The 72,089-nt window shown below is 35.7% G+C and overlaps 5 protein-coding genes and 1 long non-coding RNA gene across 8 annotated transcripts in view; 2 read left to right on the top strand and 4 right to left on the bottom strand.

Moving 5' to 3' along the window:
* batf (basic leucine zipper transcription factor, ATF-like) overlaps positions 1 to 5,069 on the bottom strand; it is a 25,774-nt gene extending 20,705 nt beyond the window's left edge. The window contains exon 1 of the mRNA XM_056445295.1: positions 4,864 to 5,069. Within this exon, the coding sequence (XP_056301270.1) occupies positions 4,864 to 4,929 (66 nt within the window). The 5' untranslated portion in view covers positions 4,930 to 5,069. The remainder of the gene's footprint in view (positions 1 to 4,863) is intronic.
* Positions 5,070 to 21,776: 16,707 nt separating this feature from the next.
* LOC130213762 (uncharacterized) lies at positions 21,777 to 43,718 on the bottom strand. The gene is made up of 4 exons (XR_008835496.1): positions 43,675 to 43,718; positions 40,111 to 40,172; positions 22,425 to 22,656; positions 21,777 to 21,959 (listed from the first exon to the last, which is right to left on the bottom strand). It is a non-coding gene; the product is annotated as an uncharacterized LOC130213762 (long non-coding RNA).
* On the bottom strand, positions 23,608 to 31,224 carry jdp2b (Jun dimerization protein 2b). 2 transcript variants are annotated; one of them, XM_056445532.1, is made up of 4 exons: positions 31,115 to 31,224; positions 26,475 to 26,674; positions 25,165 to 25,269; positions 23,608 to 24,273 (listed from the first exon to the last, which is right to left on the bottom strand). In XM_056445532.1, exons 2-4 carry the CDS (start codon positions 26,667 to 26,669, stop codon positions 24,103 to 24,105), a joined length of 471 nt encoding a protein of 156 aa, XP_056301507.1. In that variant the 5' UTR covers positions 26,670 to 26,674; positions 31,115 to 31,224; the 3' UTR covers positions 23,608 to 24,102. The 2 variants fall into 2 exon arrangements, with proteins under 2 accessions (XP_056301507.1, XP_056301508.1); XM_056445533.1 differs by having other exon boundaries at positions 26,475 to 26,671; positions 31,115 to 31,223.
* Positions 43,719 to 48,279: 4,561 nt separating the features above from the next.
* si:ch211-153j24.3 (protein c-Fos) lies at positions 48,280 to 55,403 on the bottom strand. The gene is made up of 4 exons (XM_056445282.1): positions 55,173 to 55,403; positions 54,775 to 54,987; positions 52,382 to 52,489; positions 48,280 to 49,887 (listed from the first exon to the last, which is right to left on the bottom strand). Exons 1-4 carry the CDS (start codon positions 55,242 to 55,244, stop codon positions 49,291 to 49,293), a joined length of 990 nt encoding a protein of 329 aa, XP_056301257.1. The 5' UTR covers positions 55,245 to 55,403; the 3' UTR covers positions 48,280 to 49,290.
* A 5,751-nt stretch (positions 55,404 to 61,154) lies between these two features.
* Positions 61,155 to 63,273, top strand: fosab (v-fos FBJ murine osteosarcoma viral oncogene homolog Ab). The gene is made up of 4 exons (XM_056445373.1): positions 61,155 to 61,390; positions 61,618 to 61,827; positions 61,940 to 62,047; positions 62,137 to 63,273. Exons 1-4 carry the CDS (start codon positions 61,286 to 61,288, stop codon positions 62,761 to 62,763), a joined length of 1,050 nt encoding a protein of 349 aa, XP_056301348.1. The 5' UTR covers positions 61,155 to 61,285; the 3' UTR covers positions 62,764 to 63,273.
* Positions 63,274 to 69,901: 6,628 nt separating this feature from the next.
* The window catches only part of tmed10 (transmembrane p24 trafficking protein 10), a 6,385-nt gene continuing 4,197 nt past the window's right edge, over positions 69,902 to 72,089 (top strand). The window contains exons 1-3 of one of the 2 annotated variants that reach the window (XM_056481590.1): positions 69,902 to 70,148; positions 70,826 to 70,946; positions 71,101 to 71,168. In XM_056481590.1, the coding sequence (XP_056337565.1) occupies positions 69,963 to 70,148; positions 70,826 to 70,946; positions 71,101 to 71,168 (375 nt within the window). In that variant the 5' untranslated portion in view covers positions 69,902 to 69,962. Of the gene's footprint in view, positions 70,149 to 70,825; positions 70,947 to 71,094; positions 71,169 to 72,089 lie in introns of both variants that reach the window. The other variant, XM_056481589.1, reaches the window with a different exon arrangement.

The following is a 72,089-nucleotide window of genomic DNA, read 5'->3' as shown; positions in this document are numbered from 1 at the left end:
ACCATCAGTTATTAACATCTACACCTACCCCAACCCTAAACCCAACCATCACAGTTATTAACATCTACACCTACCCCAACCCTAAACCCAACCATCACAGTTATTAACATCTACACCTACCCCAACCCTAAACCCAACATCAGTTATTAACATCTACACCTACCCCAACCCTAAACCCAACCATCACAGTTATTAACATCTACACCTACCACAACCCTAAACCCAACCATCACAGTTATTAACATCTACACCTACCACAACCCTAAACCCAACATCAGTTATTAACATCTACACCTACCCCAACCCTAAACCCAACCATCAGTTATTAACATCTACACCTACCCCAACCCTAAACCCAACCATCAGTTATTAACATCTACACCTACCCCAACCCTAAACCCAACCATCAGTTATTAACATCTACACCTACCCCAACCCTAAACCCAACCATCAGTTATTAACATCTACACCTACCACAACCCTAAACCCAACCATCAGTTATTAACATCTACACCTACCCCAACCCTAAACCCAACCATCAGTTATTAACATCTACACCTACCACAACCCTAAACCCAACCATCAGTTATTAACATCTACACCTACCCCAACCCTAAACCCAACCATCAGTTATTAACATCTACACCTACCACAACCCTAAACCCAACATCACAGTTATTAACGTCTACACCTACCACAACCCTAAACCCAACATCACAGTTATTAACGTCTACACCTACACCAAACCTAAGTCCAGGTTTGAGTCCAGAGAAGCGCTGTTTTCACAAAATAGATAAAAATCAAAGTAAATCTACTATGAAATTTCAACACAGGCTCATGGGAAATCTGTGCTATAGCTTACATTTTTGTGAAACTGAGAAAAAAGTACTTAAACATGCGTTTGACTTTAATTTCTAGCTTAAAATGAACACTAGAGGGCAGTATAACACCAACGACTTTTGTTTCTTTTCACACTAATGATATCATTGATAATTAAAGGATTATTTTTAAGTTGTTCTTTGCACTAGATAAATACCACAAAAAACCTAACGTTATCTTTGGTTTGTAATTGAATACCTATGGACGACTTTTCTGGCATCGGTTTGCTCATTAGCGCTCTTTGTACGGTGTTGTAGTTTTGATGCAGAGTGCTCAGGTTTGAGTCCAGTTAAGCGCAGTTTCTGAATATTAAATATACTAAATTGACCGTATTGTATGTGTGTGAATGAGTGTGTATAGTAGTGTAAAACATATGCTGGATAAGTTGGCGGTTCATTCCGCTGTGACGACCCCTGATGAATAAAGGTATTAAGCCGAAGGAAAATGAATGTATGTATGTGTGTGAATGCGAGAGTGTATGGGTGTTTCCCAATGCTGGGTTGCAGCTGGAAGGGCATCCACTGCGTAAAAGATATGCTGGATAAGTTGGCGGTTCATTCCGCTGTGGCGACCCCTGATTAATAATGGACTAAGCCGACGGAAAATTAATTAACTATAGGCTGGATTTAGGGAAGGATTTAGCGTTGCTGGTAATCTGACAAGCCCCGCCTTCTCGTCTGTCTGACATGTACAACAGAACACAACCCAAGTAATGTTTTTCAGATTGGCTAAAAGCTAGACAGCGCCCTCTAGTGGAATTATCATCTGAAACGTGCCATGAAATGTACCCCAGAGCAATGTATTTTTTAAGTTTTAAGTTATTTCAGCATAAGTTTTATGCAGCAGATGCCCTTCCATCCGCAACCTAGTGCTGGGAAACACCCATACACTCATACACTACGGCCAATTTAGTTTCTTCAGTTCACCTGTATCGCATGTCTTTGGACTGTGGGGGAAACCTGAGCAAAAAAAAAAAAAACGCACGCCAACACAGGGAGAACATGCAAACTCTACACAGAAACGCCAACACGAACCAATGACAGCGACCTTCTTGCTGTAAGGTGACAGTGCTAACCACTGAGGCACCGTGCCGCTCATAAGCCTGTGGTGGTAAATTAAATTTTTGGTGTGAACTCTCTTTAAGGCAAGACAATGCAGGTAATAGGGTAAAGAAATAACTAATAGTGATCACTATGCTTTAACAGTTCAACAAAGATTATTTTTGTGTTACAAGTGCTCCTAAAACGTTGTTTAAATATGCAAACGACACACTACTCATTTAAATATGCACTAATTTGCATAGATTTTTTGTAATAAAATATAAACTAAATAAAATTTAAAAATTCTTATTATTACAGTCCAATATTTTTACAGAGAAAGTTTTGGGAATCTCTTTGTCTCTCTCCTTAATTCAGTAAAAAAAAACAGCCAGGGGGGGAAATCACATCTTTGTTTATAAAATAACGTGCTGTATATGCAGGTAAACTATGTAAAACTTCCGATATTAATAAAAATAAAAAGAGACAGCGCCCTCTAGTGGACTTGTCATCTGAAATGTGCCACGAAAATTACCCTGAGCAATGTATTTTACATTTTGCAGAAATGTATGCTTAGGCAAATTTTTCACAATGTTGTATATATGCAGGCAAACTATATATAAACAAATCTCTTAATAAAAACCTTCAGAATACAGATGTAAACCGTAAAGAAGTCCTGCTGAAGTGAAGATTTACAGGGGAATCAAACTCCTTTTTAGAAATATTTTCTTTAAAAAATATTCCTCACTTATCTTATTGTTGCTACAGGCTGGTCCCACACGAACATTACAACATAAAACCAATTGTATGTATATATAAACAAACTGTTAAAATTTTAGCTAAAAAGCCAAGGAGCTATCATCATTGTAACTGTATTGCACAACAAAAATGACTAACATTCGACAGTTTCTTACTTTATGCTGATGTGTGTTTAATGTATGAAATATTTAATGATCTTGCACCACCACCCCTCAAACAATGTGTGATTGTCGGCAAGGAGAATATAAGACAGACTAGGTCATCGGTTAGAGGTGATTGTTCAGTTAAGCTTAGGAGAACTGCTTTTGGACAATCAGCAGAAAGATGGAATAAAATACCAGCGCATATCAGAGAGAGTACCACTTTTAATCATTTTAATATTGTTCTTAAAATTTGGCATAAACAAAATCAGATATGCAGCCACTAATTTGATTTGATTTTATTGACAATGATGTATTGTATGTATTGTACTGTAAGTGTATATTGTATTATTTTTTACTGTTAAATTTGTTACAACTTCCTGCCCAGGGACTGCAGATGTAAATTAGCTTTATAGCTAACTCTGGCACAAAATGTCATGTTGTACATTGTCCCTGTATAAATAAATAAATAAATAAACAAATAAATAAATAAATAAATAAATAAATAAATAAATAAATAAATAATATGTATTGTAGTTGATATCTACAGACAGAAGTTGCTAAAGCTTGACAGAATAAACACTTAGAAGTGCATTTTCTTTCCATTAGACTGAACAACACACTTGTTTAAATGTTTAATATCTCAAAACACTGACAGATGCACAATAAAACAGAGTCTCATCTGAAGTGTGCAGATGCATGAAGCACGTGAAGGAAGTTACACTCTCTGTGTGTGTGTGTGTGTGTGTGTGTGTGTGTGTGTGATAATTATCTCTTATGTCGTCCAGTGATGTTGGAGAGGATGTCGTGGCCGTTTTTACCTTCAGTTCTTATGGCTTCATGCCATCTTAACGGCAGTTTCACAATCACTAACATTTGGTCAAACTCTGTGCATGCAGCTTTATAGTCATAGTCAGTTGCTCGGTGCTAAAGCTGATTACCTTCGTAAATGTTGAAGTAAAGCATGTCAGGGTTTCAGTAAGGTGTGAACGGCTCGTTCTGAAGATTATATTCACCATCAGCCTCATGACTTCCACTGAGTCATAATCTTTCGTTCACACACGTGCAAATCTACATAGAAACATGCACACACACAGATGGTCTGTGGAATGCATGTGAAATCTACAGTCAAATACGTGGATTTAAGCTTGCAATCAGACTTCATTTGAAAGTTTTGTACGTGTTATATTACATGCATGTTGCATCTTGTTTCATTGCCGACTACTAAAATTAAAATCAATTATAAATAAACAAGTAGGCAGGCATGAAACGTATTATATTTGATATTTTCATAATGTAATGTTTTATGTTATGATAGAACTCGAATGTTTATGTTTTATGGTTTACATTGATTATATTTTTAAGTTATATATAAAAATAGTACAATTATATGAATAAATTGTACATATTTAGTATATATACAATATATTAAGTATATATTTTAGAATATTGTATATTTTATTTTATATAATAATAATAATGAGTAAAAATGTAATATTTTTTAAAATAGTATTATTTTAGGGCATTTTTATTGATAATTTAATTATTTTACACACACATACACATATATATTACAAAATATATTCATTGGATTTACTCAATTTTTTAAGGTGAGTGGTTGCAAACAATTTATATGGGCTGAAATTAAAGAAACAAATTAAGTTGAACATAATTTAATTTAATTTGTTTGTTTAAATTCAACCCATATATATATATATATATATATATATATATATATATATATATATATATATATATATATATATATATATATATATATATATATATATATATATATATATTTGGAACCACTTACCTTAACAAAACTTGCGAATCCAATTTTTTTTCCTCTGCATTTTGTTTTTATTCTCTATTATAGTGTTTATATTTTCTAAAACATATTAATCTATGTTTATAATATATAAATACTTATTGACATGATGTTTACATTAATGACACAATGTAAATAACATTCTCGGTGCATCTCCAGACGTTTGCTGAGCTGTATAATGTGCATGTATGCATATTGCTGGTTAAATCTCTCCTACCTGTTTATTGCCCGGTGAGGGTGATTTGGTATAGCTGGTGTCGTTGTTGTCAGAGCCCTGAGCCATGCCACTTCAGTCCCTGCGAACCCTCTGACCTCCTTCAGCGTCTTGTGTGTGTTTCTCTCAGCGTCTCAGACTTTATGAGAGTGCATGTGAAGTGATCGCGATCCTCCGGCGAATGAGTACAGACGGCAGCTCGCACTCTTTCTTTCTTGCTCTGCTTCACTCCCTCTCTTTCTCATTAGCGACGTGTGATGTGGTCGTAGATAGAAAACCTCTATGCACTAGACTGGAAGTCACATGGTAGCTGGAAACTTTGCATGAAGTCTCTTATACGCAGCACAGCCAATGAACCTGCAAAAAGAGGACAGACACACAGAGAGATGGCAGGAGGATCACTTGCACCTTCAGAAAAATATTTAGGAATTTAAGTTACACATGCATACATGTCTTTAGATATTGTATATATTTGGGGAAAGTGGCATTTAATTTAAACAACATTTTATTATAACAACTTGCACAGCAATGTATAAGCATGCTATCTGTGAAATATTTTGTCTATTATAATGTATTTTATATCTTTATTTTGGAGAATTTTGGAAACATTTAAGGAACACTTTTTTATTATTTTATCATACTTTATTATAAAAACACAGCAATGTGAACATATTTTATATATATATAAATATATAAATGTATTCATAAACTTATTTAACACTTAAAATACCTGAATATTATTGCATTAGATAGGAAACATGAAAAAACTACACCATCCACTACCACATACTGACATGAAAATATTTTGAAATATGCTTAGTTTATTATAAATGTTATAATTGTATTTTAAAAATGTATTCATAAAATTTTAATTCTGTTATCAGAACTCAGAACACCCTAACTAACAGCAACATGAAGAGCCACAGGGTGACAACACATATCTTGGGGACCAAAGTGGAGCTGAAGGGTCTGATGACAGAGGCGGTGGCAGGGATCTGGAAGACTGAAGTGGAGCCAGAACAACTGAGTACCAAGGTAGAGCCAAGGGGAAGGAGGAGCCGCTGCCGAGTCCTAAGGTGGAGGCAAGTGGATGACTGAACAAGGTGGAACTGGAGGTCCAAGGGAGCCTGGCAGAGCTAATGGTCTGATGGACTACAGTGGAGATACGATAGTAGGGTACCAATGTGGAGCCAATGGATCAGAGATTGGGCTGGAGAACTGACTGAAGTCTGGAGATGAGCCGAAAGAGAGAGGCTGGGTAGGACCAGTGGAGACTAGTGCATAAAGGAGACAAAGTGCAGGGTGGGTACAGATGAGACCCATGGGATAAGGAGCTGTGCGGGACCAGTCAAGACTCAGGAGACGAGGAGATGTGTGGGACCAGCTGAGTTCCAGGGTACAAGGAGAAGAGCTCAGAAGATGCATTCAGAAGATGAGGACCTGTGCAGAACCAGTTGAGACTCAGGGGTACGAAGAGCTGTGTGGGACCAGCCGAGACTCAGAAGATGAGGTGCTGTGCGAGACCAGCCGAGACTGAGGGGACGAGGAGATGTGTGGGACCAGCTGAGTTTCAGGGTACAAGGAGAAGAGCTCAGAAGATGCATTTAGAAGATGAGGACCTTTGCAGGACCAGTTGAGACTCAGGGGGATGAAGAGCTGTGTGGGACCAGCCGAGACCTAAAGAATGAGGAGCTGTGTGGGACCACCTGAGACTCAGAAGATGAGGAGCTGTGCGAGACCAGCCGAGACCCAGGGGACGAGGAATTGTGTGGGACAAGCCAAGACTCAGCGGACGAGGAGCTGTGCAGGACCAGCTGAGACTCATCAAGAGGAGCTATGCAGGATCAGCTGAGACTCAGAAGACGAGAAGCTGTGCGGGACCAGCCAAGACTCGGGGGACAAGGAGCTGTTCAGCACCAGTCCAAACTTAGGGGACGAGGAGCTGTGCGGGACCAGTCAAAACTCAGGAGACGAGGAGCAATGCGGGATGAGCCAAGACTCAGAAGACGAGTAGTAGTGCGGGACCAGTCGAGACTCAGGGGACGAGGAGATGTGTGGGATCAGCTGAGTCATAGGGGACAAGGAGCTGTGCAGGACCACCCAAGACTCAGAAGATAAAGACCTGTGCCGAACCAGTCGAGACTCAGGGGACGAAGAGCTGTGCGGGACCATCCGAGACCTAAAGGATGAGGAGCTGTGTGGGACCACCTGAGACACAGAACATGAGGAGCTGTGCGGCACCAGCCGAGACTCAGGGGACAAGGAGGTGTGCAGGACCAGCCGAGACTCAGAGGACAAGAAGCTGTGTGGGATCAGTCGAAACTCAGGGGATGAGGAGCTGTGCGAGACCAATAGAAGCTCAAGGGACGAGGAGCTGTGCGGGACCAGTCAAGACTCAGGGGACGTGGAGCTGTGCGGGACCAGCCAAGACCTAAAGGATGAGGAGCTATTTGGGACCACCCGAGACTCAGAAGATGAGGGGCTGTGTGGGACCAGCCGAGACTCAGAAGATGAGGAGCTTTGTAGAACCAGCCGAGACCTGTGTGGGACCAGTCGAGACTTAGGGGACAAGGAGCTGTGCGGGACCAACTGAGATTCAGGACCACGGCACTGCTGCTGATTAACGCACCTGTTTAGAAATACATTGAGCCTCGAGAGGACGATGGCTGGCTCGGACCCTTTCACTAACTGCATCTGTTTAATGTTCATCATTTTTTATTATTATTATTTTATTTTTTCTGATATATTTTGTGTTGTCACTTGTCACTTTATGTACACTGGAAGCTTCTGTAGCCAAAACAAATTCCTTGTGTGTGTGAAGCACACTTGGCAATAAAACTGATTCTGATTCTGATTATGTGTGCTGGCATGACCCTCACAGTTCTCCATCTTCAGTGGGCTGTAGTGTCTGCTCCTTCTTGCAGGTTTTTAACTGGCTGGGCTCTGGTTTAGGAGTGTGTTGGAGATGAAAACATAAGGTTAGATTTACCATTGAGTTAGACAATATAGTAAAGTCTTTGAGGGAGCTATGTTGGTACATTCATAAAATCCAGAAGAAAAAGTAAAACAGCTAAATATTTTAACGTCCTGTTGCAGGTCCTAAAACAGGCTACAGGCTCAAATAACAAAGTAATCCAACAAGAGGCAGAGTAAACATAAGACAAAGAGAGGGCAGACATGTGACCACTGTTTTTAGTGTATTATTATTTATTTTAATGTATTTTTATGTATATAATGTTCATATTATTTTCCTGCTATTATCTTACAATCCCCGACAACCTAACATCCACAAACAGTAGCATGAACATATTTTGGTTCACTATAATTAATTTTATATAATTTTGTTAATGTATTATAAACACAACTGTACTTTACATGGGGAAATGCAAGTTGGTTTAGTTGTAAATTATTATTAACATTGATTTAGAGCTGATATTATGTGACTTTGTGTTTATGAAAGTTTACTGAACTTCACACATCCACTAAAATTAATCCAACGTGTTTCTTTGGAGCCACTATAACATCTATTTAGAATTTATTTGTCTGCCTTGGAGTTTAATTTAACTCAATCAGTTTTCAATTTAACTAATAAATATTTAAATAAGCTCTGCCAAGTTTGCAGGGTAATGATGTGGGCAGGCAGCAGATTTGTTACCTGTGTGATGGATTTATCTCTGAAGTCATTAGTGTTGTCTACTAAAATTACCGTCAGTATTGCTGTTGCTAAAGGTTAGTGATTCAAACATACCTTTAGTGATTCAAAGCTACCTTTAGTGATTCAAACAAACCTTTAGTGATTCAAAGTTAAACTTCTCTGCAGGTATGAATGATTTCTCATAATGTGGCTTGTTGACGAAAGGTGACAACTCAGAACACCCTAGCAACCACATAGCAACATGTCACAAGACTTATAACACATACAGTGCATTAATTTATTTTTATTTTTGTCTTTTATAATGATACCTGAATAGCATTAGTGCAGAACAGGAGGGTTTCAAATGAGCGTCTCATTAGAACATAATAAGAACCACACCGCATCATTCATTCATTTCCCTTCGGCTTAGTTCCTTATTCATCAGGGGTTGGAACAGCAAAATGAACCGCCATCTAAAAATATATTACACTTTGTTTAAATATATTTATAATATAAATATATAATATATTGTGGTAACACTTTTGTTTTTATGGTCCATTTGAGTATTAGTAGACTGCTTAATATCTGCTGATACTGCTCCTTCAACAGACTTTTAACTGACTGCAAGAAACTTTGCAAGTACATGTCAACTTACACTTACCCTAACCCAAACCGAACACTCTACTTATAATCTAATGAGAATTAGTTGGCATGTAGATGCAATGTAACTTAAATTCAACAAACGGCCCATCAAAATAAAGTGAGACCTATATTGTAGTTCTACTTTTTAATTCTTTTTAATATTTTTAGGACACCAAATGATTACGTGTTTCAGGTGTAATTTTGTCTCATTCTTCCGGCGAACAAGTCTTAAGGTGGGCGACAGCACGGGGTCTTCAAAATGCGCAACCAGTTCTCCATTGGAGACAGGTCGGGACTGCCGACAAGCCAGTCAATTACCTGTATCCTCTTCTCCTGCAGCCAGGACTTTAATGTGTGCAGAATGTTGAAATCTTGTTGAAATATGCATGTGCGTACCTGCAAAAGAAGGCAGCATATTGTGCTCCAAAATCGCTATGTACTTTTTTCAGCAATAATGGTGCCATCATGTGAGTGCAAGTTACCTTTGCCAAGGGCACTGACACAACCCTATACCATTATACACCCTGGCTTTTGGACTTGTTGATGATAACAGTCTGGATGATCCTTTTCTTCTTTGGTCTAGAGCAGTGTTTCCCAACCCTGTTTCTGGAGGCAAACTAAGAGTACATATTTTCGGTGTTTCTCTTATCTGACCCATTAACTTCAGGTTTTGGAGCCTCTTCTAATGTTCTGATGAGTTGATTCAGGTGTGTTTGATTAGGGAGAGGTTGAAAATGTGGACTGTTGGTGTGCCTTCAGGAACAGGGTTGGGAAACATTGGTCTAGAGCACACAACATTCTTTTTTTGCCAAAAAATACCTGAAATACTGATTTTTTTCACAGTGTGATGGTCCATCCCAGATGCTTCCAAGCCCAGAGAAGTCGACGGCGCTTCTGGACACTGTTAACATAGGGCTTCCTTTTGGCACAGTACAGTTTTAACTGGCATTTGTGGATGTAACTACGTATTGTGGTACTTGACAAAGGTTTGCCAAAGTAGTTCTGAGCCTACACGGTGATATCGCTTCTAGATGAATAAGGATTGTTGATGCAGTGCCACCTGAGGGATCGAAGATCACGGTTATTCAGCTTAGCCTTTCGCTCTTGGCCTTTACGCTCTGAATTCCTTCATATTCCTTGAATCTTTTAATGATGTTATTCACTGTTGAAGGTGAAATATCCAAATGTCTTCCTATCTTTCTTTGAGGAACATTGTTTTTAACCATTTCAATAATTTCCTCATGTATTTGTTGGCAAGATGGTGATCCTCAGCCCATCTTTGCTCCTAAAGGACTAGACCTTTATTGGATGCAGCTTTTGTACCAAATCATGATTACAATCACCTGTTGACATTACCTGTTTCAAATCACATCACTATTTAAACTATTTACCTGATTACTAGCCCTAAACTGCTCCTGTCCCGACTTTTTTTGTGAATGTGTTTCAGGTCTGAATGACAGGAAAGGATGTATATTTACAAATGAAATTAAGTTGGCCAGACAAAACATGAAATATTTTCTGTTCATATTGTCTGCAATGAAAAACAAGTCAAAGTAAATTTAGAAATCAATACTTTCTTTTTTTATTTGTGTTTTCCATACTGTCCCAACTTTGTCTGATTTGGGGTTGTAGTTTTATCACTTATAATTTATCATTATTATTTTTAACCTTATTAAATTAATCATGTTCATATTATATTAATTACATTTTGTTATCCGAAAATCCTACTAGCTATAATAAAAAATCTCTAAGCTCTAAAATTTCTAATTGTTTTTTTTTTGTATGTATGTATTATATAATCACTTTACTATTTTATACTATGTAATCTGCAATGCTTTGCCAATACTTGACAAGTCATGCAAATTAAGCGCTTTTGAATCGAATTGTGAGAGTGAGAGAAAGACACACACACACACACACACACACACACAACAATTCTAAATACTACAAAAGCTAAAATGTTGATTGTTAAACTGTTAATTATATTTAATTTGTATTTTTGTTTGTTTTTAATCACTACTGCTATGTAACTTGTTTTACGTTCTACTTAATATAAACATCACAGATGCGTTGGCAATACAATTGTAACATTGTTCGTGCCAATAAAGCGAGTTTGAATTAATTTATTTTGAGTGAGAGAGACAGAGAAAAACACAGAGAGATATAGATTATATTTCTTCTTATTATTATTATTATCTATATATTTTTATATTATTATTATCTATATACTTGTATTTATTTTATTATTACATCCACACAAAAGAGAGAGGAGACCAATGAAAACATCAGTGATGCACTTGCGCACACACACACACACACACACACACACACACACACACACACACACGCACACACACGCACACACACGCACACTTCTAAATAGTTATAAATGAATCATTGTAATTATACTGATTATTATTATTATTATTAATATTTATTATTACTGTTTTATCCTAAAACATAGTGTGTTAAATGTACACTCTATTGCGATATTTCTACTACTTCTATTTACTGTGTTTAGTGTTTTAGATAGACTCACTTTATTAGGTACACCTTACTAGTACTGGGTTTTACCCACTTTTTCCTTCAGAACTGCCTTAATCCTTCCATTGATTCAACAGGGTACTGGAAATATTCCTCAGAGATTTTGGTCCATATTGACGTGATAGCATCATGCAGTTGCTGCGGATTTGACAGCTGCACATCCATGATGCGAATCTCCCCTTCCACTACATCCCAAAGGTGCTCTATTGAATTGAGTTCTGGTGACTGTGGAGGCCATTTGAGTACAGTGAACTCATTGTCATGTTCAAGAAACCAGTCTGAGATTATTCGTGCTTTATAAAATGGCACGTTATCCTGCTGGAAGTAGCCATCCCTTTATGACCACACTGTGGTCATAAAGGGATGGACATGGTCAGCAATAATACTCAGGTAGGCTGTGGCATTGATACTAAATTGGTACTAATGGACCCAAAGTGTGCCAAGAAAATATCCCCCACATTATTATATCACCACCAGCCTGAACTGTTGATACAATGCAGGATGGATCCATGCTTTCATGTTGTTGACGTCAAATTCTGACCCTACCATCTGAATGTCGCAGCAGAAATTGAGACTCATCAGACCAGGCAACGTTTTTCCAATCTTCTATTGTCCAATTTTTGTGAGCCTGTGTGAATTTTAGCCTCAGTTTCCTGTTCTTAGCGGACAGGAGTGTCACCCGGTGTGGTCTTCTGCTGCTGCATCTGCCTCAAGGTTGGATGTGTTGTGTGTTCAGAGATGCTCTTCTGCAGACCTTGGTTGTAACAATGGGTATTTGAGTTACTGTTGTCTTTCAGCTGGAACCAGTCTGGCCATTCTCCTCTGACCTCTGGCATCAAAAAGGCATTTTCACCCACAGAACTGCCGCTCACTGGATATTTCCTCTTTTTCAGACCATTCTCAGTAAACCCTAGAGATGGTTGTGCGTGAAAATCCCAGTAGATCAGCAGTTTCTGAAATACTCAGACCAGCCTGTCTGGCACCAACAACCATGCCACGTTCAAAGTCACTTAAATCACCTTTCTCCCCCATTCTGATGCTCGGTTTAAACTGCAGCATATTGTCTTGACCATGTCTACATGCCTAAATACACACATTGAGTTGCTGCCATGTGATTGGCTGATTAGAAATTTGCGTTAACGAGCTTGGACAGGTGTACCTAATAAAGTGGCCAGTGATATATATATATAGGACTTTCAACCACAGAAATGTACATTTTCACTTATAAAAAAATGTGACAGGGCCTGACTTAAGCCATGTCCTCCTCAAAAAAATCATACAAAACAAGCATAAAATCATCCAATTCAATGAAAGAACACATCCTTGATCACTATCAGCTTCTCCTCAATCAAATGATGTCACTTGCTTAAAGTGAGTCACAGCCTCAAAAAAACTATGCAAATATGACAGGACACAGAAACACGGGGACAATTGTAAATGTATTTGTAGAATTTATTTATGATTTCATGTTATTTAGTCAATTGATGTGAATGATAACAACTAAAATGTGCTATTTCTGACCGATGTTTTTATAATAACAAAACTATTAAAGCTGTAGGTTCAATTGGGCTGAGGACATGCAAGGACAGTGACAGGGTTTGTACAGTGTAAAGTGTTTTTAACAAAGAAAAACTATCTGGGAACCAAATGAATGACATATTCCTTTACAGAACAACTCACAGAAATCAACCAGCAGTCCATTTTAGACATTTTTTGGGATGAAACACTGTTTATTCACTGTATTTCTGTTTGTATTTCAAGGACAGATTATGTACGTTTCTGGTAGAATTGTCATGCCAATAAAGCATTTTTTGAATTTGAGAGAAAGAACGAGAGAGAGAGAGCAAATGAGAGAGAGAGCGAGAGAGAGAGAGAGAGAGGGAGTTTAAGGTGCTTCCCCTTCTGATTTGGAGTATTTTTTGCAGGTGTACTTAAACATTGTATTACTTATGTTCAAAAATTCCATCTGACTTCACCCTCCACATTACCATAAAACAAGTGGCGCCAGAATTTCTTAAGCAGCAGATTTTCATAAGCGTTGCTGCCCACCAGAGACCCGCTGGCAATCCAGAGGCGCCAAAAACATGCAGTTACTGTCAGTGATGCAAATGACACCCAGTCCTAAACAGAGAATCGCAGATCTTTCCCCAAAAACACACCTGAATTTCAGCAAACCCAGCATTTCTCGCTTACCTCAGCAAGAGAAACCATGCGCGAACTGCTGGAAATTCTCAGATTTACAATTTGTACATGCAGCAGCGGATGAATATTGTACAAAAAGTGAAAATGTTTTGCTTGAAAATTTGAAGAAATACATTTTCCCGACTGGTGTGTTGTTAAAAAATATTCAAATTGCATTAAATAGATTATTTTTAATGTTATAATGATTTATTTTGATAATCTTAATCATTTAATCATTTATTTTGAGTTTCTCCTTGTGTAAAAAATGAATATTACTTATTTCTTTCTATCTGAAAATATTCTTACGTTGTGTATATATCTTATGTTGTGTGATACTGTATTTAAGCTTGCAAAAATTCTTTTAAAATGTATTTACCTATAAACGAGGGCTGGGCGACGTTCTCCATAATTATTTTCCATATTGAATTATAACGATAAATATTTCAATATAAGTTGTTAATGCTTCCTGATTTAAAAGAGTACCACAACAATGACTGAAGCCAAAAAAATAAAGGGTCCATTAAATGGCTTAACATAATTTCAGGCGATAGTTTTTTTAATTCAGTACATCTCTAACATCAGCAAACTTTTAGATTCCTGTTGCCAGGGGCGTGGCGGACATTTTAAAAGTGGGGGGGATGGCTGTATGAGATCTTACGTTCATATAGTTATTATTCACCTGTTTCTAAATGGTCTGTCTCTAAAAGTAGTTGCTACGCCCCTGCCTGTTGCACATTTCTGCCGTGTGATTGGCTCTTAGGTCAGTATTGAGTAAAAAAGTGCAGCGCTTATCATTGTTTTTGACATAAATTTTATCGGGATTCAATATAATATCGTTTATCGGACCAGCCCTAATTTAAACCCTGAATTTATGTGATAAAATGCAGTAAAAATGTAAATATTCTAATATTTGGGGCCCTTTTTTGACACATTACCTCTGTTAGACTTTAATAATGGATTATTTCGTATGATAATCATTACGTTTGCTCGTCTTTTGTTGTTGTTGTTAGTTGTTACGTTCTCTCATCTTATGTTATTGTTTTAATTCAATGTTTTTTAATTTTTAAATGTAATTTATTTGTGCATCATTTCTGGACATTATTGTTTTTATTTGTTATTTCCATCAACTATTGCAAATGTCTTTATGTGACATCAAAATTTGACAAAATTGGTGACAATTATATTGGTGCAGTGGGTAGCACTGCCACCGCACAGCAAGAAGGTTGCAGGTTCGAGCCCCGGCTGGGTCAGTTGGCATTTCTGTGTGGAGTTTGCATGTTCTCCCCGTGTTGGCGTGGGTTTCCTCTGGATGCTTCAGTTTTCCCCACAGTCCAATCACATGCACTATAGGTGAATTGGGTAAGCTAAATTATTCATAGTGTATGTGTGTGAATGAGAGTGTATGGGTGTTGCAGCTGGAAGGGCATCCACTGCATAAAACATATGCTGGATAAATTGGTGGTTCATTCCGCTGTGGTGACCCCTGATTAATTAAGGGACTAAGCTGAAGGAAAATGAATTATTTACTCTATATGGACTTTTTTTGTTATTATTATTTTATGTCTTTTTAAATTGATTTACCTATTTAATTTTAATTGTTATCATTTGTATAAAAGTTTTATAGATCGAATAAATGTTTTTGGTTCTGTTTTATGCTTTTTTAAAATATTAATAATAATAACAATTGAAAAATTCACAGTTTTTTCCTTAAATCTGAACGTGGGGGGGGGAAATAATGTTATTTCAAACTGTAAAACATTATTATTTTACTTACCCCACAGGCAGATTGTTTGCTTGACTTTGATTTTTACATTTTCGACACTTAATTTAGACTTATTATTTCTCCACTTGTCTCAAAATGACTTCTTGATTTAGAAATGCTTGTGTTTTAAAGAAGCACTCACTTAATTTTGACTTAAACACCCTTACTGTAACACATGTATATTAATAGGCCTAAACATGAAGCAGGGTTGCATGATTTCTGAGTTTGATTTCTCGTTGTGTTATCTTCTGATGGGCGTTTAGGAGCAGATCTAAAGGGAACAGGCGCTCAGATGAGCATCTGTGTATGTTGTCTGTCTGGTGTTGATCAGAATTCAGTGCAAGGCCTTGAGAAGAAGCTCTGACTGAATCGTGATGTGTGATGTGTGTGTGTAGGTGGATCCAGTAAGCGCAAAAGAAAACACAATAGCAAAATATCCATTCACATCTCTGTGGCTTCTCGTCTTACTCACACACACTGCCCAACATGAATGCAACAGGTTGTGTTCGGTAAACATGCTAGCGACTTTCCCCAAACAGATCACAACATATTACTGGACAAACCTCCAGAGAAAAAATATAATCCGATAGGGCTGTGCAGTGAGACAATATTTATTGTACGGACAAAATAAAAAGTGTTTCGTTTCATATTGTGCTCAGTGGTTTATTCTGTGGCGTCACAAAAGAGATCGTTTACAATAATAATTCATAATTAAATAATTTCATCATTTATATGAGCGCAATATTACACGTCATTACAGAGAGGCAGACAAAAACATGAAAAACAGCATTATGAGAAAGACACAATCTTGAAGTACAATGCTTATATTTTCAATATTTTTATAATGGATACTTTTATTTATTAGTTTTTGAATGTTTTTTATTTATATTTATTTTAAATGTCTACATTTTTAATCAATCATTTGCCCTACAGCTCCAAATAAAGTGAGAAATATGATTATGTATGAATTTCTGAGCTTATACTTTAATATGTAAAAAAGAAATAGTCCTTTACATGCGGTCTATATATGTACTATTAAATAGATTAAATTTGCTTTGTGGTTTATGATTATGGTACTACATACAGTGCATCCAGAAAGTATTCATAGCGCTTTTCTTTTTGCAAATTTTTTATGTTACAGCCTTATTCCAAAATGGATTAAATTCATTTATTTCCTCAACATTCTACACACAATCCCCCATAATGACAATGTGAAAAAAGAGTTTTTAAATTGTTGCAAATTTATTAAAAATAAAAAAAGCTGAAAAATCACATGTACATCAGCATTCACAGCATTTGCTCAATACTTTGTTGATGCACCTTTGGCAGCGATTACAGCCTCAAGTCTTTTAGATATGATGTCACAAGCTTGGCACACCTGTCTTTGCGAATTTTTGCCCATTCCTCTTTGTAGTACCTCTCAAGCTCTTTTAGGTTGGATGGGAAGTGACGGTGTACAGCCATTTTCAGATCTATCCAGAGATGCTCAATAGGATTTAGGTCTGGGCTCTGGCTGGGCCACTTAAGGACATTCACAGAGTTGTTGTGAAGCCACTCCACTGATATTTTGGCGGTGTGTTTTGGGTCATTGTCCTGCTGGAAGATGAACCATTGGCCCAGTCTGAGCTCAAGAGCACTCTGAAGCAGGTTTTCATTCAGGATGCATCTGTACATTGCTGCATTCATCTTTCCCTCTATCCTGACTAGTCTTCCAGTTCCTGCTTCTGAAAAACATCCCCAGAGCATGATGCTGCCACCACCATGCTTCACTGTAGGGATGGTATTAGCCTGGTGATGAGCGGTGCCTGGTTTTCCCCAAACACAACGCCTGTCATTCACTCCAGAGTGCTCAATTTTAGTCTCATCAGACCAGAGGATTTAGTTTCTTATGGTCTGAGAGTCCTTCAGATGCTTTTGGCAAATTCCAGGCAGGGAGTGGCTTCTGTCTGGCCACTCTACCATACAGGCCTGATTGGTGGATTACTGCACAGATGGTTGTCCTTCTGTAAGGTTCTCCTCTCTCCACAGAAGAACGGTGAAGCTCAAACAGAGTGACCATCGGGTTATTAATCACCTCCCTGACTAAGGCCATTCTTCCCCGATCACTCTGCTTAGATGGCCGGCCAGATCTTGGAAGAGTCCTGGTGGTTCCAAACATCTTCCACTTATAGATGATGGAGGCCACTGTGCTCATTTGAACTTTCAGAGCAGCAGGAATTTTTCTCTAACCTTCCCCAGCCTTGTGCCTCAAGGCAATCCTGTCTCGGAGGTCTAAAGACAATTCCTTTGTCTTCATGCTTGGTTTGTGCTTTGACATGCACTGTCAACCCTGGGATCTTATATAGACAGGTGTATGCCTTTTCAAATCATGTCCAATCAACTGAATTTACCACAGCTGAACTCCAATGAAGCTGCTGAAACATCTCAAGAATGATCAGTGGAAACAGAATGTACCTGAGCTCCATTTAGAGCTTCACGGCAAAGGCTGTGTATACTTCTGTACATGTGATTTTTCAGCTTTTTATTTTTAATAAATTTGCAACAATTTCCCCCCAAAAATTTCACATTGTCATTATGGGGTATTGTGTGCAGAATTATGAGGAAATAAATAAATTTAATCCATTTTCGAATAAGGCTGTAACATAAAAAATGTGGAAAAAGTGAAGAGCTATCAATACTCTCTGGATGCACTCTATCATGTTAAATATCATTATCAGGATATGAGATGACCTATATTGTGATATTAAATTTTTGTCATATCACACAGCTCTAAACTCAAATTAAATTCAGAAGCATCAAATATGTAATTCAGTTTCACTTCAAGTTTAATTTGACTGCATTCAGCTCAAACGTGCTCCCACAATAGGTTTACATCAATCAAAGGTCAAAAAACACTTTCAATTACTTTCAATAATATTCATTGCATCATCAGATCTTTTCTCTCGGCGTCTGAAATGGTTTGTTTAAGGTTTCACTTTCTGTAAACCCCTCCTTTCCCATATCTTACTTTGCTCTGATTAATCAGATCACAGACTGGTCTGAAATGATTGGTTTAGGGGTCCACTTTCTCTAAACCCTGCCTTTTCCAGATCTGCCTTTCCCAGATTTTTTGGCCTGGTCTAAAATGGTTGGTTTAATGATCCACCTTCTGTCAACTCCACCTTTCCCAGATCCTACTCTGCTCTGATTGGTTGGATCACGTTATAGTCTGCAATGGTTGGTTTAATGATCCACTTTTTGTGTAAACCCCGCCTTTCCCACGTCAAACACTGCTCTGATTGATCAGATCACAGTCTGATCTGAAATTATTGGTCTAAGGATCCACTTTCTTTAAAATGTTGTCAAAAACTGTTTAAAATATTAAATAAATTATACACTTAAACAAGAACTCATTGCAGAGTGGAGCTGCAAATATTTTCAGCCGTAAACAGCTCGTAATACTGCTTGATGTTGCAAATTTGTAGTTTCTCTTGTTATATTATTTTTATTATGTATTGTCATAAACACATTTGTTTGTAGAGCAAGTAGTTTCACCGTTACTTATTTGTTATAGCTAGTCGATTCCCCATAGGCATATAAGGTAAATATTGTATTGTAATTGTATATAAACATTATATATCATATCGTAATTGCGTTTGTGTAATTTACAGGATTCATGGTTTACACAAATACGTCGGTCTGTAACGTTAGATTTAGAGCGATTTTTGAACTTGAACTGGCAAAAACTCCCGTTATAATTAGGTTATTGAAGTGGTGAAATTAAACTCTTATTTACATCATATCCACACTTAGTTGTTAATACTAAAAGAAGATTAAAACATATATAAATATAGACATAAATCTCTTACCTACATCATATCTGCATTTTGCTTACGATGAGAGGATTAGCGAGTGAGTAGATTCCAGTCAATGCGAGCGTGCACTCAAAGCGATGACTAATCTACCGCCTCTGATTAGCCATTTCGTTCAAAAGAGCAACAGAAATGTGTGTGATTGGTTAAAAGCAAAGCGTTGCTGATCTCGGTGAAATACCGTGGATTTTTTCGTGACAGCTGTAATTTATTTGTCTTTTTTTTGTCCCTTTATCTTGAAAGAAATGAAAGCGATGTTGTGGTTGTGGTATGTAGAGTGTGTTAGTAGGTTGAACTAAAGGTCAATTTTCAAAGCCTATATAGATTTTATATAGGAGGTTAGGAGTTTTTTTTCACTCTTACCTAGAATTAGGGGAATTTATTCTTAGAACAGTATCAACATATAATATATAACAATATATATCAACTTAATAGACACTAAGAAAGCAGATAATAGCACAACGCACAGAACAGACACTTTTTAAAGAGCTTCAGTTTGTCCTTAAACTCATGAATGAGAGCACAGAAGTGTTCAGAAACCTCTTGAATCAAACTTGAAAAGTGATTCCTTAAGATATCAAGTTTACCCACAGTTTTCGGTGATTCCCAACGCTTTTCCAGCACAGATGGTCACGCTGGAGATGCGAAGACATTCTGCAGAGAGAAAAAAAAAGAGGAAAACTGTTTTTACATTGCCTGACTGAAAAAGAGATTGAATATATAAAACTGTGGTAGGTCTAATAATAAACACCACACCTATAACTTCACATTTATTCATTAATGGAGGAGTGTCGAAACAGACATCAGGCCACACACAAACACAGCTCGTCTGGATTTCATGTCTGATAACTTAAAAGGTTACGAAAAAAAAACTGAAATATTAAAATGTTCAACAAATGCTCAATTAGATACATTTTGAAAAACAACTAAACACAATAAAAAGGATAAATGAAAACTGACAATTCAAAATGAATGAATTACTGAAAACAATCCCTGACAAATGTCTTGTTGTCTATCTAGTTTAGGGAACAACAAATAACTTGACTTTTAGTTGGTCATTTGATATCAGTAGTGGCTCATATGAAAGACAAAAACCTTTAGATCTCGCTTATTTTACTACAATAAAATATGATCATGCCTTAAGTTTTAATTATTTAATTAGGACAGTAAGGTCTGTATTTGCTTAGACAAAAGTCTTGTCACTGAACAGAAATAATGTCCAGTATAGAATATAAAGTCAGTGGATAAGAGTATATTTTGTTCCTGACTCCATCATGAGCTTGGAGGACTGCATCCATACATCTCTACAATGACTCAAATCACTTATTAATAAAGTCATCTGGAATGGCAAAGAAACCGTTCCTACAGGACTCCCAGAGTTCATCAAGGTTCTGTGGATTCATCTTCAATGCCTCCTCTTTCATCTTACCACAGACATGCTCAATAATATTCATGTCTGATGACTGGGCTGGCCAATCCTGGAGCACCTTGACCTTCTTTGCTTTCAGGAACTTTGATGTGGAGGCTGAAGTATGAGGAGCGCTATCCTGCCGAAGAATTTGCCCTCTCCTGTAGTTTATAATGTAATGTGCAGCACTAATGTCTTGATACCTCAGGCTGTTGATGTTGCCATCCACTCTGCAGATCTCTCACACGCCCCCATACTGTATGTAACCACAAACCATGATTTTTCCTTCACCAAACTTGACTGATTTCTGTGAGAATCTTGGGTCCATGCGGGTTCTAGTAGGTCTTCTGAAAAATCGACCTTCAGCCACTTTTACAAATGATCAACTAGAAGTCAAGTTATTATTTGTTGCTCTTACAGCTGGGATCAATGACACGACTTTTATAAGGTAATGTAAACTGAAAATACAGAAAAGGATAATTGCTTAAATAAGAAAATAAATAAAGGAATACTTACTAGCAAAAAAATGTTGCCATATCAAAATATAAATAATACCAAATAAAATGTATAAATGTAATAAATAACAAATATATATGAATATAATATATATAAATATATAAAAATATAAAACAACAAAAATGTTGACACAATGAAATATTAAACAAATAAATAATACAAAATAATGAAAATAAAATGGCAAAATCTGAACATTCATTCATTTTCTTTTCGGCTTAGTCCCTTTATTAATCTGGGGTTGCCACAGCGGAATGAATCACCAACTTATCCAGCCTATGTTTTATGCAGCGGATGCCCTTCCATCTGCAACCAGTACTGGGAAACATCCATACATACTCATTCACACACACACACACACACACTATTAGACAATTTAGCCTACCCAATTCACCTGTACCACATGTCTTTGGACTTGTGGGGGAAACCGGAGCACCCGGAGGAAACCCACGCCAACACGGGGAGAACATGCAAACTCCACACAGAAATGCCAACTGACCCAGCCGAGGCTCGAACCAGCGACCTTCTTGCTGTGAGGTGACAGAACTACCTACTGCGTCGCCCCTATACACATATCAAGACAATGAAATATTATGCTGAAATCCAAATCCAAATAATGCATCCTGAAATAGATAGAAACACAAAGAAAGAAGGAAAGAACGGACGGGGATGGATGGATGGATGGACGGATGGATGGATGGATGGATGGATGGATGGATGGATGGATGGATGGATGGATGGATGGATGGATGGATGGATGGATGGATGGATGGATGGATGGATGGATAGATAGATAGATAGATAGATAGATAGATAGATAGATAGATAGATAGATAGATGAATGGATAGAAGGATATAGAAGGATATATATAGAAGGATGGATAGATGGATGGACAGATGGCAGACAGATTGATGGATGGATTTATGGATGGACAGACCGATAGATGGATGGATGAAATGCAACATAAGTTTACAACAGAACAGTGAAAGGCAGAGCACTGAAAAACAGAAATAAATAACAATAATTACAGGAACGGCAGGATCTCAGAGCGGTGTAATAATAATCTGCTGAGGATTTCTGCAGTTTGTGGGTCAGTGCGGTCGCTCTCATGAGCTGTTTGTGTTCAGATCTGCCTGTTGAATTCACACACTCCTCGAGGTAGGACTCGATGGCACCGGATCAACATTTTCTTTCCCTCTTGCGCTCGCAGAAACAGGGTGAGGAGCAGATTCTGACGGCCGCCCACATCACAAACATGTTCTGCCAGAAAGACGCATTTTAAGAGGCTGGAACTGCTGAGCAGAAGGTCAGACATTTGATCAAAGCAGCTTTCAGAGCTCAGGAAAGCTGATCAACCCAATTCTGAGGAACTAAAGACCGAAAATGAACAAACAACAAGCAGCCCACTCAACCCGGCTTAACTGTGAAGATCAAAATTCAGCTCTGGTAATTATACTGTACACAAAAATATGGTAGCTATGTACAGTGACTCATGATTAATGCCACAATCTCTATGATTATTCTATTAAAATAACCACAGGATCAGTACTGTATAGCGACAGTTAAAGTCAGAACTATTAGCCCCCCTGTATATTTTCCCCAATTTCTGTTTAACAGAGATTTTTTTAACACATTTCTAAACATAATAGTTTTAATAACTCATTTCTAATTACTGATTTCTTATATCTCTGCCAAGATGACAGTACACATGGGCGGCATGGTGGCTCAGTGGTTAGCACTGTCGCCTCACAGCAAGAAGGTCGCTGGTTTGAGTCCCAACTGGGCCAGATGGCATTTCTGTGAGAAGTTTGCATGTTCTCCGTTTGTTGGCATGGGTTGGCATGCGCTATAGGTGAATTGAATAAACTAAATTGGCAGTAGTGTATGTGTGTGAATGAGTGTGTATGGATGTTTCCCAGTACTGGGTTGCAGCTGGAAAAGCATCCACTGTGTAAAACATATGCTGGATAATTTGGCGGTTCATTCCGCTGTGGTGACCCCTAATAAATAAAGGGACTAAGCCGAAGGAAATGAATGATGAATGAATATTCTTCACAGCCTGAACTTGAACCAGCAACCCTCTTGCTGTAAGGTGACAGTGCTAACCACTGAGCCACCGTGCCACCCTATATTTTATATATATATATATATATATATATATGTGTGTGTTATTTTTATTTTTTTTAATCAATAAATGAACAACAATACAAGTTTTATTGAAAAATAGGCTTTATTTGTAACAAAAGTGGCCGCTCAACAGACACATTAGGAATATAATTCACCACATCATGTGATGGCATAATAAAAAACAGTCATACAGTTAACACAACGTGTAATACAAATACACAACTGACTGCGTCAATTAACGCAAACAAATGTAAACGTCAGTGAACAGTTTCTCAGACCGACAGCGCCATCTGGCGGCCGCTCGAGGAACAACACGCTTCATTCAGCTCAAACAGCCAAAAACACTGTGAAACCTTGCTCCGTCACCGCCAGCTTTATGGCCGATATCGGGGATGAGGTTTTGGTGTTGACACAAATCCGTTTCCTACTTCTTCATTGAGAATCTAGCAAGAAGGTTTTACCGCCGCCAGCTTAACGGCCGATTTCAGGGACGATTTTTTGGTAGACACACAAATCCGTTCCCTTCTTCTTCATTGAGAATCTAGCAAGAAAGTTTTAGCAGAAATCCCCGGCAGTTATTCAGTCTTCGCTGGGCTCCAGCGGGTGTTCGTCGCTCTTCACGCTGTCCGTGCGGACGATGCATGTGGGCCGGTGGAGGTTCAGCATCACAATCAGCTGCTGCCGCTCCGACTTCAGCTCCTCAATCTGAGACTTCAGATCAGAGTTCAACATCTCCAGCCGCTCGGACTCCTGCACAACACAAAGAGAGACATTTTAGTTAATCATGCTGACTCAAATGTACTTTAAAACAGTAAGACAATAAAAAAAGAAACACCAGACATGTTTTATAGTGTTTATAATAGCCGGCAATTCTAACACATATAAAGTACACATGTAATCGAAACTAATAATGATGTTGTTAACTCACATTGCTAGCTTTGTGGTGAACAATTCATCTGTGCATGTCATTAAGCACAAATCCACAAGTTACTTATGTCCGACTTTCACTTTGACTCAAAATGAAGATACAACTGGTGGAAAAGAGACTGATTTCCTAATTTGCCCAATACTTGAGACACTGCTCGCTGCAGAGCCATTTGAGCTCCAGCGAGGGGGAGCTTGAGCTTGAGCTCCTCCTCTTGTAAGCTGTTTTAATGCGTACAACCACCCCACCCCTAACCCCAACCCCCCGTGACATCACTTGTAGAAGAAGCGCAAGGAAGGAGGAGCTGGAGCTCAAGCTCCCCCTTGCTGGAGCTCAGCTCTACCCAAGTGGCTCTGCAGTGAGCACCACTTGGAATACTTTGGGTGACAGGCTTTATTTTTCTCAATTATTTTGGATTGCCATCACCTCAAAGTATCATCAGTAAGTGCAGGCATTAATTTTGTTGTCTAAAATGGCGGCTCTCTTGACGCATTCCTTCCAGAAGACACCATTAGCATAGGCGACATCTAATGTAAATATCAATGAACATAGGCCACTGAATGTTTTTTGTTGTTGTTTCTTTTTTAATAAGATATTTTAATATTATGTTTTACATTACAACGTTATCACCTATAGCGCATGTGTTAGGGGGGAACCCACGCGAACAAGGGGAGAACATTTAATTAATATTCAGAAATTATAATAATAATGTATACCTTTTGCAGAAAGTCTGTTCTTTCCTTCTTTCTGTTTCGACAGCGAGCAGCTGCAACTTTATTCTTCTCTCGCCGTCTTTTCTTGCGCTCATCATCGTCATCATCCTGTTGGTCAGAAAAAAAACATGTTAAAGTCAGCGTGAACTGGTCAGTACCTCACAGATTAATCTTTTATATTCAAATTCTTAATAGGAAGCTTTACAATATTGTATTTGTGCATATACATTAGATTAATCAGTACTGAAGCCAAATCTGGAGCTAATCTGACAAAATAACACACGATACCGGTACAAAAACTAGTACAGCCAAATGCATGTCATTGAACAATATTAAATACAAAATTAAAAAAGGAGGATAAATCAAGAGAAGCAAAAAAATGTAAAAATTTAGTTGGAATGTTGTCTTTTGTAAAAAAAAAAAAAAATTGCAATATTTTGCTTGAATTTAATTGTATTATATTTCAATTGCTCAATATGTTTGATGATACAATATTATTCTTATAAATATATCTGTTTAATAAATCTGTTTTGTTTAAATTCACCAAAATACATTGCTTACATTCACTGATAAATGGATAAAAATATTTATTTTCAAAAAGGGCTGTACTCATCCTGAGCACTGTACATCAAAGACTAGAATTACACCTTAAGGGACTTTGTGTACATCTACTTAAAACGGAATATTGAGTAGGGGGCGGGGCTTTCTTTTCTGCATCATTCACTCGAATCAAACTAAGGATAAGAGGGGCGTGGTTACGATTCTAGTGACTGAAGGCCCGAACAAAGAGCATAGAATCACCATTTTAAGCTCTTTGGCCTGAAGCCGTCAAACTGTCATCAACAGAATTGACCGACAGCCCGAAAGCGAGAAAAAAAAGGTCAGACTTTGATTGGAGATTACCAAAACAAATATTCATCTCCAATGAACTAACTTACGCCAATTAATAGTTCACCTGAAAAACAACAATGTGCCCTAGCAAAATAAACCGTCTATTTTGATTCACATGGACTACATCTACTGCTTACCTGGCATATTTAACATATTAAAACAATACAACAATAAGTATCAACTCAACCAATATATTATACTAAAAAATAAATACAGCAGCATAACGGTTGTGTCCAGCAGATGTCGCTCTACACCAGCAGATAAACAATACACTTAGCAACGGCTGCACTTCTTTCAAACCGTCTCACGTCAGTTTTAAAACGTAATAAACCGTTGGCGTTTTTACAACATGAGATATTTATAACCACATCGCCTTCAGAAACCGGACTTTAATATTTGTTAAATATAATGTCGGGTCTCACCTCACTCTTAATGTCGTCAAACGGTCTTTTGGCGTGTCGGTTGAGCATTAACGGAGAAAGAACCGTCCCGAGGCGGTAAAGTTCCGCCAGTTTGAGTTGCTCCGTCAGTGTGGTGGCAGGAAAACCGGCCAGAGGACCGACGCTGGGCAGAGAACCAGCCGTGACCAGTGGATCAGGGATTTGACCTGGCATCATTGCTGCTTTGGAGAGAGAAAGAGACAAGTGTGTGGGTATATTTGTTGACCAAAAAGTCTTGTCAGTAGAATAAATTCATGCGGTAGCCTATTAAATGCTCGATTTAAAGGGGCAGTTCACTCAAAAGTCTAAATTTACTCTATTTACTCACTCTCATGAGTTTCAAAATGTTTTTGAGTTTCTGTAGAGCACATAAGATGTTTTGAAGAAAGCTGGGTAGAAAAACAAATACTATTGAAGTCAATGGTTTCCAGCTTTCTTCACAACATCTTCCCGAGTTCAGTAGAAGAAAGCAAGTCTGAAGGTGAGTAAATGAGGACAGAATTGTCATTTTAGCAGGAGTTGATCCTTTTAATCCCATAGATCACTTTTAACCCTTGTGCATCCTTATGAACACTTTTGTCTTTTTCAAGCTGCACATATAATGAATTTTCCACATTTTCTGCAGTTGAGCACTGCAGGCTAAACAAATTATTACAATATAAATATAATTATGTGGGTATTAATGGATATCATAGTTTGATTTTTACAAAATATAATGTAAAGCACATCAAAATTATATCACTGACTATTCTAAGACTAGTTTAAAAATAATCAAGTTTGTTTATTCGTTAAAGTTTAGGGCTGCACAATATATCGTTTCAGCATCGAAATCGCAAAGTGATCAAGAAATTGTACCGTTTATAACTTTTGCGATTAATCTTATTGAATTGTTTACACAAAGTTTACACTATGCAATATTGTTTTACATTTGATTATTCAATTACGTTATGCTGAATCCAGCTAGACGATAAACGCTGTTTATTTAATTTGTATCTTTTTCTTTATTGAGTTTTCAATGCTTGTAGATTGTTTGATATTTTACACAGATTCCCAATTCCCCATTCCCAATTTTTTTTCAAATAGTTATTCAAGTCATCTAATAAAATTGTATTCATAATGGCAATATATATATATATTATATATATATATATATATACATATATGTGTGTGTGTGTGGAGGGGGGGTATATATAATATATATAAAATATATAATATTAAAAAATATTGCAATGTCAGTTTTTTTTCAATATCGTGCAGCCAAAATGTAAACTTTTAATTTAAGAGAATAAAACTAAAACTAATGGATTTAATCTAATGGGTTTAACTAATCATCAGGACTGATCCTCATAAAAGAAATACGTCAGTGAAAGTGAAAATAAATTTTATAAATATGAGGCTTTTAAGTTTTTTGATAAACATTGTCACATGTCACAGAAAGGTTAAATTTATACTTTGCCACAATTCTTCAAATGTTTTATCCATTTGTCAGCACATAAAGTCCTTTATAATATAATAAACTGTAGTATGTTCACTTTTTCTTTCACAGATCTAAAAAAATACAGGTCAGTATAAATGTTTAATTTTTATATATCAGTTATTATGAATGATAATGGTACATGATTTCACCCATCTTTCCACATTTAAAACATAAAAAGCAGACACTTTATGTGCATTTAATGAACTTTATATGCAGTATTGTAAAATTTACTTGTGGAAAGACAAAATGGGATGTCTCGTCTTTGGCACAGATGCAGAAATATTCAATAAAAGCTATTTATTTTACAGAACTGCAGAAAACGTATTGTTTATAGTGTAACTGATTATGCAATAGGAATTACTTAAAGTTGAACAAATAAGGACTGTAAAGTCAACATGTTGGTTTTAATCACATGCGCACAGTGGAAAGCCACAAAGAATAATGAAGTTTCCACGAGAGGAACGCAAACACTGTAAATGTGCATGTAAATCTGCTTCTCATAGAGTTATAGGGAAACTTCAAGATTCCCAAAAAGCAAAAACAACACCTACGCACGTTATAACTGAGCTTTAAACAGCTCTTGAATTGTCTGTAAAGGCCATTATGCTGGATTATGTAACAGTTAAACATGTTTCTGTCCTGAAAAAAAACTCCTGCAGTCATTCACAGCAGCTTCTGGCTATTCATCGTAATTCTTAAAAAAAAAAACGCCCTGTGCAACAGAACTACAGATATTTTAACTAATGTAGAGTTTTCAAAGATCTAACTTTGAAAGCATAGTTTGTTTTAGGGTTTTTTGCAACATTTCTGCAGGGTTTTGGTGATGATTTTGTGTCAAAAAGTACTAAAGGTGAAGTAAGATTTTAGTTTAGCTTTAGATGGTTTTATTTCGAACAGATTTTAATAGATATTAACTTGTATATGAAAGTATACCATGTAAAATCTTTGTTATTAATATATTTGAAGTGCTTTTAAAATACTGTTTTACTCTTTTTACCTCAAAGTTGAACATTTAGTTCAGTCCTACTTGCTGTTTTTATTTTGTAATTATTGGCAATGTGAATCCTACTCTAAAATGTAAAATACTAATTATATTTTAGGTGCTAAAATACTGAATATATTAGTAAACATTTAGTTTTGTGGCACACTTTAGTCATCCTATAGTAATTACATAGTCTATTATAGACTTAAAAAACATTTGTCGGATTTGTCTATGTTTTGGATTTGTTTTAAATACTATTTCAATCTATTTTTACCACAAAATAATTGAACATTTAGTTCAGTCCTACTTGCTGTTTTTATTTTGTAATTATTGGCAATGTGAACCTTACACTAAATGCAACATGCTTATTATATTTTAGATGAAAAAGTACTCAAATTAATTAACATTTAGTTTTGTGGTACATTTTAGTCACTCTATATAGTCATTAAATAGTCTATCATAGACTTAAAAAAACATTTGACGGATTTGTGTATATTTTGAGTTTGATAAATACTGTTTCAGTTTTTTTTTACCTCAAATTTGCACATTTAGTTCAGTCCTACTTGCTGTTTTTATTTTGTAATTATTGGCAATGTGAATCCTATTCCAAATTTAACATACTAATTATATTTTAGGTGCTATACTACTGAATATATTAGTAAACATTTAGTTTTGTGGTACACTTTACTCACCCTATATTGTCGTTAAATATTCTATTATAGACTAAAAACATTTGTCGGATTTGTGTATATTTTGAGTTTGTTTTAAATATAATTTCAGTCATTTTACCTCAAAAATGAACATTTAATTCAGTCCTACTTGCTGTTTTTATTTGGTAATTATTAGCAATGTTAATCCCACGCCAAATATAACATGCTAATTGTATTTTAGGTGCTAAACTATTCAATATATTTCTAAACATTTAGTTTTGTGGTACACTTTACTTACACTATATTGTCATTAAATAGTCTATTATAGACTTAAAAAAGAATTTTTTTAGTTTGTTTTAAATACTATTTCAGTCTATTTTTACCTCAAAATTGAATATTTAGTTCAGTACGACTTGCTGTATGATTCTGTAATCATTGGCAACTTGAGTCCTACACCAAATGTAACATGCTAATAATATTTTAGGTGCTAAACTGATCAGTATATTGATAAACATTTAGTTTTACGGTACACTTTAGTCACCCTATATATATATATATATATATATATATATATATATATATATATATATATATATATATATATATATATATATATATATATATATATATATATATATGAGTCATTAAATAGACTATTTTAGACCTAAAATACATTTGTCGAATATTTGTATTTTTTTGAGTATGTTTTATGTTTAAATGGAGTAGATTTGAAATAATATTTCAATACTAAATACTATTTTGTATACTAAATAACACTGGATTGAGTCTTTTGCACTCAATTCAGTGTTATTTTCTGATTATTTGCAATTGTTTGTGAAATTTACTAACTATTTTTTAATAAAAACTAATTCAAAGTAAACCCTACACCAAATTATAGCCTATGTATTAGGGGTAACTAGTGAGTATTTGAACAAAAGTTTTCAGAAGTTTTGCAGTTGTCTTCATTTTAAACATTTTAAAAGTGTACAACGTTAACAATGCATGAATAGAAACAAGCATATGAGCATGCTGTTACATAATAGCTCTGGATGGAGCATCGCACTGTAAGTAAATGTTAAAATAGACAACTATTATATCATAATGAAACTATCTACCCTTCCCAGGATCACTGGTATAAAACGCTAAACTTTCATGAATAACTTTAATAAGCATTGCAACCCTCTTATAATGCCAAAACATATTACTATTTCCAATAATAACTCATGCTATTCAAAGACCTATTCAAGGTTGAAAATTGAAAGCCTACAGTACATAATGTACTTTAGCGTGCAGCAAATATCCTGCTATTTATAAAAAACACACAAATTTAATCGTGCATTATTCATTTCATATACTTTATATCACCTCACTGTCAGTGTCCTTGTGTAAATCTAATACAAAGTGCAACTGTTAATGTATCCATATTCGACCTTTAAACGAGCCCGACTGAATTCATTTCTCAAATGTGTTCAGCATTGAAATTACAGCATAAAATAAAACCAAAAACACTTACTTGTTTTGTGCTGAGAGTTTGCGGCTGCTCGTCTGTTCAGCTCGGTTGTGTGTTCGTTCCCGTTGCATCAGCGCGTTTATGTACCTCCGAGCGCGCTGGAATGCGGAACTCTCCACCGAGTGACGCGAGCAGACGTTACAAAAATAAAAAAGGAGCGCTAAGCGCCGCCCATAGCAACCGAACAACACACAACAGAGCAGCGCGGGACTCCCTGAGCGGGATATCCCATCAAAACACAAACACACGATTTTATCTGTTTACCTCATTAGTAAGAGAGGTTTCAGGAAACATTGAGTTTCTGTTAGATAATCAGACAAACAACGGGTGGAATTAGACGGGCATCCCGAGAGAGGTTTGATAAATGATATGTTGATTCTAGTTTCGATTAATTTTTATGAATATCTAGCCGAAAAATGTAAAATATGCATGAAATATGTTTTATGAAAGTTTCTTCAGTTAACTATTATGTTACATCAACGAAGAGAATTAGAGGTACATCTTGAGAGAGGTTAGATAAATGTAGCCTATATGTTAATTCCAGTTTCAATTAATTTTTATGATTATCTAGGTACAAAATATGGATGAAATATGTTTTATAAAGGTTTGTTTCAGCTATGTTACTTCAACGAATAGAATTAGACGAACATCTTGAGAGATGTTAGATTACATGTTGATTCTAGTTTCAATAACTTACTCCAAAAAATACTTGTGTTGCATGTTCAAACTACTTATTTAAAATGAGTTGAAACAACAATTATTTTTGTAGTTTTTTTAGGGACAGCTTAATTATTTTCTGTTCAATCAACTTAAATTTGTAAAAACGCTTAATAACTTAATCAATTTTTGTTGGGACAACATGACAATTGTGTGGAACCCAGCATTTTTACAGTGTATGTGTAAAATTTTAATTATATATAGTAAAGTGTTTATTTTAAAAATAAGCATTTCATTTATGCTACATCACCACATTTGTTACTGCTAACTATTGGTTTTTAATTTCTTTTAAAATACTGGGTTGTCGTAATCCAACGTTTTGGTTAATAAGTGTCATTTAAATTCGATAGAAAAACGATTAACCCAACACTGGGTTTGTCCATATTTGACCCAAAGTTTGCAGCACTGTAAAACCCAACAGTCAACTTTATCAAATGAAATGAGTGTTGTTAACTCAAAATTGACGAAGTTAATTCTACTCATTTGAAAAGAGTTTTGAACTATATGGAATGAGTTAATGAAATACCTCATTACTTCAACTTAAATGTTCACAGTACTCATATAGATTCGTTTAACACAAATGGTTTGTAGCAATCGTTTTCCTCAAACGGTTTGAGTTACTTATTGGGTTTTACAGTACTCAGATAGTTTGAGTTCTATTCATTAATTGAGTTTTACTGTGTTTCAAACTGCTTCGTTTAGTCAAATGGATTAAGGTCACAGTACTTATTAAGATTAGTTTTTGAGTTTCAATGGTTTGTTGCAATCGGTTTCCTCAAATGGTTTGAGTTACCTTAACTTATTGGGTTTTACAGTGTAACAACAAACCCAGAACTTTTTAAACAGTTTAAGCAATTTTTCACTGTATATTAACTTCAGTTTCAACAGTTTCAAAGCTTCTGGAAAATGAATGTCAGTAAGTTAATTAGTTTGACTTTCAGACTGTATTCTTAATTAGATTTTTATTTAAACATCTAGATTAAATAATGCATCACCTGTTTACTTTTAAAACACAGTTTGATGAAACTTTGGTGGATTTTGTGTAATTTTTTTCATTTATTTGTACAATTATTTTTACAGCCTATATGCAAAACAAATTACATTTACAACTAATCAAAACATATACAGTGAACAGGTTAAATGAGTACGCCACTTTTGGAAATGAATATCTGATCATTAATATGTTTTGGTGCATTTTAACAAAACTGTTTCATAAACAGTAGTTATATTTAATAAAATAAGAGTTTGGTCATCAAATATCTTTAGGAATATAAAGATAATATACCTAAATTCAAAAGAGGTATTGCAAAAATGAAAAATACAATATACAGAATTTCAACAAAATGTCATATTTCTCTCGATTTTTTTCCTTTTTATTAATTTTCTTTAATATTTTTCATGAATTGTGGTTATCTTAAGTTATTTTGTTAGATTAGCTCCAGTTTTGGCTTTGGTACTGACTAATCTAATGTATATGTAATATTGTAAAGCCTCCTATAGGAAATGAATCTGTATGTGATCTGTAAGGGATGAACTCATTTATGCTGAGCACTAAATAATCAAGATCTTTATATTAAAATCTGATTAATTACAGATTATGGAATACAGTCTTCAATTCAAATTAGTCAAACAACTGGAATTTATTTCAGAGACATTACAAAAGAAAAAAAAAGCGTTGAAAATGAAGATAAAATACTGACGGTTTGTGGTTATGAATGCAGGTGTGAAGTGCATCTGCGGTTTCTCTGCGAAAACACCTGAGGGTGACTCAATTCACGTCTGTGTCTGTGTGTGTTTTGGCTATGCAACATGAATCAACTGAGCACAGATACAGACACCATTATATTATGTAATGTGCAATAATCCAATAACTTTCAGATATCTTTTGTTTTAATTAAAAGTGTCAATACTATATTAAGGGATTTGACGATGCAGATTACATAAATGAAACACAAGTTGCTTTCGGTTGCTTAAAAAATTTCAGCAAGGTGTTGGCAAACTCGTCAGAGCTGTACGTACGTTAATAACTGACTTTCTCACACCCATATTTCAATATTTTAGTCACCCTCAGGACACACAAGATGCTGATGACTTTTCTTTTCAGTACACTAAAATAAAGGATTCATTGCATTTACTAAAGCTTTTTAAGGTAAGTGGTTGCAAACTATTTATATGGACTAAATTTGAACAATCAAATGAACGTGAACATTACTAAATTTAACTTTGCTTAAATTCAGCCCATATAAATTGTTTGCAACTACTTACCTCAAAACACTTTAGTTAATCCAATAATTTTTTTGACTGCACATTTAAAGCACATATTTAGCTGAAACTGTGGTCCTTGGGTATTAAAATACATTAAAATAGTATTAAAACAGCAGGTCTGCCATTATTTACTCATCCTTCACTTGTTCCAAACCTGCTTAGGTTTTTTTTTCTTCTGTTGAATACAAAGGAAAATATACTGAATAATGTTGGGGGAAAAGTAATTGACTTCCAGTATTTTTTTTTTTCTACTATGGAGATGTGAATGCAGATTTGGCATGGACGGAGGGGATGTGTCCCCACCAATATCCAGCAATTAATGAAATGTAATCACCTTCAAAATAAAATGATGCTCCGTCAACCTTTAGAAAGCTTAAATCACGTTCTCTTCTCAGGTCCTTCCACCCTCAAACACATAAGGACAGTGTGATTGGCATTTATGCTGTTAATGACTGCTGTAATTCAGTTTGGATGTGAGAAGCACCAAAACAAGGAATTTTTCCAGTCCTCCTTCACTGTACAAGATGTGGACATAAGTAAGTACTTTTAAGAGATTCAAGTTTTTAAAGTCACGTTTGCTTGGAGTCCACCATAACATTAACCAATGCTGTGCAATTACTCGACATTCAGTTTCAATTTTGGCTATCGGGATGAAACGGTTAAATTGCAACACGTGCCTCTTTAAATTTCTCTACATTCATACATCCTCAAAGCCAAACTGCAGTGAAATCATGTAAATTGACTTTTGCAGCATGAGACACATTTTATTAAATGTTATTAGTATTATTAAGCATTTAAAGCCTTTTTTCATGTTTTTAAAAACACGAACGAAAATTTGTGCTTTTCTATGCATGCGCTATAGGGATGTGTGTCCCCACCAATGTCAAGAGCAAATCTACACCCTTGTGTGTGTGAATGGATGCTTTTTCCAGCATTATTCAGAGTCAGAACAGAAGAAAGAAATTCATAAAAGTTTAGGACCTGTTGAGTGCGAGTAAATAATTTTTTGGGAAACTAAGGGAACTAGCCTTTGATTTACAATCGCAATTCACAGAGCTTAGCCAGCTGCAAAGGTAAAATGGCGATGAGAACGCTGTTCTTCTTAATTTACAAGTGCTTTGCAACAGATGCACCAACCGCCTTCTATCATGTGGAGTGGACCAGCCTCAATTTTGCCCCTGAATATTGGAACTAAACCAATCTCATAGAATTTAACTAATTGTATATGTGTTTTTCTACGACTACGTAAATGTTGAACCATATTCACATTCACAGATTAAATGTAATAGTATAATAGTATTTTACAGAATTAGATAGATTCTAAGGAATCTAACATACAAAAATGACAAATTAATTCAAAAGGTTACAAACATTCATTCATTCATTTTCCTTCAGCTTAGTTCCTTATTCATAAGGGGTCGCCACAGCGAAATGAATCGCCAACTATTTCGGCATACGTTTTACACAATGGATGCCCTTTCAGCCGCAACCCAGTGCTGGGAAACACCCATACACACCCTTTTACACACACACTCATACACTACAGCCAATTTAGTTAATCCAACTCACTTACACCACGTCTTTGAACTGTGGGGGAAACCGGGACTCTAACCAGCGACCGTCTTGCTGTGAGGCAACAGTGCTAACCACTGTATATGACCTCAGATAAAACACAGTTAGTATGATTGACTACAGGTAGACACTTTAAGTTCCAATAAATCATGGAAAATTGTTTTATATGTCCAAAACAAATACAGCTTTTGGTATCTGCTATAATGCCAAGAACACTGTAAAAATGCTGGCTTCCACACAATCATGTTGTCCAAACACAATTAGATTAAGTTAACTTAATTGTTTGTACAAATTTAAGTGGATTGAACATAAATCAACTAAGTTGTCCCTAAAAATATATTTTTAAACTCATTTTAAATAAGTACTTTATACAAGCAGTATTTTTGAGTGAAGACAGATTTGAGCTTTATAACAGACTCTGCTGCAGAAAACACCACCAGACCGAGACACTTCACCTCCTCCACCTTTACTGGCCTCTGCACACACTTTTATTCAGTTCTTCGGTTTGACAATGAACATATTGTTTCTCATTGGACTCAAATATGTTTGCTCTCATCTTTAAAGTGATCTGTCCCTGATCTTTGTCCACACAGCATACTCCTCAGCAAATGTTAGTCTGGCCTTTTGATTCTTTCCGTGTTAAAAAAATGCATTGTTCACACATTCCCTATTTTATCCCTGGAAAAGCACCATTCACACATCCATTCCAAAATTCTGTGACATCATTAACTAGAAATGACCTCTAAATGGCCATGCTTGTATTTGTAAAGACTGATTAATTTATTTACTGTAAAAATAAATAAAACTGTTGTCTTAAAAGTAATGAGTTGACTTTACTTTAAAAAATATAGTAACCACATATATTTATAGTTTTGCATTAAAAGTAAATACACTCTATTTACTAAAGCAACAGGTTTACTAACTTTTATCAATAACTGTGAGAAATCTGTAAGTCCCCCCCCCACTCCCCCACCCCAGATTTATCAGTTTTTTAACAATATAGATTAGAATGTAACTCACACAGTACACAAAAACTGCTCTTTTAATCTTGTCCGGAGAACTTTAGATGCGCCAATCAGGAAGCTTGAATTTTAGGATATTGAATGTTCTTTCATTTTTCTTTCCACTATATGAATTTGTGTGTGTGTGTGTGTGTGTGTGTGTGTGTGTGTGTGTACTGTACTAAACAACCACACTCAACTGAACTAAACTTCAACTATGAAAACTGCATTAATTAGAACTTTCTATATAAACCTGCCTTTACACAATCTACATTGTAAACGCAATAGAAATAAAGATGAATTGAAATGAATGTGTGTGTGTGCGTGTGTGTGTGCGTGTGTGTGTGTGTTTAAATTTCTTATTTTATGTGAACCTCATGGAAAGTTTTGCAATAATTAAAAAATATACCATAACATGTCCCATTACAAAGTTCTTTATGGCCCGGAACCTATAACATTCATGGAATAATCCATCCCACAACAGTTTTGTTAATGGAAAAAAAAATCCACTCAGCAATTCTTTCGTTGTTTACTTTTTAGTTCACACTTGAAAATGATATATGATATATGCATATTTTATATAGTCAAGATAAGTTCAGGTTTAGACAAATATTAATAATAATAATAATAATATGACCACAAAACCACACAAAAAGTCTTAAACTGCACAGGTACATTTGTAGGAATAGCCAGAAACACATTTTAAGAGTCAAACGTGTTGCTAATAGCTTAACTATTCCTCACTACTCTGATTTTTAAAGCCTCAGATTCCAGATTTTCAATAGCTAAATATAATAAGCAATAGCAATATTACAAACTATTGCCCTACCCTAACAAACCATACATCAGTGGAAAGCTTGTTTATTAATAATTCATAAATTACCCTCATGACTTGTTTTGTGGTCCATGGTCAACCAATATGCAATTAAATAAACAATTCAGGGCTTCAGATAGAAATCTTAAAATATTCTTTGGAGAACCAAAAGGCTCTTCTATGGCATTGCTGCAAACAAAAAAAAAAAAAAAATCATTTTACCAATAACCCAAATCCTCGATGATCCACTGAAATGAGCAGACAAACCGCAGACACAATCACCTCTGTGTCTCACCTCTTACACACAGACACACATACTTCCTCTTCCACATTTACTGTCCGACAGCAACACTGCATCATCAGGGGAGTCATCAGGATTCAGCACAGACCCAGATAATTAAATATCATGCATGTCAACATCAGTATGTGACTATTTTTAAAGATGTACAGCAGGAGAAGAAGCTTTCTAAGAGCAAAAGAGTAAAAATGACTTTAATAATGAACTTATTAAATGGCAGAACATTCACATTCAGAATCCCGAACGCAACACTTCTGCATTTCAGGGTAATATTAATAAACTCAAGATAATGATACACGTTTTTTCTTTAGCAACCAGACGTTGTTCCAAACAAAAACCCATTTCCCATTCTGGAAATATGATGCACTAGGAAAATGCACAATGAACATAAAGGACTTATTTATGCACTATTTACACACTTTTAACCCTTGTGTGCTATTGGGGATGTTTTCATCCACTCTGTGGTGATTTTGACTCTTAATTTGGCCACAACTTTCACTGGGTTTCAGCAAATGGAATGATTTTTTTTGGTGTCAAATCTTATTTTGACACATATTTTGGGGAAATGCTTTGAACAAAATACTAAACAATACACTCTGGGCAAATTGACTACCCTTTTATTATGTTCGGAGCTGTTTTTGCCCCATTGACGTCCATTATAACCACATTTTTTGTTTTGTCATTGTTGGTGGTTTTCCCTGTTGGCAAGAGGTACGCTACCTGACAAAAGTCTTGTCACCTATCCAAGTTTTTTGGAACAACAAATAATAACTTGACTTCTAGTTGATCATTTGGTATCAGAAGTGGTTTATATGAAAGGCAAAGGCCTCTAGATTACGCTTATTTGACCAAAATAAAATATGATCATGCCTTGATTTTTAATGATTTAATAATTAGGACAGTAAGGTCTAACTTTGATTAGACAAAAATCTTGTCACTGAACAGAAATAATGTCCAGTATAGAATATAAAGTCATGCTGCAGTGGATAAAGAATTAATATTGTGTATGACTCTCATGAGCTTGGAGGACTGCATCCATACATCTCTGCAACGACTCAAATCACTTATTAATAAAGTCATCTGGAATGGCAAAGAAGCGCTGCTACAGGACTCCAAGAGTTCATCAAGATTCTTTGGATTCATCTCCAATGTCTCCTCCTTCATCTTACCCCAGACATGCTCAATAATATTCATGTCTGATGACTGGGCTGGCCAATCCTGGAGCAATCCTTGACCTTCTTTGCTTTCAGGAACGTTGATGTGGAGGCTGAAGTGTGAGAAGGAGCGCTATCCTGCTGAATTATTTGCCCTCTCCTGTGGTTTGTAATGTAATGGGCAGCACAAATGTCTTGATACCTCAGGCTGTTGATGCTGCCATCCACTCTGTAGATCTCTCGCACGCCCCCATACTGAATGTAACCCAAAAACCATGATTTTTACTTCACCAAACTTGACTGATTTCTCTGAGAATCTTGGGTTTATGCTGGTTCCAGTAGGTCTTCTGCAGTATTTGTGATGATTGGGATGCAGTTCAACAGATGATTCATCTGAAAAATCTACCTTCTGCCACTTTTCCAAATGATCAACTAGAAGTCAAGTTATTATTTGTTGCTCTTACAACTGGGATTGACGACAAGACTTTTGTCAGGTAGTGTATAATGTGTCATTTTTACTGGTGATCATCAGTTGCAGTGCAAAAAGCTTAGTTTCTGGCTTTGGAGTTATGTCTTTGTATGATAGTTGTTGTGTTTGTATTAAAGAATCAAAATTGTATTTATTTGACGCTATAGGACATTTTATGCACTAAATCAGTGGCTTCTAGATTTAAATAGTCAAGCTTAACACCAGACATCCGGAAGCCTATACAGACTTCACTATATGCTAAATTAAAAAAAACTGCAACCTGAATCATGGTGAAAAGAGGATGTCCTGGGCAGAACCGACTGAATCATTAGCGTTGGCACATGCTGACTAATCAAAAAAGCTGAACCTGAACCGACGGACTGTACACATACACTGTCTGTCTATCAGGAAAACTCATTTATTTCCTCTTTTATCACAAAGTGGCCTAAATAACAGGTTGATATTGAGCTTGTGCCAAGACAATAATATTGAGGCGCTTGCAAAGGAAAAAACTAAATGGCTTACCGCAAAAGCCTGATTTCATTCTGCACATATTAGACTTTATTACTTTAGTAGACTTTAATATTTACATATGAGCCTGGCGATGTCCTAAAATACAAACGTTTTGGACATCTTGAGGCATGTTTAATATTAAAATCCCTTTAAATGCCAAGCTCTGTATCATTGGGTTGTATCCTATGGAACTTACAATTGGTGTTCTTCAAGCTAGAAGGGCTCTTGCATTATGCTGGAAACACATGGATGCTCCATCTATAGAAATGTGGAAAAAAGAAATATTAAACTGTATTTTGACTGGAGAGACTAACTTATATCATCATAGGCAAGCAGAAGGACTATGACTATCTTTGGGAACCATATATGAATATTATGTAAACTGTGTGTTTGCAAACATGCATTTTTTATTGTATTATTGTCTTTGTTATTTTGTCATTGTCTATTTTTTGATTCATTATTTTTAATTATTTATTACTATTTTTGTTTATTTATTTATTTAGCTATTCTAACAAAATAACATACAATTATGGTTCAAAAATTAGTAGGACAAATTTATGTTATAAAACAATATTAAATGAAATTTTCAAAAAGAGCAAAAAATCAAGAGAAACAAAAAATATCTCAAATTTAGTTTGAAATGTTGTAGGTTGTAATTTATTTTTTTGTCATATTTTGCATGAATGTAAATGTATTTTCTTTCCATTTCTAAAGATTTTCGGTGACTAAAATATTATTTTAATAAATATATGTTTAATAAATCTGTTTTGTTCAACCAATATATATTACTCATATTCACTGAGAAATGGATAAAAATATTAATTTTCAAAATGGGGTGTACTTATATATATATATATACAGTGCTTAGCATAATTGAGTACATGTATGATATGAAGGGTGTGGTTGTGTGCTGTTCTATAGGCTGCATTGTTATCGAATGTTATTGTACACATATTTGGGGGAAAAAACTTTACACACAGAATTATTAGCCCCCCTTTGAAGTTTTTTTTCTCTTTTTTAAATATTTCCCAAATGATGTTTAACAGAGCAAGGAAATTTTCACAGTATGTCTGATAATATTTTTTCTTCTGGGGAAAGTCTCATTTGTTTTATTTTGGTTAGATTAAAAGCAGTTTTAAATTTTTAAAAACCATTTTAAGGTCAAAATTATTAGCCCCTTTAAGCTAATTCCACCCCCCCCACCACCCCCAATCTAATTAACCTAGTTAAGCCTTTAAATGTTCAATTCAATTCACCTTTATTTGTATAGCGCTTATACAATGTCACTTTAAGCTGTATAGAACTGTCTTGAAAAATATCTAGTCAAATATTTTTACTGTCATCATGGCGAACATAAAATAAATCAGTTATTAGAGATGAGTTATTAAAATTATTATGATTAGAAATGTGCTGAAAAAATCGTCTCTGTTAAACAGAAATTGGGGGAAAAAATAAACAGGGGGGCTAATAATTCTGACTTCGACTGTATGCGGGATTATAGAAAATTATGATGGAAATGGTTGATGATTATTTGGGAATGATAAAGGAATTCAGTCTTGTGGATATATTGATAAATAAGAAAATTTTCAGGATCCTAAAACTTCATTCATTTGCATTTGGCTGGATTCTGAAATTGTGGGTTAAATTTGCTACTTCCAATTTTGGTAGCTGCATTAAATGATTGGGAGTTAGTCATGTTAGATAAATAGAAAGCATATTAAAGTGACTCTCTGCAGGTGGAATGAAGTAAAAAAAGACTACTATAGTCACCATATTTGCACTGATTACATAAAGAATTGCAAAAAAATTTTGTATTCTAATATATATTTAAATAGAGGCAGCACTGTGACTCAGTGGTTAGCACCGTCACCACATAGCAAGAAGTTTACTGGTTCGAGTCCCAGCTGGGTCAGTTGGCATTTCTGTGTGGAGTTTGCATGTTCTCCCCGTGTTGGTGTGGGTTTCCTCCACAATCCAAAGACGAACTACAGGTAAATTGAATAAACTAAATTGGCCGTAGTGCATGCGTGTAAATGCAAGAGTGTATGGGTGTTTCCCAGTGTTAGGTTGCGTCTGGAAGAGCATCCACTGCATAAAACATATGCTGGATAAGTTGGTGGTTGATTCCACTGTGGCGACCCCTGATAAATAAAGGGACTAAGCTGAAAAGAAAATGAATGAATGAATGAATAAACTAAATTGGCCATAGTGTATGTGTGTGAATGTAAGAGCGCTTGGGTGTTTCCCAGTACTGGGTTGTGGCTGGATGGGCATCCGCTGTGTAAAACATATGCTGGATAAGTTGGTGGTTCATTCCGCTGTGCCGACCCCTGATGAATAAAGGGACTAAGCCAAAAGAGAATTAATGAATATATTTAAACATGCAGATTCTGCTTTTTTAAATATATGCAAATTTGCATTCATTCCTACCATTCTCTCTCTCTCTCTCTCTCTCTATATATATATATATATATATAAATAAAAAGAAAATTCTTGTTTCTTGTAAAATTCTTGTATTTTTTCGAGGTTTTTTAACAGAGTTGATTATGGCAATCTCTTTTTATTACTCCATAATTCAGAAAATACTTCTAAAAAATTATTAAAAAGCAAATAAATAAATATAAATTTCTGTTGAAGAAATGTTGCAGATAATCAGCCAAATTATGCATGAACAAATACCTCCTTAATGAAAAAATTATGCAAACAATTTAACATGTAGATGTAAACGTAAATCATTCAAAATGTAGATATAAATGAAATCGACGTGTGTTAGCGCTTCTGAAATGGAGATTTATGGCTCAGTGCAACATGTGTTATTGCCTTACATGCTGTTTATTAAAATACAATATCATACTTAATGTTACTGTTATTTTAATGCCTCAAAATGCCTTGCTTAGAATTGATCATAGTAGCAAACAGGACAGCATACAGCAAATATTAAAATGCTAATTAACTATCTATAATTACATAGATAAATTACTATATATATATATATATATATATATATATATATATATATATATATATATATATATATAGACTTGTATAGCCTTATGTGTATAGTTAAGTTTTTTATAATATATGTTGGATATGAATAGGTTTTTAAAATAGCTCTTATGTCCAGTGTTGTGTTGTATTCATGATTACTTTATGTAGCACATTTCGTTCCTCTGTATGTCTACACGACTTGACTTAATTAAATTCACTGTGTGTGTGTGTGTGTGTGTGTGTGTGTGTGTGTGTGTGTGTGTTAAACAAAAGATTCTTTACATTTAACAAAATGTTAAAAATTAATAAATGACTAATTAATAATAATAAATAATAATAATAATAGTTAATAAATGACTAAGTCACCAATCATTGCAGTAACAGAATATTATAATATTTGTTAACTATAATAGTTATTAGTGCAACTTTTCCACACAACTTGTGCTTATAATAGCTTATAATGCAAATATTATACTCCAATCCAACGAAATAGGGCGTTTTCATGAGCTTTTAGTGTCCCACTTCAGCTAAATAAACACAAACAACAAGTAGTTAAGGTTTTAGACAAGACTGCGAGCTGTTTAGCAGTGATTCAGTATGATTGTGCACGAGGGCTTTAGACAAACAATTCCGCCATATTATTAAAAAAAACGTGTGGCCATTTTATAAAACAGGCTGTCCTTTGTTACATATGAACCCTTTAAATGTGCGTTGCATATGTAAACTAAGTCCTGCAAAACGTTTGCGACACAAATCAATTCCCGTAACCTACCGAGAGCTCCTCTCCGCTCCTCTAGACTGATCTTCCGGGAAAACTGCAGTTCTGCTGAAACACGACTCTGCTGTTCCCATAGAGACACAACAGCACGTTCCCCAAGATTACCAAATATGGACACGGAAGTGCAAGCGAACGGCAGAAAAAAAATGTGTGGCGTGCAAATACGCACTGACGTCAGACGCTTTACGCATATTCGTACAGAGAACGTTCCGACTGTGACAGCAGCCTCGGTATCATCGAATCCATGTGGGTGAAAACACAGAAACCTTAAAAAAATCATGGATCTCGATAATTAGTGATAAATTATAGTGCACATTCTAGACATGAAGGGAATGTATGTTGCTATTTGGAAACGATGCATTGATTTGCATTGCACTATTTGAGGGACTTCAGACAAGAGAAGATTGAAAACAACAAACCCTCCACAGACACATTTCCTATTTAATATGTATTCTCTGTTTATTATAAACATGCCAGACCACAGAAAAGGAAGCAGGAAGAACAAATACATAAAATATGCATGATTTTTGCCACCATGGTCAATATTACTTGGTAATTTTAATAAAGAATATCTAAAAACAGTAAGTCACACACTTAGACACTGTGTAACGGACCGCACTGTACATCACCACATCAACTGATACAGTTACACGTACCTCTTGGTACAAAAGTGCATGAAAGCATGTCTTTCACAGAGATGGACAACATATTCAACAATGGCAACAAACTGGAAGAAACAAACAGTGACTTCACTGGATGTAAGGGTCACATTACATCTACTGCACAGCATTCACTATATTTCCATAAGTGTTGAACATGTCAGACTCATTCATGAAAGGGTTTTTCACACCATTCTTCAGAATATTTAATCTATAAAATAGAGGTTCTTTATTGGCATTTGTGGCACCAAAGAACGCACAACACCAGTGCACCTTTGTATTGCACTCAAAATGTGGAGAATGTTCTTTGAATTAAACAAAGATTCAATAAGGGAGCTGTTTCCTCAGGGATGATCACTCACGAATCCACTAGAAATATTCCAGTGAACATTTATTCTTAATGTGAAGAACATTATTTTAATATTAATTAATATTAATATTAATTGTGACAGCATGGTGGCGCAGTGGTTAGCACTGTCGCCTCACAGTAAGAAGGTCGCTGGTTTGAGTTTCTCACTATTTCTGTGTGGAGTAACATGTTCTCCCTGTGTTGGTGTGGGTTTCCTCTGGGTGCTCCAGAGTCCGAACACATGCACTATAGGTGAATTGAATGAACTAAATTGGCTGGAATGTATGTGTGGGAATGTGAGAGTGTATGGGTGTACACATGCTGGAATAGTTGGTGGTCCACTGTGGCGACTCCTAATAATCAGGGACTAAGCCGAAGGAAAATGAATGAATGAATAATTTTCATTGCACAAAAAGTTCTTCATATTGAAAAATGGTCATAGATTGTTTAGACGGTGAGAAAAGCACTTCTTTTAAGATGGTTTTACATGAATGAAGTTTAGTTTAATGTTTAAAGGGCCTTTCAAGAGTTCACATTTAGCTGATGATTAATTATAAGCTTGTTTGGTATGCTGTGCCGGGAGAGAGCCCTGAGCTCAGAAGATCCTCGAGCTTGGGGCTCCCTCCCATTTGCAAAGGGGAGTTTGAGCTCAGGTAAGTCTCGAGAACTCCCCCACTAACTCCCCTGCTATGGCTAATGACAACCTAGGGATTTCTACAGAGAGATATACTGCTGATTAAGAGTTCGTCTATGGTGCTTATTTGGTTTTGTCAATTCACCTATGTCGCAAGTTTTTTGGACTGTGGGAGGAAACTGGAGAACCCGGGGGAAACCCACGCCAACATGGGGAGAACATGCAAACTCCACACAGAAACGTCGACTGGCATGTCAGAGACTTGTACCAGTGACGTTCTTGCTGTGAGGCAACAGTGCTAACCAATGGACCACCGTGCTACCCTATCGAGGAAAAGAAAGGAGGAGGAGGGGTGGAAGGGGAGATTCTTCAAGCCGAAGATGACTGAGGTAAGTACCATGCAAACTCTACACAGAAATGCCAACTGACCCCGATGGGACTCCAACAAGTGACCTTCCTGCTGTGAACAGTGCTAACACTCGACAGTGCTAACCACTGAGCCACCGTGCCGCCCCTTCAATGCCAACAGAGAAGCTAAAATATTCTTCACACCAGGAATAAAATGGTGAACCAAACACTTTTGCTTTGGGTGAAACCAAAAGTGTTTTTCATTGCTCTTATAAATATTTTGGAGTGATGCCACAGAGGAACTATTTCCACTCAGAGAACATTCTTGTGCTCTTCTTTTTCATAGCATTAAGACAACATTTTAATAATTCAAAGAACCTTCTATGTGCATTGGTGTCTACACACTTACAAGTAGACAGTATGTTTATTGGTATCGATGGAGAGCCTTTAACATCATGCAGACTTTCCATTCCATAAAAAGTTCTTTATAATTGAAAAATGTTCTTTAGATTATTTAGACACTAAGAAAATGCCTCTAATAAAGTCTGTTTCTGTTTTACCAGGTTTGTTTTGCTTGTTAAAATTGTGATTCTTTAGGTAATCCATGCAAGTTAATGCAATTCCACTCAAAAAGAAATGTGTGTTTTGGTAAACTTCAATCAAAGTCTGAGCATTTGCTAGGCATGGGACAATAACCAGTTTCAAGATATACCGCGGTATGGAAAAGTCAAGGTTTTAAACCGCTAACATTTTCTGTTATACTGTTCCTAAGGTATATGTAAGGGTTTATTAAAGAAATCTGTGCTTTTGAAACTAATAAAGACAGCAGAAGTCAATGATTTATTTAAATTATTGAGTCTGACATGTTTACTGTTCCAAAGCATTATAAATGTTTCCTAAAATAAAATATATTGTGTTCAATGGGGGAAAAGTTGTTGTGTTTTACCCAGACATTTACATGGTTAGAGCATCGACACAGCAACCCGAGTTTGATTCCCACCTTGTGGCCCTATGCCAATCCTTCCCCTCTTTCTGCTCCCCATGCTTTCCTGTCAACAATCTCTACTATCCTATTCATTAAAGGTGAAAACCCAGCAAAAAAAAATAACGTATTTTAGAGCAGTAATCACAACACCGTGATATCGTGAAACCATGATATTTTTATCTTAGGTTATCATACCGTCAAAAACTTATACCGGCCCATGCCTAGCATTTGCATCTGTGATTAGAGTGGCGCTCCTTCATTAATGTCAGTTTGACTCTTCAGTCAGTATATTCTTAACCACGCCCCTCTTACAGTTAGTTTGCTAAAAAGGAATGATGTGCAAAAAAAGCTCCGCCCACTACTTCATATTTTGTTTCAGCTGGAAGTACATCAGCACACTAAAACAAAAGTTTCAGCTGAACAATTTTAGTCAAACAGTTTCAGAACAATTTTAACAGAAAGGCTCTGCATGGATCCAATAATGTTTTTTTTTTATTATTAAAAGTCCTTTATGGAACCATCAATGCCAGTAAATATTTTCATATTCTACCAGTTTGCTTATGGGAATGCAACTGAGGTCCTCTGTGCTCTTAATAATGTTTTTCTTTAGTTTTGTTTTTTGCAGTGATGCCACAAAAGAACCATTTTCCCCTCCAGAAAACCTTTTAGTGCTCAAAACAACCATTTAATTCTTTGTGCGAGGAACGTTTTAATAATTCAAAGAACTTTCCATGCATTGGAAAGGTTCAATGAATGTTAAGGATCATTAAAGATGCCAATGAAAACCCTATTTTAGAACCTTCATTTTAACTAAACACTCCACTTCATTTTGGAAATAGGCTCATTTTACAACTAATTTAGAGTTAAAGAAATGAGTTTTACCATTTTTTAAAGATATTGACTATTATCAGGCACTGTGTATAATCACTGCTCCTGCTGAAGCCACGTTCCCACATAGCAAAATTTCTCTGGCCCAGATCTGGCCCACACAATCAGTTTTTGCTTGGCCCACATGCGGCAGTGAATTACAGTACATGATTGGACCAAGTCTGGCTTCCAGACAAGGGGCAAATATGGACCATATATGGGCCAAGTCTCAGCCAAGTTAACAACCCATAACTGGGCCTGAACTGGGCTAGATTTGTTGGTGTGCTTTGTTGACGTGTTTTTTCTCAAAGCGACCTGATTGGTAGAATTTTTTCTTTACTCCAAAATAATTTAAATGTATTTTAAAAGTGGGTCATGATACGCCAAACCCACGTGGCCCACATTTACATTTTTAACATCTGGTCCAAATACTACATTTGATATCTGGCCCAAGTCTTGTGTGCCGCCTTAAAGACGGTGCCACCTCTGGTCCACATGCTATATGCCAGTGGTGAAAAAATGCCTGCTGTGCAAGCTTTATGCCAAATAAGGGCCAGAATTCTTTGCTACCTGGGTTGATTATTACGCTAAATGAGAGTATAGTTTCTAGCCATATCAGCCTAGAAACGAGCAACTTTTCATTTTCTGTAAGTCTTAGCCCATGATGCAGCCACAAAAGAGTCACGCTTTAAATAGGAAACTTTTCAAAACTCTTTTTAGAATATTTTGAGTGAGATGCTAACGGTCTAATCCGATTCAATGATCTATGCTAAGCTAATCTAAAAGTGCTCCTGCTAGACCCATAGATTGCCTGAATGCATTCAAAAAAATTGGTAAAACTCATCTGTTTAACCCTTGGGGACTAAAATGAGCCTGTTTGACACTACAAAGTGGAGTGTTCCTTTAAGGAGTGCACTGTAAGTAAAATATCTGTAAATTAGCAGTTTTACCTATTTTGTGATTCACGTTTTTATTTTTCCCTCATTTATTTATGCTTTTGAATTGCATTATGGGACCTTGATCTTTCCTCCAACACCTTATACCCTTGAAAAATGTTACAAAAAGTGACTTTTATTAACATTTTAATAGTATAAAAGTGACATTTATTGTCTGAGATGGTGTTGTATTTTACGAAAACCTTGTAATATACTGCCCAGTATATTTTCTGTTATTTTATTTCTCTATATATACACTTTATATTATTTCAAACTACAAAAATCCTAATAAAATTCACTTTGTGTAACTGTAGAGTTGACTTTTCAACCATCAAAACTCAGACAGAGCTGAGATCAAGCTCCCACAGTGCAATTCACTACCGTAAAGAAACAGAAAACACTTGTGAATCAGATCTGCAGCTTCTCCAAGGCTGCCTAGGAGTCTAGCGCCTAGACTGAAGCTCTACACAAGAAGTTTGGCCAGAGGAGAACTGGTTGGGTGCCCAACTAAGCCTGTTTTTTCTCAAGTTTTTTTTTCCTTCACTTTCGTCAATTGGTGAAGCATGTTTGTCGCCACTGGCTTGATTTGGGACTTGTGGAGCTGTGCATCGTTGGATTTGCTCTTCAGTGTTTTGTCTTTCAGCAGTGACATTTATCTTACACTGAACTGAACTAAACTGGACTGAAGCAGTTTCAATTCACTTGAACTTGAAGCTGCTTTGACACAATCTACATTGTAAACGTGCTATAAAGATGAACTGAGTTGAATCACAACATATGGAAACTGCTAATGAACAGATATATATTTTTACACGGTGGCTTTCCAGACCCCTTCATAAAGTCGCCATCATTTCTTTGGCTGCATTTGATTTCCCCTCTTCTTTACCGGTATCATGATCCTCAGCATCTGCGTCAGTAAAGTTGAAGACGGGCACAGCATCAGTGCTGGCGCTGCATGTGGGCGAGTTGAGGGGCTCCAGCCCACCGCCCATCGACATGTACAGCGTTTCCCATTCGCTCAGACCCAGAGAGCTGCTCAGGTCGATATCCGGCACTAACAGATCCATGTCATCTCCGCTGTCTATAACGCTGCTGATATCTTCCATGCACACATCCCTCATATCGATGTACGGCTCCACCTCAGCGGCGCCCAGTTCAGCGCTGGAGCACAGGAGGACGTCTGAGTCCCCGAAGATGGCAGCGCTGGTGGGATCGGCCTGCGGGGGCGAGGCGGGCACCTGCTCTGGCACACTGGCAGCTTGAGTCTTCTCCTCCTGGGCTTGAGCTGGTTCCTCATTCTCTGTCTCCTCTGTGAGTTTACAGTGTGGTTTGTGAGCTGAAAGGATGAGCTCCAGTCGCTCTTTCTCCTTCAGTAGGCTGGCGATCTCGGACTGCAGAGCCGCTTTGTCTTCTTCCAGACTGTCGGTTTCCTGGACAGATGAAGATTGTGGATTAATATACACAGTTGAAGTCAGAATTATTCGCCCCCCTGTAAATGTTTTCCCTAATTAATGTTTAACGGAATGAACACATTTCTAAACACAATAGTTTTAATAACTCATTTCTAATAACTGATTTATTTTATCTTTTCCATGATGACAGTAAATAATATTTGATTAGATATTATTCAAGACACTTCTATACAGCTTAAAGTGACATTTAAAGGCTTAATTAGGTTAATTAGGTTAACTAGGCAGGTTAGGGTAATTAGGCAAGTTATTGTATAACGATGGTTTGTTCTGTAGACTATCAAAATAAAAATAGCTTAAAGGGGCTAATAATTTTGACCTTAAAATGGTTTAAAAAATTTAAATCTTTTATTCTAGCTGAAATAAAACAAATAAGACTTTCTCCAGAAGAAACATTATTATAGGAAATGCTGTGAAAATTTCCTTGCTCTGTTAAATATCATTTGGGAAATATTGGATAAAGAAAATAAATATAACAGGAGAGCGAATTATTTTGACATCAACTTTGTTTACAATTACAATCCGTCATCTTAGAAGAATAAGGCTCTATCTGACATTTTTGTTCATATATTCTTAATAAATGACAACTTAATTACATTACGGGATGTTTTTTTTTAATAAGTTGTTTACATTTTAAGACTTTTTATAAAAAAAAAAAAAAAAAGGTTTTCATCTACAAAGTCAAACTCTAGCTTGGCTCTATGAGATTCTTTCTGTGAGCCAATCAGCTTTTGAATGCACGCACGAGGACCAATCAGGATCAGCTATTGTTGTCATTGTGCCTGCTATGTTGACGGTTGGAAGACCAGTTGACTAAATAATGCCACACCACACCAAGAAAGCTGAAACAGGAAAGCTGAAAAAGTGTAAAAATGTGTGTAAATGTGATGATTTAGAAGCATTTTTTTGACATTGAGATGAAATGTTCAATTTGACATTGTTGAAAAAAAAAACGTTTAATAAAAATTGTATATATTAATTATGAAATATTTTTATTTATGTATACTGCTGAAGTCAGAATTATTCGCCCCCCCCCCCCCACCACCTTTGATTTTTTTTTCTTTTTTAAATGTTTCCCAAATGATGTTTAACAGAGCAAGGAAATTTTCACAGTATGTCTGATAATATTTTTCCTTCTGGAGAAAGTCTTATTTGTTTTATTTCAGCTAGAATGAAAGCAGTTTTAAATTTTTTAAACATTTTAAGCACAAAATTATTAGCCTCTTTAAGCTATTTATTTTATTGATAGTCTACCGAACAAACCATCATTATACAATAACCTGCCTAATTACCCTAACCTGCCTAATTAACCTAGTTAAGCCTTTAAATGTCACTTTAAGCTGTATAGAAGTGTCTTGAAAAATATCTAGTCAAATATTATTTACTGTCATCATGACAAAGATAAAATAAATCAGTTATTAGAAATGAGTTATTAAAACTATTATGTTTAGAAAAATCTTCTCTCCGTTAAACAGAAATTGGGGGAAAAAATAAACAGGGGGGCTAATAATTCTGACTTCAACTGTTAATAGTCAGTGAAACACAGCGCCTAGACTGCAGCTCTGCAAGAACTTTGGCCAGAGGAGAAATGGTCTTGCCCAACTGAGCCTGTTTTTTCTTGAGGTATTTTTTTCCTTCACTTTCGTCAATTGGTGAAGTTTGTTTCTCGCCACTGTATTTCTTGGTTTTCAGTGTTTGTTAAACACTTTGCTCATTGTCTGTTTCCTTTTAAAGTCTTTAAATTTGATATTAAGCCTTGAAGGGCAAATAAAAAATCTAATTAGTGGAGTTTTAATTACAACAGTATATATTAGCATATTAATTACTAACATCTGCACTGGATAAAATATTTAGCACAGCCTTGTTTGCTTAATTTGAACAAGAAAAAATATTCATCCTAAAACATTAAAGAAATGTTACGGAAAGCAAAAAACACCTCTTTGTATTTTTTTCCTCACAGCAAGAAAGTCGCTGGTTCGAGCCTCGACTGGGTCAGTCGGCATTTCTGTGTGGAGCTAACATGTTCTCCCTGTGTTGGTGCTCCGGTTTTCCCCACAGTGCCAACCTATTCGCTATAGGTGAATTGGGTGAGCTAAATTGTCCGAAGTGTATGTGTGTGTATGGGTGTTTCCCAGTACTGGGTTGCATCCCAATTTGCAAATGTAAGAGAAATTTGATAATTTACATTTGGAGTACATTTAGGGTCTTTGTCATGTTCATGTTTAAAAGAGAACTCTTACTATATTAGTACTTAATAGTGATTAGTATCAGAGAACTATACTATTGTTTGCTATGTAGAACTTCGAAGCTCAACATCTCAAAATCATTTCGAATACAGATAGAACCAATACAATAATACAATACAAGTACAATAAAATATATACAAGTTTGGTGTCGTGCACAAAGTTTTCTTTTATGATGGAGGAAATTGCTGATTGTCTTTTTGTGGACTTACAGCTTGCAGGCTGTTGGTTAGATCTCGCCTACGATTTCGACACTTGGCAGCTGCCAGTTTATTTCTTTCCCTTCTGATTCTTTTCCTTTCCTCTTCCTCTGGAGAAAGCTGAAATGAAGAAAGACACCACACTGTAAAAAATGCCTTTATATATATATTATTTTATTTATTTATTTTTTCTTCAGTTCTCAATAGAAAAACATGTGATAATCACAAAAACTGAAGTGATCTTTGTAAATAAACTCTTCATATATATACACACACATAAATAGTGGAAAGAAATTGAGAGAGTATTTGAAAAATCTCAGTTTTTCTGGATTTGCGAGGTAGTTTTGTGTTTGAGTAAAACTATTATTTCTGTAAAACGGATGAGAATGTTTCATAAAATAATGAAAATGTTTGATGTATTTAGGCATTTATTTTTAGACAACAACAGAATACAGGATCTTTGAGTAAACAACCTTTTTTTTCTTACTGTAAAGAACAATTAAATAATCCAAAAAAGCTTTATTCCCACCAAAAAATAACATTGGAAAGGTTTTGTGGAAGCTAAATGTTCTTAAGGGGTCAGTTCACCCTAATGAGGACATTTCTGTCTATTTACTCAGCAATTAATTATTCCAAATCAGGGTGGGTTTTTTTTATAATGTTGAAAACAGAAGGAGATATTCTGAAGAATGTTGGAAACCAGTCACCATTGACTTATATATCATTTGTTGTTCTACTATGGATTGTAACAGGTTTTGAACATTCTTCAGAATATCTTCTTTTGTGTTGTTCAACAAAAAAAACTGGTTTGGAAGAAATAAAGGCTGATTTGATGATGACAGGACGTTCCTTTTTTGATGAACTATCTCTTTAACTATCAATGAAAATATATATCTTTTTAAAGTAGCTTATATAATATAAAATAGGGGAGGTCATCTTGATCTGATATATCAGTAAATCACAATGTGAATATTCAATTAAAGGATTTCTAAAGTCATTCAGGTGTGACATTTCTGCATTACACAAGAATTATATACATACACAGTGCTCAGTATAACTGAGTACACCCCATTTTGTAAATGAATATTTTAATCCATTTCTCAGTGAATATAGGCAAATATTTTAGTGCATTTAAACAAAACAGATTTATTAAAGAGACATATTTATTAAAATAATATTTTAGTCACCAAATATATTTAGAAATGGAAAGAAAATGCAATTAAATTCAAGCAAAATATTGCAAAAAAAAATACAAACTACAAAATTTCAACTATTTTTAATTTTTTTTTTGCTTCTCTTGATTTTTCCTCTTTTTAATTTGTATTTAATATTTCTCTATAACATATAAATTCGGCTGTACTCGTTTTTGGACTGTTATTGTGAGTTATTTTGTTAGATAAGCTTCAGATTTGGCTTCAGTACTGACTAATCTAATGTATATGCACCAATATAATATTGTAGAGCTATTAAAAATATTTATTATATATGTAATTAAATAAGTTTTGTTTTCTTCTGTTGAAAACTGAAGGAGATATTCTGAAGAATGTTGGAAACCAGTCACCATTGACTTCCATATCATTTGTTTTTCTACTATGGATTGTAACAGGTTTTGAACATTCTTCAGAATATCTTCTTTCGTGTTGTTCAACAACAACAAACCTCAAACTGGTTTGGAAGAAATAAAGGCTGATTTGATGATGACAGGATGCTCATTTGTTGATGAACTCTCTTCAACTATCAATGGCAATAAAACAGTTTTATTAAAAAGTCTTATAAAATAGGGCAGGAAGTCGTCTTGTTCTGATATATCAGTAAATCACAGTGTAAATATCCAAGTAAAGGATTTTTAAAGTCATTCAGGTGTGACATTCTTACATTATATACACAGTGCTCAGCATAATTGAGCAGAATTTTGAAAATGTATATTTTAATCCATTTCTCAGTGAATAAAGGCAATTATATTAGTGCATTTATACAAAACAGATTTATTAAACAGATATATTTATTAAAATAATATTTTAGTCACCAAATATAGTCAGAAAGTCAGAAAATACAACTAAATTCAAGCAAAATATTGCAAAAAAAATTACAAACTACAAAATTTCAACTATTTTTTTTTCAATTTTTTTGCTTCTTTTGATTTTTCCTCTTTTTAATTTGTATTTAATATTTTTCTATAACATATAAATTTGTCTGTACTCGTTTTTGTACCGTTATCGTGAGTTATTTTGTTAGATAAGCTCCAGATTTGGCTTCAATACTGACTAATCTAATGTATATGCACAAATATAATATTGTAGAGCTATTAAAAATATGAATTTAAAAGCAAAATTTGTGAGGGGTGTACTTATATATGCTGAGCACTATACTATATATATAATTCATCTGATGAAATAAGTGTTTACCTGATCCTTTGCCCCCTTTCTCCGTCCAGTGAAGGTCTTTCGAGCAGCTTTGGCATCTGTGGCATGAGATGAGCTCTGTGTTTTCTGCTGTCTGCAGGGTGACACTGAAGAGATGTCAGTCGACAGGACCATCCACTTGAGATCTGGAGCTGAAGCAACAGCAGTGACCGTAGGAACAAAGGCAGCATCAGCATCCTTCAAAACACCTGCCTTCTGACAGAGAGAGAGAGAGATCATGTGTTCATCATCACCACAGATGAGCTTTAAGAACAAAACTGCATCTTAACACAACTGACATGTGTCTGACTGTACAGAAATATTAATCAAGCATGCATTATTAATCCCACAGCTTAATCAAATAATCCCCCATTCCAGGTAAATGTGCAGTCTGGTGGTACCTGCGTATCCTTCATCCCAGCAGCTGATGTGTGCAGCAGCTGTTCTGCAGAAACACTCGCGTTTTTGGGCATCACTTCTGCTAGATCGCGCCAGGAAAATGCCGGAAACCGAATTAATATATGAGCAATGTCAACAAATGCAGGCTTTTGGAGGAAGGAAGAAAAACATAAATCTCTAGACTGAGGTTACTACGCTAGGAGGCACCAGCCATCAGCGCTTCTTCTCTTTATAGTGAGGCAGATTTTTATGAATGAAATCTGTGGGACTGTACCACTGCTCCCGGAGGGGAGACGGTTAAGCACGAGCCAAATAAATAATGACGGCAGTCCACAGATTTCAGCAACGCAACACGACGCTCGGTTTAACACAGCTTATAATGCGTTCATACAAAGCGTGTGGTGTATATAAACGTTCATTTGAGTGAATCCAAACGCTGCAGCTTTCACATGAATGAACACGACACGTCATTTTACGTGCCTTGTTTGCAGCCTGTCTCTGTGAGGATATGATTTATGCATATATCACCGAGATCTACACGTCTGATATCGCTTATTTGCATTTCGATGTCCTCTCAAGTCAATGCAACGCATCATCATCATCATCACAATGCAATAAAGCGCTATTCATCGAGATGTCAGGTTATAAATAATATAATATAATGAAACAGCCGGTTTGATTCGTCCACCGCGCCCTTTCTATTAAAAACTGTGATTTTTCGTATCCCTTGTCAATTATAATGATGGATCTCCCACTCAGAGCGCTCCAGCAACAACCCTGTCGCTAATGCGAGCAGCCAATCAGCGAGCCGCATGGCTTGCCCATATAAGGCGCGTCCGGTTTGGAGCCTTTAGCTGCAGCGCGCTACTGCGGCACAGCCTATTTTTATCATATCACACTTAATTCAATGACATTCTTATGACGACATCACCGTACCCAAAATGATCTGTGTATGTGTGTGTGTTTTAGATTTTCTAAATGAAACTTGGAGAATCCATAACAATCTAGGGCTAGGAATTAACCATTGTTCTGTCTGTGATGTTACACACACACGCGCACACACACACACATACACAATAAATGGCTGTGATATGTTTTAATTCGCACTTGGACTGGAAGAAAACGCTGTTGTTGTGCTTCATAACCTGTGTGAAAATCTCTATTCATAGCTCAGATGAGGTAATCCTGCTTTCAGACGAGGGCGTGTGATGAGGGGCCTCCCTTCTGTCCACAGTCCAAGTGTTTCCCGGCAGAGCCGCCTCTGGTTTCTGATCTGTGATCCTCATGAAGGGAACAGGGCATTATGAAGGGTCATTTCTGTAAAAACAGCATCATTTAACAAACAAAGCTTATTACCAACATATTTATATCTGTTAAATAATCATTTATAAATGAATGCAAAAGTTAATATTAAAATAATGTCACATTTAATAATGAGCATATACGTTTATTTTCACGAGGATGGCTGTATTTACCTGCCCACAATCCTTTGCTTATGTTCACATGTACCAACATATATATTTATTTGTTAAATAAATGTTATTTAAACTAGTATTTTTAATTGTAAATGAATAAAAGTTAATGATGAATATAATAATAATGGTACATTTTAAATCTTTTGCGTATATATCTTCATAAAAACACAACATTTATCACATTTACAACATTCACCTTGACATGAAATCTGTTATGGGCATCACCATATTGCTGCAGACATACCATAAAAACAAGCAATAAAAACAATACAAAATACAGTAGTTACCGTAATTATAATACCAATTAAGATCAATTCTTGTTAAATAAACCCACTGAAACAGGTACAAAGGATTTCTTATATAATCCACACTTAGGGACTTTATTTCTCCTATCAGAGGGAAGCTGTTTATGAAAACAAAAATGTGTTGGATCATTCAGAATCTTTTTCATCTGATTAAGGACACAATATTAAACTTGAGGGTTAAAATATGAATTGTGCCCAACAATTTTCCATCCTATCTTTAGGAGATGCATCAATTTACACTGTTGAAATACTTATTTAAAATGAGCTGAAACAACACAACTCTTGATATTTTTTTGGACAACTTAATAGTTTTGTGTTCAGTGCACTTAAATTTGTTAATCTATTTGTGTTGGGATAACATGCATAGATTACCCTGCATTTTTTACAGTGTACATCCAATATTATGTCAATTATTATTATAAAAAGTATTTAATTTTTTTTTATTAGTTTAATAATTACAGCATTTCCCTTTCATTTTCATGAGGATTCCATGGGTTGTTTGCAATCATGTGTTAAAAACTTCATACAAAAAAAGCATGATGTCATAATGACATCATCCTTTCATGTTTAAATTCTTCAAGGATATTTTCAGTGTTCTAAACATTGATCTTGTACATACGTACTATAGTTTTAACAAAATGTCATGTTATAAATAAATATAAAAGTTAATTTTATAAATATGTAAGTATAAATATGTCAAAACACTTATCAACTGAAAACCTGCATTATATATATATATATATAGTGGTATTTAATATGTATACAACACAGCTCTTGAGATTTTTATTTATGTTCAATCCACTTAAATTTGTTAACAATCTATTTGTGTTGGGATAACATGCATGAATTGTGTGGAACCCTGCACTTTAAAAAATAGTTGACTTAAATTAAAATTTGAAGGCAACAAACTTCAGGACATTTTTAATTGTACTCAACTTAAATCGAATCAAGCGAAGTAATTGGGTTGAAAGTTGAGTCAACTCAAAATTGTCCTGAAGTTTGTTGCCTTGAAATTTTAAGTTGAGTCAAGTTTGTTTGTTTTTTTTTTTTGTGTGTGTGCATTTTTTAACAGTGTGTACTTGCAATATTATTATATATAAAAAACTATTATTATAAAAAGTATTTTATTTTTTAAAATAGGTTTAATAATTACAACATTTCCCTTTCCATTTTCACAAGGATTCCATTGCAGGTCCGCATTCATGTGTTCAAGACTTCATACATAAAATCATGATGTCATAATGACATCATCCTTTCATGTTTGAATTCTTCAAGGACATTTCCAGCTTTCTAAACTGTTATCTCTTGTACATATTGTACACACTACAGCTTTGACAAAATGTCACCTATGATATTTAATTATAAAAAAAATAAGTTAATATTATAATATTGAATTTAAAAAATGAGTATATAAGTTTATTTTCACGAGGATACACGTATCCTTTGCTTATGTTAACATGTACCAATATACATACATATACAGTGCATTCAGAGAGTATTGATAGCGCTTCACTTTTTCCACATTTTTACAGCCTTATTCCAAAATGGATTAAATTCATTTATTTCCTCACAATTCTACACACAAACCCAATTAATGAACACGGGGTTGTCATTTTTAAATTTGTTGCTAAATGTAATAAAATAAAAAAGAACCTGAAAATCACATGAACAGACATAATGAATTTAATCCATTTTGAATAAGGCTGAAACATAAATAACGTGTGGAAAAGTGAAGCACTATCAATACTTTCTGGATGCACTGTGGTGTGTTGTGGTGTTGTGTGTTTTGGTGTGTGGTGTGTGTGTTGTGTGTTGTGTGTGTGTTGTGTGTGTGTGTTGTGTGTTTGTTGTGTTTGGTGTTATGTGTGTATATATACAGTTGAAGTCAGAATTATTTCTGTTTAACTGAAAGAAGATTTTTCTAAACATAATAGTTTTAATAACTCATTTCTAATAACTGATTTATTTTATCTTTGCCATGATGACAGTAAATAATATTTGACTAGATATTAAGATTTAGATATTAACTAGGTTAATCAGGTTAACTAGGCAGGTTAGGGTAATTGGGCAAGTTACTGTATAATTATGATTTGCTCTGTTGACTATTTAAATAAAAAATTAGCTTAAAGGGGCTAATAATATTGATCTTAAAAGGTTTTTAAAAAATTAAAACTGCTTTTATTCTAGCCTAAATAAAGCAAATAAGACTTTCTCCAGAAGACAAAATATTATCAGACATACTGTGAAAATTTCCTTGCTCTGTTAAACATCATTAGGGAAATATTTAAAAAGGAAAAGAAAACTCAACGGGGGGCTAAAATAATTGTACTGTATATATATATATATATATATATATATATATATATATATATATATATATACATATTGTTAAAACATTTTAATTACAATAGTATTTTCAATTATAAATGAGTAAAAAAATTAATAAATAAACATTTTGATAATAATATATAATAATAATGTCAGATTTATAAAAATTCATGTTTAAACTCTTCAAGGACATTTCCAGCTTTCTAAACTTTTGTCTGTTGTACATATTGTACACACTACACCTTTGACAAAATATAATCTACTATAATTACACAGTTGTGTTACTATGCTTTAGTAAGGTGACTAAACCTCATTAATTGCTTATTAAAGCTGGATGTGTGTATAGAAATCAGCATTTAATTATACTTCTAAAAATAAAGCATGGTAGACTCATGACCTTGAGACCAAGTAAATGCTAAATGAACTGCAATGAACTGGCACAGTGTAAATCGTTCACATTTACAGACAAACTTTCATGTTAAACATCTAGAAGAGTGTCAAAGGTATCTGTGGAAGTCATACGCATTCATTTGTGTCAGTAACTAAACTATTTTTCCACTACAAAACGTTGTAAGTTTAGTTCTTGCCGCCCTTAAACTGTATTTACCCAATGAAAGCAGCGTGTTTATTTACCGGCAATACACAAAGCAGACTTTCGTTGCTCAAAGGTGAAACTTCAGAGTTCATTTGCAGAGGGCTCGGGTTGCAGTGACATCAGTGGGAGGGGCGTCGCTGAGGCAACGCGGAAGATCAAACAAAACACTAGCACAGAAGTGGATCAGTGACGTCACATGGGAACGCTGATAGAGCTGTTTTCGCTTGTTAATCAATAACAAACCTCATGTTTGCCCGTAGCCAACGGCAGACAAGTAATGAACAAAGACTTTTATATATGATAAAGGTAATAAATACGGACAATTAATAATAAGCAATACAAAATGGTTTCTAAATAAACATGATTGAAATGATGTAGAGGTTTTTATACACAATATAGTGATACATATATTTTATTTAATATATTATAACGTATATATTTAAAAATTAATATGTAATGATTATAGCATTTTACACTATTTCAAATCTTGCATCACGTGATTGTTATTATTTTCTGTGATGCAATACGCAGAGACAATAAATACACTCGGCATTTTGTTACAAAGGAATCCCTCGTTGACCCTGTGAAGGCAGTTCACACTGGAAATATGTGGTTTATGAGTCGACACGCCCTTAGACACCCAAAGGTACGAACACAGCCCGGGGCATGAAAGACTTCTGAATTCTTCTGCACAGAAATGATGAAATTTAGGACAACAAGTGCCATGTAAACACAGCACGGACGTGATATGTACTTAAAGGGCACTTCAAATTAGGATCAAACAGTAATGACAATAAGTTAAAGAAACTAAACCAAATGCGTTTAAAAACTATAATAAACAATACATTTAGAGCTGAAATAATAATTTTATTTCGTTTAACGCAGTTTTTATTTATTTATTTACTTGTAAAACATTGAAATCTTCTCGAAGTATCTTTACATAATGCTGCTCACTTGCACAGAGTATTTCCCATAAGCACTCCGCCTCTTCAGGATGTTTTCCATATAAGGTAAATGACGTCTTGGGATACCCTGCTACGGAACATCGTCTCTTCCACTCCGTTTTACCCAGAAACATCTATATGCGAACGTTTTTGAAAATAAACTCTTTGGTATTAAGCGTGTAGGTTCGTATTATGTATGTTTCGATGATGTATTCAGTAAAATGCGTTCGCAAAGACGTGTTTTTAACGTTTCTATGCAAACACTGAACGCACATGGCCACGCCCCTCCCTTTGACGTCAGGCACAGATCTAGATATAAACTCCGCGAGCGCTGTAGAGCGACAGTCAAACTTTGGATACCAACTGAGAAAAGAGCTGCTGACGAGCAAGGAAATACACGACCGGAGCGTTTTTAACTTTCTGGATATATTAGCGCTGGATAGCTCGTGCTTTTCGACTTTTGACAGGATGATGTTTACCAGCCTTAACGCCGACTGTGACGCGTCTTCCCGGTGCAGCACGGCTTCACCGAGCGGCGAGAGCGTCGCGTATTACCCGCTCAACCAGACTCAGGTATTGATATGACAGCAATATATTTAGAATGATAATTTAAGATAAGTCATGATTTAAGTCAGTTTATTTATGTTTTTAAAGTGTATTATGTTCTGTATTATGTTATAATCTAAATAAAACCCCATAAACACTAATATAAACAATTACATTTTATATGTATACATTTAGTGAATAATTAAAATATATTGTTTATCATATAATAGACGATTTCATATTCTACATTTCAGGAGTTCACCGATCTGAGTGTCTCAAGTGCCTCTTTCGTGCCAACTGTCACGGCGATCTCTTCATGCCCGGACTTGCAGTGGATGGTCCAGCCCATGATCTCCTCTGTGGCGCCCTCCAACGGCGCAGCTCAATCCTACAACCCGAGCCCTTACCCCAAAATGAGGGTCACTGGAGCAAAGACCTCCAACAAGAGAACCAGATCTGAACAGGTAAATGATTTGCAATTGTCTTTCGTTTTAAAATCAACTGACAAACACCTGCATCTACATTTCGTCTGTTCATTTGCAAATGTTAAACATTCTTATTGTTGTGCTTCTGCAGCTTTCTCCAGAGGAGGAGGAGAAGAAAAGAGTCCGACGTGAACGAAACAAGATGGCTGCTGCGAAATGCCGCAACCGTCGACGTGAACTCACTGATACGCTGCAAGCTGTAAGTATTCTGCATTTTCCCTCCAGAACCCATTCTTGCTCATTCTATTCATGACATCATTAAACTAACCCTTTGATGTTCCACAACAGGAAACGGACCAGCTTGAGGATGAAAAATCAGCCCTGCAGAACGACATCGCCAACCTGCTCAAAGAAAAAGAGAGGTTAGAGTTCATGCTCGCCGCGCACAAACCCATCTGCAAGATCCCGACTGACGCCAGCTTCCCAAAGCCATCCTCCTCTCCCATGGATTCCATCTCAGTCCCAGAGATCGTCACTACCTCAGTGGTCTCCTCCACACCAAACGCATCAATCACGACCTCTTCCGGCAGCCTGCTGTTCTCCAGCACGGCCTCCACCGACAGCTTCAGCTCCACCACGGTGAAGATCTCCGATCTGGAGCCCACTCTGGAGGAGTCTCTGGAGCTCCTGGCTAAAGCGGAGCTGGAAACAGCCCGTTCGGTTCCAGACATGGACCTGTCCAACTCTCTGTACACTCAAGACTGGGAGCCGCTCTACACGCCGGCTAACACTGACCTGGAGCCGCTTTGCACACCCGTCGTCACCTGCACTCCAGCCTGCACCACCTACACGTCTTCCTTCATGTTCACCTACCCAGAAAACGACGTCTTCCCGACATCAGTGCATCGCAGGGGCAGCAGCAGCAATGATCAGTCGTCCGACTCCTTGAATTCGCCAACCCTCCTCACTCTTTGAGATTTCACTAAAGACTATTAGTATTTATATCTGTGACTTGATCTCGAAAGGCATAGCAGGGCTATGGAAGTGACTCTTTAGCAATGGTTATTGCTTCCTATATTTATCTGAACCATACATGCCTGCCACATGTAGCAAGATAAGCATGGATCAACTGATTTTAATTTGCATTAATGATCTGGTTAGTGTTGAGTTAAACTAATATAGTTTTGTTTCTTGAGTTTACCGGTGCTAGATTTGTCGTATTCAGTGTGTTCTGAGCAATAGAGAACTAATATGTTTATTTTTCGGCCTTCTAACGGTTGATTTCTGAATGTGTGAATGTTGTTTACTCAAATGTGTGCTGCCTAACCATTGCATTAAATGGTCTGACGTCCAAGTATCAAGTTTTCTGTGAAAACGTAGTCTCTTTTAATTTATGGAGTTTTATTTTTGTACTGAAATGTGAACTTGCGAATTGTTTGCATAAAAAAAACTAGACAAAATAAATATTAAATGTACAAACGAAAAGATTTGCTTGTGTGACTGTGAGCTCATTGAGTGGCTTGAAAATACAGTTTACAGCAGTGTTTCCCAACCACGTTCCTGGAGGACCACCAACACTGCACATTTTGGATGTCTCCTTTTGGTTGTTGCTAGATCTGATATGGTTGTGGCCGGAAGTTACCGAGAATTATTTATATTATTTAATAAATTTCCTATTAATAGTATTTTATTAACCTCTACCCCACCCCAACCATCACTGTAACATAAAAACAGTAGTTGTATCAAGTATTATTTATGGTATCTATTAAATTACCCAATAAATAGTATTTTTTAACGCCTACCCCCACTCCAAACCCAACCATCACAGTACTATAAATATATTAATTATTGTTATTACAGTGCCATAAAAAATGCTGCTATATTGATTTGCATATCGCACTTCCGGCCAGCCACGTATCTGATCTAGACTTTACCGTCTCCTTTGTCTGTCACACCCATTACAGGTCATTCAGTCTCTGCTAATGGTCTGAATTAGGTGTGTTTGGTTGAGGAGACATGGAAAATTTGCAGAGCTGGTGGTTGAGAAACACTGGTTTACAAGATTCAGCTCTGTAAGATTTGTTTTTGAGGAAATAACTAAGACTTTTAGCTCAATAAAGCATAAATTAGCTGCTTATTAATTGTTAGTGAGGTAGTAGAGATTAGGTATTGGGTAGGTTCATGGTTGTAGAGTAAGATCCTACTTTATAAGTACTAATAAACAGTCAAGATTTTAATGATAAGCTAGTAGTTAACAGCGGGAATTGGTATTAAATTTCCAGGGTGTTACTAAAATAATAGTTAAATCCAGAGAGGATAGATTAACTGATAATACGTGACAGTAAAGTACATTTTGAAATAAAACAAGGTTCAGTAAAAAATCCTCAAAAAAGATGCATAAATATAAATAAATAAATATATATATATATATATATATATATATATATATATATATATATATATATATATATATATATATATATATATATATATATATATATATATATATATATATATATATAAATATTATATAGACATCGAAAACACTTATTTTTTTAAAGAGTGACGCAGTGGGTAGCACGTTCGTCTCACAGCAAGAAAGTTGCGGGTTCCAGCCTCGCCTGGGTCAGTTTGTGTTTCTGTGTGGAGTTTGCATGTTCTCCCTGTGTTTGCGAGGGTTTCCTCCGGGTGCTCTGGTTTCCCCCCACAAGTCCAAAGACATGTGGTACGGGTGAATTGGGTATGCTAAAATTGACCGTAGTCTATGAGTGTGTGTGTGTGTATGTGTGTGAGAATAACTCTGTATGGGAGTTTCCCAGTAATGGGTCAAAGGGCATCCGCTGCGTAAAACCAGCCTGATCTCACAAGAAAACGTAAGTATTTTACGTTTTGTCAGTTTAGTGGCTAATTCGTACGAATTCATATGAGTTCAGTCGTACGAAATTGTACGATTTTAAAAAGGAGGCGTGGCACCTAACCCCACCCCTAAACCCAACCGTCATTGGGGGATGAGCAAATCGTCCTAAATCGTACAAATTAGATCGTACGAATTCATAAGAATTAGCCACTAAATCAAAAAGTTACGAACTGCCGTGAGATTGTGTTGGTAAAACATATGATGATAAGTTGGCGGTTCATTCCTCTGTGGCGACCCCAGATTAATTAAGGAATTATGCTGAAAAAAATGAAAATGACTTATTTTTGAAATTATTTTATAAATATTTAATAAATATAATAAAATAATTGTTTGATTAAATAAATGCACTTTTAAATGGACTTTAAAAAACATTTATAAAAGTCACACCATCCCCAAAGGTTAAACAGTAGATAATGTGTCAGACGTGTAAGTTTCACAATCTTTTTACAGTCATATTTTAACCTTGTAATGTTCTGAGTTCTTCAAACCACACCTTAATATTTTCCTGTTAACCCTTAAACTCTGATTTGACGATCGAGTTCAGGATCTCAGATCAAACATACCCAATAAGCATCAAATCAATTTATAAAGGAAGCCCTAAAAGACAGCGTGAAGTTACATTCTCCATTTCATTCCAATAAGTGCGACTTACTTTATCTACAGACACTACAGAGGAAATGATGTTGTTTATGTGCGTAATAGACTGTGACGCAATCCTGCCGCACATCCTTCCTCATTCACGCTTATCTTGACTGCATACTTCACAATATGTGAAAGTTGAACCTCAAGAATCTGACGATGTTCCTCCTTTATCACGTGCTGTGTGCTTTTAATGCTGATTTGGCTCCTAATGCAGATATTAAAATCATACTTTTAATTGCACAGGATTGGATGGAGAGATAAAAGCAACTGCAAAAGATTCAATAAAAAGGTCACACTTTAAAATAAGCTAATGTATTCACTAATATGAACAGTATTTATTAATCAGTATTAACTAATATTAATTACTAATATTATTAAAATCCAAAATTGTGCTTGTTAACATTAGATAATGCACTGTGAGTTAACATGAACAACTTTAATTTCATTAACTAACATTAACAAAAATAAATAAATGATATAATAAACGCATAATAGATGCACTTTGAATTACCAATGTGTATGAAAAGTGCTATATAAATAAACTTGTGTAGTCTATTTATCATTGTTTGTTCATGTTAGTAAATGCATTATCTAACATTACTAATGGAACTTTTTTTGTAAAGTATTTCCAAATAAATTACATTTTTAATGTCAATGCTCAAAACCACCGCTTTATATCTCTAACAGCAGGCACCACCACTCAGTGAGATAGTGGCCCTGACGTAAAAATCACGTAGCACGTAATAATTCCCTGTCTATTAATACAATTGGCGCACCCTAGAGAGAGGCAGAGACAGAAATAGCAGGTGCGCTGCTTTCACCATCAGCATCAACAGCAGTAAATTTAGCACACGGTGACGCCGACCTGCGTCGATGCTGCAGCCCAGGGGAGGAAACAGACAGGCAGCGTAAAAAAGCAGGAGAAAAGGGAAGAAAAAAAAAAGGCAGAGAGAATCCAGGCTAAAGATAGACCATAATGCACAGCTCCCTCACTGCTGGATCGACGCCATTTTCTACCTCGTCTGCTGGATAATTGTTTGACGGAGGCATGAGCAGAGACTGTATAATAAATCCGTACAGCTGGTTGAGGATCTCCAATACTGGTTATGAATAATAAGGAAATGTCTCAGTAATTTAACACTAGTCAACTCTATGTAGTAAAAAATATATTGCATTTGCCTGTGAACAATTGCATGATCTAGTCCCCTAAAAGGCTTGTTTTTGACATGGTTTTGACTTCTTAGCTGATCTGCTATGACCATTTAATCTCTGTAAAAATACAGGTCATTAGTATTGTGTCAATGAGTGAAACTCTTACAAGAAGATCTAAAAAGATTGTAAGAAAATATACACGGTTAACAATTTCCTGTTAAGTCTACTGTAACTTGCTGGCAGCAGTTCGCCAGTAACTTACTGTAAATCAATTACAGCAAAATACTGTATTTACATTTACAGCTGTGCATGTGTTTACAGTATTGTATTTCTTTACTGTAAAATACAGTATTTTACAATGCAACTTCAAAATATGGTAACATACTGCATAAATGTCCTACAGTAAAAATTGTTCAAATTAGGGCTGCATGATATTGGGCTGCAGGGTGATATGGTCACAAACATATCTCACCCTACAGCCCAAGACCGGTTACTCAATGAAGCTGAGCTTGGTTATTACCTGGATGAGAAAAAAAATCACCTGTAACAATGTCTACCAATGCACATTACTAATTAAAAAAAAGTTTTTACATTAGTATTTACAGTAATGACTTTCCAAAATATCTTCATGGCAGATTATCTTTACTTAATATCCCAATGATTTTTGACATAAAAGTAAAGTAATAATTTGGGCCTATAAAATGTATTTTTGGCTATTGTCAAAATATAGTCATGCAACATGAGGCCCTGTATCACATTTGTGCTTTGACGAGGGTGTTTATTGCACAGCACACAATGTGCTTTCCATTTATTTTTATTTATTAGTGACGGACTGATTTATATTTTTACATTCATTTAATTTATAAGCTATTTTAATGGACTAAATAAATCAATTTAAAATCTGAAGAAAATGAGGTGTGGTATTTTCTTTGTATTTTCTTTTTATTCAGACTGATCATGTATTGCATGTATTGTATGAACTAATAAATAGTAAATTTCATAAATGAATGTGTCAAGTAACATTAAACATTATGATGTAATGTACTTCTGTAATATTTTATCCATAAGAATTAAAAGTACAGTGCATGCGGAAAGTATTGATAGCGCTTCACTTTTACCACATTTTTTTATGTTACAGCCTTATTGCAAAATGGATTTAATTCATTTTTTCCTCAATATTCTACACACAATCCCCCATAATGACAATGTGAAAAAAGAGTTTTTTAAATTGTTGCAAATTTATTAAAAATAAAAAATCTGAAAATTCACATGTACATCAGTATTCACAGCCTTTGCCGTGAAGCTCTAAATTGAGCTCAGGTACATTCTGTTTCCACTGATCATTCTTGAGATGTTTCAGCAGCTTCACTGGAGATCACCTTTGGTAAATTCAGTTGATTGGACATGATTTGAAAAAGCATATACCTGTCTATGTAAGGTCCCAGGGTTGACAGTGCATGACAAAGCACAAACCAAGCATAAAGACAAAGAAATCGTCTGTAGACCTCCGAGACAGGATTGTCTTGAGGCACAAGGCTGGGGATGGTTCTTAGTCAGGGAGGTGATCAATAACCCGATGGTCACTCTGTTTGAGCTCCAGCGTTCTTCTGTGGAGAGAGGAGAACCTTACAGAAGGACAACCATCTGTGCAGCAATCCACCAATCAGGCCTGTATGGTAGAGTGGCCAGACAGAAGCCACTCCTCGCCTGGAATTTGCCAAAAGGCATCTGAAGGACTCTCAGACCATAAGAAACTAAATTCTCTGGTCTGATGAGACTAAAATTGACCTCTCTGGAGGGAATGCCAGGCGTTCTGTTGGAGAAAACTAGGCACCGCTCATCACTAGGCTAATACCATCTTTACAGTGAAGCATGGTGGTGGCAGCATCATGCTGTGGGGATATTTTTCAGCAGCAGGAACTGGAAGACTAGTCAGGATAGAGGGAAAGATGAATACAGCAATGTACAGAGACATCCTGAATGAAAACCTGCTTCAGAGTGCTCTTGACCTCGGACTGGGGCGACGGTTCAATGGAGTGGCTTCACAACAACTCTGTGAATGTCCTTGAGTTGCCCAGCCAGAGCCCAGACCTAAATTCTATTGAACATCTCTGGAGAGATCTGAAAATGGCTGTACACCATCTAACCTGATAGAGCTTGAGAGGTACTGCAAAGAGGAGTGGGCAAAAATTCCCAAAGACAGGTGTGCTAAGTTTGTGGCATCATATTCAAAAAGACTTGAGGCCGTAACTGCTGCCAAAGGTGCATCAACAAAGTATTGAGCAAAGGCTGTGAATACTGATGTACATGTGATTTTTCAGTTTTTTTATTTGTAATAAATTTGCAACAATCTAAAAATATAGATTTTTTTTACATTGTCATTATGGGGTATTGTGTGTAGAATGTTGAGGAAATAAATTCATTTAATCCATTTTGGAATAAGGCTGTAACATAAAAACATGTTGAAAAAGTGAAGCGCTATCAATACTTTCCAGATGCACTGTATCTGTTAATAAATGCTTTTAATGTCATAAATTAAAATACACATATTTTGAATCACAATACATTTTCAAAACATTTCACATTAGTTACACTTTCAGCCACTCACCAGACACCTGACAGCCACTACAGTCTAGACTAAAACATCCACAGATAAACCTAAAATAGGCTAGAGAAGATGGGTAGAGAATAGGATAGAACAGAATAGTGTTATAGTAATAAATCATGTGTTAACTAGTTAAAGTTTATCAAGACCAACTGAAGCTGGCTTAAGAGATGTCTATTTAAAAGCACCACATTTGATTGTGTTCAGTTTAAAATAGATATAAATCTGAATAATTAGTAGCTTTCAAAGTTTGAAACACACAGACATATAGATAGACAGACAGACAGACAAGCAGGCAGGCAGGACACACACAGAGATAGATAGATAGATAGATAGATAGATAGATAGATAGATAGATAGATAGATAGATAGATAGATAGATAGATAGATAGATAGATAGATAGATAGATAGATAGATAGATAGATGGTGTGGTTTAGTATGTTGCTGACATCTAGCATGCTAATAGCATGTTGCTAGCATGTTTGTTGCACATTCCTGTTGTAATGCTAATGTAATTGCTAACATGTAAATAGCATGCTGTAGCTGTCTAGCTTGTTACTGACATTTTCATGTTGTTGTTTTAGCTTTTTGCTAGCATGTTTTAACCCTTGCGAACATGTAGAAGAAGTTTTTTTTCCTGCAGAGAACAAGCTTAAACAAGTTTTAAAGCGAAGCCTGTAGTTTGAATGTAAATTTCTGACAATTATAGTTTGAATCTGTGCTATTCCCTGCACCTCCACGAGCGGGCGCGCTAGATACACAGAGAAGAGGAGACTCGGTGCGCGTGCGCGAATTGAGAGCGCATGCGCAGCGCGCACCTCGACCCGGGCCTGCAGTAGTGGAGCGATCGGCTCGTCATGGCGCGGTTCCGTGTGCTTTTGCTCTCGCTCTCACTGTTGTTTGTGATTCAGTCCGTCTTATCCATCTCATTCTACCTGCCGGTGCGCAGCAGAAAGTGTCTGCGGGAGGAGATCCATAAAGACGTGCTCGTTACCGGAGAATACGAGATCAGCGAGCAGCCGAACACGAAAACCAACCTGAAGGTGACGTCACTCAACACATCTACAGGATTAACGATTTAAATATTCACTCAAACAACCGCTAACAGCTCTAATCAGCTCCTCCGTTTAATTACCATTAGAGTTTTAGGTTAATTTGTGACGACTGTAGCGCTTCTGTGAGTTTAAACTCGAGGCCGTGTGTTAGTGCTACATGGCGCTTCCTGGTTGGACGGTGATTTAATGACTAATTTGTTCGCTTTAATAACATTACGCTGGCTAAATAAATCACGTAGCGCTTATAAACCGTGTTATATGTTAATTTGCCAAAATATGGCGCGTATAGAGTGAGTGTGGATGTATTATATTTGTTTTCACAGAATCTCATTCACTCTAGTTTGAACACGTCAGTCTTACACACACACACACACGCACACACACTTATTACACTGTGACATATGTCAGTAATGAAGACATAGGTAAGCCATATTCAAGTGTACTACGTATAATAACGCAAAGTTACTTTAGAAACAATGTACTTTATAAATATATTCAACAATTAATATATTCATAGTGATTTACAACAGGAGAACAGAGCAATTCAAATGTCTAACAATGATCTCTCAGTACACAATGTCAGACTTATTGAATCTTAAGAAAGCAATAAAATTTCGTCTTTCTGTTTGTCTTTTATTAAATCTGTGTTGTTGTGGCTCTGGTAGATCACAGACTCCTCTGGCCACATCTTATATGTGAAAGAAGATGCAACCAAAGGCAAGTTTGCCTTCACCACAGAGGATTATGACATGTTCGAGGTGTGCTTTGAGAGCAAGTCACCTATGGGTGAGTGTCTATGATGTCTTCATTGATAAACGCATGCCATTGCTGCCATATGTTCAGCTTCTAGTGATACTGTGATGAGCGATAAATAATAAAGCTGATGCAGAATTCGTGCAGGTATTTGGAGTTGTGACGCTTTTCTTTTTTTAAGGGACAGGAAGAGTTCCTGACCAGCAGATCAACTTGGACATGAAGCATGGTGTTGAGGCCAAAAATTATGAAGAGGTTTGTTTACATTTTCTCTCTCTTTAAAACATATTTTTAGATGATATTAAACTATATAACCATTTGAATGTTCGAAATAAGATTGTTTTGGGCTTTTATGTTGTCCAAAGATGCATTTATTTATATATTTGTGCAATAAAAATATATACATTTAGAAGTATTGCCATCCAAAATAAATAAATATGTTTTTATTTGTGTGATGCAAATGTTTTCAGCGTCGTTAAAGTCTTCAGTCTCGCATGAACTTTCAAAAATCATTCTAATGTGATGATTTACTGCTAATTATTGTCAGATTTAAAAAAATTCTTATAATAATATTTAATTAATAATGAATGAATTAAATAATGAATGAATTAAATATGTTTGTGAGGAAAATGTTATAATGTTCAGTAAAATTTCAACAGAGCAGCATAGCATACATTTAAATAAATTATCATAAATGTCTTTTAATGCATTTATCAATCAATCTGCACTGATTAGAAGTATTGATTTAATTAAAATAAAATAAAATCTTACTGACACCAATAGGGTATATGCCGAGCTAGTATTTTCCCCATACTGATAAACTTCTGGTGACCTGTTATTGTGAGTGTTTTCCCATTTTATACGGTTCCTTTTACAGCATCGATGTTGTAATGTAATTCAAATACATTCAGTTAAATAAACTTTGGCATTCATTTAATTCTTCAAGCGTAAAACGAGACAAAAAGCTGTTTACTCGCACGAGCCTGTCAGAATCGACAGGCTAGCGCAGAAGCTCCATTGAATATAATGGGGTAAAATAAATGCTCATATTACAAAGACATGGTGGAGGAATGTTATTTAATGCAGTGCTTCTTGTACAATCTGAGACCCACTTTATATCAGATATCACTCAGCCAGTGGAGATCGCTGATTTTTAAAGAAAACTGACCTTAAATG

The sequence above is a fragment of the Danio aesculapii genome, chromosome 20 (genome assembly GCF_903798145.1).
Source record: "Danio aesculapii chromosome 20, fDanAes4.1, whole genome shotgun sequence".
Taxonomy (NCBI): domain Eukaryota; kingdom Metazoa; phylum Chordata; class Actinopteri; order Cypriniformes; family Danionidae; genus Danio; species Danio aesculapii.
Note: the sequence above shows the minus strand (reverse complement) of the source record. Positions and strands in the feature narration are given on the sequence as shown.

Bases quoted from the DNA above. Each gene is read 5' to 3' on its own strand.
- jdp2b (XM_056445532.1), bottom strand. From the start codon at position 26,669: ATGATGCCAGGTCAAATCCCTGATCCACTGGTCACGGCTGGTTCTCTG. The intron at 25,270-26,474 runs GTGAGACCCGAC...TCTGACCAACAG, and splicing joins TTGACGACATTAAGAGTGAG to GATGATGACGATGATGAGCG. The intron at 24,274-25,164 runs GTATACATTATT...TGTGTTGTGCAG, and splicing joins GAACAGACTTTCTGCAAAAG to GAGTCCGAGCGGCTGGAGAT.
- si:ch211-153j24.3 (XM_056445282.1), bottom strand. From the start codon at position 55,244: ATGCCCAAAAACGCGAGTGTTTCTGCAGAACAGCTGCTGCACACATCA. The intron at 54,988-55,172 runs GTACCACCAGAC...TCTCTCTGTCAG, and splicing joins CTGGGATGAAGGATACGCAG to AAGGCAGGTGTTTTGAAGGA. The intron at 49,888-52,381 runs GTAAGTCCACAA...TCATCTGTCCAG, and splicing joins TAACCAACAGCCTGCAAGCT to GAAACCGACAGTCTGGAAGA.
- fosab (XM_056445373.1), top strand. From the start codon at position 61,286: ATGATGTTTACCAGCCTTAACGCCGACTGTGACGCGTCTTCCCGGTGC. The intron at 61,391-61,617 runs GTATTGATATGA...TCTACATTTCAG, and splicing joins ACCCGCTCAACCAGACTCAG to GAGTTCACCGATCTGAGTGT. The intron at 61,828-61,939 runs GTAAATGATTTG...GTGCTTCTGCAG, and splicing joins AGAGAACCAGATCTGAACAG to CTTTCTCCAGAGGAGGAGGA.